Genomic DNA, 72,089 nt, shown 5'->3' on the forward strand with positions numbered 1-72,089 from the left:
AGCGACACCCACAGTCCCCGTCTTCACGTAGCACCTCCAACCCGCTCAACGATTTAAAAGGAAACGCTTCGAGTAAGGTGGTCCTATTGTCCTCACAGTTTTGGTGCTTTACAGTGTATATATAATTAATTTAATGGCATTTAATGTATCACCCGTTTAACACCAAGTTGCCTCTCTTGCTTCATACTCTCATAGTTCTTTCTTTTTCCCTCTGACCCATCCACTTGTGGTCACAATAGATGGTCTTTCTCTCATTCATACAGTGTGGTGTATAGTAATACTGTGGTGGTTGCTATAGCAACCCGCAAGTCAGACGATCTCATTACTGGCCCTTAGACATTTCTTTCTCACTCCCTCTCTAAGGAATTACCACTTTTCATTATGATTTCCCTCCCTTCTCTCCCAACTACCCCTCCTTCTTTATCTCTGCCTCCCCCATTCTCCCTTATTCTCCCCCCTCAAAGGTCAGATGTCCTCCATGGTGGGGAGAAGAAATCTGTAAAAGCGTTGAGGTCTATTCAGTCACACCCCCCCACACACCACCCCACCCCCCCACACCCCTACCCTCGATCGCACCCCACAATCATTCTGTTCCTTTCTATAGCTGCAAAGAAAGGAGCCAGAAAAGAAGGGAGGGAAGAGAGGAGCCTCGAGTCTGCTGTTCTTTAGAGCACATTTTTAAAATCTGTTTCTTTTTTCTGCCCTTCTCTTTTCTCTCCTCAAAGCTTTCTTTTGTGTGGAAAATAGCTCCTTGAACTGATGGTAGAGTGATGTGTGTGTGTGTGTGTGTGTGTGTGCATGTGCGTGCCTTGACTTTTTTTTTTTTTAAATGTTCCTGTCTACAATCAATAGCTCCTCCTGAATTCACACATACATACTGTTTACACACCTATACTTATGCATGCAGGCTTAAACTAGGTCATTCACTCAACATGTATGCATCCCTGCAACTGCACATAAAAATACTGCGCCTTCTTACTTTCTTGCTGAAGCCTAAACTTTATAATTAAATGTGTTTCAAAATCGGTGAGGCTGTCAGTAAGTGAAGTGATTTGAATGTCTACAATGTGCATCCAGTCGTAAGACCCAGAGAAATGCCAGCTTCCTGTGAATTGACTGATTTTTGACATTGCCATTGCTGCTAAAATTTTATTTATTTTTTTTTTGACTTCTTCAGCAAAAATGGGAGAATTTGGCTGTATCTGAGGTTTTCACTCTTTTATTCTTTATCTGCTACAAAAGGATAGTGGACAGTGGGCAGATCCATATGCCCTATTGCTCCCATCACACATTGATTCATATGGGGCTCTATTCAACTGCACTGGCCGCAAGATTGATCCCGGCCTCTCTGCTGCGGTAAACATTTTACTCAGCTTGGCTCCATCCTGATCAATAGCCTTCTTTTAATAATGTATCTCATTGATCAGTTTGGTCCCAGAGTAAATTGATCAATTATTTTAATCTTTTTTTTTCGCATTGTGGTGTCAAATGAGGGGCAAACTGCTCTCGGTTAAATGTTTGCTTGTCCTGATCTTGACCGGTGTTGCTGTAAAGACTGATATTATTCCAAATGCATTTGTCCATTGGATGGTGCCAGTTACTGCAGTGCAGATCAGGTAGAGGTAATCAGTATTCAAAAACAAGCACAATTTATTTTATGATCATTCTTATCATATAATAGTTTCCTTCGTATGGATGCCCTTTGTAAGACAGTGGTGTTGCCGTGTTGGATGCCTCCACTTTCCCTCCTCTGATGGACTTCAAGGGCATTGGTCATCAGCAGCGGTAGCTACACACACTCCACCCACCACATCTCATTACTAGTCCTAATTATCCTGACAAGTCACCACTGGCTTGTGTGTATGTGTGTACTTCCCTTGATTTTACAGGCACAAACAAAGCTGCAAATACACACGCACGCACACACACACACACACACACACACACTCGCAGACACGCACACACAAACATACATTGAATGCACAGACATTAAACGGTGAAGCGGTGGATCAATAGCCGGCTTGTGTCCCTGACTTCACGGAAGACAGCAGAAAAGGTTTTTGAAATCCAAAGAGTTATCAGAGGCAAGAGAAAATGGGGAGGAGGTGAAGTCTTTGTTAGCTTGACCTTGCTGAAATTTATCTTCTGCTGAGATATTTTCGCAGATTGGTCACGATAAAGGAGGCAAGGAACAAAGGGAAAGGAGCCACTCCAATGCTGGAGTGAATTCCTTAATGCTCTCTTATGCTAATTCGTACGGGCATAAACATATCCGTTAGTGACGGATTCTGTTTGATCTGCCCGTGTCTCCGTCAGGACTGGATGTTCCTGCTTTGCCTTTCGGCATTTTGCAGGATGAACGATTCCCGTTGTGATCAGGAGCCGAGCAGGTGTGCTAAGTGTCGCCATTTTGACTGCGAGCTCATTAAAGAGTCTCGTCTTAGGATCTTTCCAACCCCCTTCGAAGAAGCCATGACAGTCCGCCGCTCTCTCGTTAGCCAGTAGCCACCCCTCCCTACGCCATGCTAGCCACACCGAAAGCCTGGCTCTCATTACTGTCGGCTGCTGGCGTACGATGTTCCGTACCGCTTGTTCGCTCTTCCAGAACACAGGTGTGAAGTATACGCAGAGCGTAGCTGAAGCTTTCTGATGATACCACACGTGCCTTTTCACGCTATTGTCATGCATCGTCCCGGCGGATGCACTTCGCTTCCCGGACCACGCTAAATGTTTGATAGCTGCTACAGCCTTAAGCAAAAACAGAACTCCTAAGAAAGGACGTGAGAGGTTTCATGATTTAAAATAAGACATTAAATAGACTAGTTTTATTGCTATTTTCGTTGCATTCATGCCACCAGTTTGAGATTTGTGTGTGTGTGTGTGTGTGTGTGTGCGCAAACACGAGAGCATGTGTCTGTGTGCGTGCCTTGTGTGTGTGTCTATAGAGAGAGCGCTAATTGTAAAGGATGTGGCAGGTTAAGATAAGGTTATCTTGACGCAGTGAAACGTTCAAGAGAGAAGGCCAGAGCTTGCAGACGGAATTAGATTGATTAGACGAGCCATATTTCGCTTTTTTTCCCCAGATAGTCCACGGTGAGGCTCATCCCTTCTGCCTGGCACGGCTCTGCTTCGGTCCTGGGCCTCGCCCCCTGCTCTCTCTCCCCGTGACACTCCTGCTGTGCAGCAGGACAGTTGATAGTGCCACAGGCTGTCAATCAGACGCTAACCGACTGGCCACTGCGGGGCCGAGATAGTCCCCGAGAGTCTCCACTCTGACATCCACAATGGAAGAGGAGAAAAAAAATAAATGTATGTAGCCATCGCAACACAGAGAGAGTTGCTTTCTGGATGCAAAATTTTTTTGTCTCCAAATCAGAATTTAGGAGTTGTCAGGTCTCTATTTATTTTAGCGGAGAATAACTTTGCACACATTTTTCACTGTCATACTTACTCCTAACTGACTCGCTGTGCTTTAAAGGAGAGAGAGAGAGGAAAAAAAATCATCTTATAGACTTCATTTCAGACGTGTGAGGAAGTCAACCCCCCCTCTCCCCAAAAAAAAAAAAAAAAAAAAATCCAGCACTCAATTCCTGCCATCAGAATCCTCCATTAGCCAAGCATTAGAAACAAATTAACTCTTCTCAGTTGAATGGCTTGTCAGAGGAAGTGTGGGAAAATCCTCTATTAGGCAGGAGTTAAGTGCCTATTGGAAAGCTGGAGATGGAATCCTGCCTAATAAAGGAATAGTCAACCATTGGAACACCGGCTGAATGGAGGAGAAGAAGTGCTAATTAAGAGAACAAAGTGTTGTCTTACTGGCTCCTCCATTAATGTGAGTTTTAGGGCTCATCTCGCTGGCATCCCCAGATTTCCACAATACAGCCGCTTGTGTGTGTTATATGTACTCTTACTATTTAAAAAAAAAAGAAAAAAAAAAGGTTTATTTCGGGTTGCGGTGACAGTGTGTAAACAGATAATAATAATAATTCTGCACTGCTCCCAGAGGTGACACTTTTGAAGACGGGCCTCATCTCCGAATTGACATGTCGTAAGCCATGCAACGAACACGCCGCTCTGAAACTATTTGGGGCGTTAATGTCTCAGATGAGCCGAGCCAACTCCAACCACAGCTCCAGTCTCCTCTGCCTCACATAACGCTGAGCATTTTCCAATTTTCAAGCTGTGAAAAGTGAGAGGGATGGCGAAACAGCGTCATGGACTGAACCGGGCGGAGACTCAAAATAAACTCAAGCAGGCTTGGCTGAGTGCGGGCTCCATCTCTGTTTATCTTAGTGAGAGTGAGCATGGGAGCCCAGTGATGAAATCAAAAAAGGGAGGAAAAAATTAAACAGAATAGAGCAGGCCAGTGTATTTGGTTGGGGTTGCCATGGTGACAGAGTGCATGGATGCAGATAAACAGCACGTTGAGTACTCGGGGAGGAATGCAGCCCTTCTGCCTGCGGTTTGGAGAGGAGGTTAACACTTCTCTTTCTCAACAGCTTCACCACTCGGCAACATATGGGATTGAGGGGGAGGGGCTGCGTGTGTGTGTGTGTGTGTGTGTGTATGGGGGGGTGGGGGTGATTGCGCTCTAATTGCACACATACATGGATAAAAGGGAATGTTTCGGAATATTGAAAAAAAAAAATCAAAAGAGAGAAAGAAAGACGGCAGTGCGAGATGCTCCACTGCATTATGCGCCCAAGCTGATTTAGTGTTTTCACTTAAAAATTGGAGCTCGCGCTGGAGGAACGTTTAAAAATGAAAAACACAGAAAAGAACTGGAAAATTACACAAAATACATTTCTTTCCTGTTTTCTACAGTTGTCAGAATGAAGCTTTTCTTCTTGTCATTGACCTTCTCCAGCACAGTAGATTGTACTGCGAGCCGCCTGCGAAGGAACCTGTCATCATTCCTCATACAGAGCAGCGATCTGAGCGAAAGCCTTTGAGTTGTGCCGTTATATTAAAAGTTACAAGGGTGGGAAGGAGCTACATGCAGGTGGGAATGATTGCAAGCAGAAAAGGAGACTGGGAGAAGGGGGAGGGTGTTAAAGAGAAGCCAATTTGGTGAAAAATTGGTGGCTGTGGCTTGCTGATAAAACGAGCTTCTCAGCTCCCCCTCTGACAAAATGGGGAAGCCTTGTCTGTCGCCCTATTAGCAGCCATCCCTACAAGGCCTTGCCTTTTCTACATGGCCAGCCTTCAATGGGGGGGGGGCAGAAATGGAAAATGGCTACTTAACCAATGATTACCCGATTGAAAGGTACCTGTCATGGGAGAGAAGGGGCCAGAAGAATAGAAGGGACGTGTGGGAGGAGAGGAGTGAGTGGTTTTGGTCTCGTCTCTGCAGTGAGATGAACGTGTTGCTGTGAGATTAAACCAGAGGTGCATGTTTAGCAAAGCCGTGTGTGTGTGTCTGTGGGGGGGGGGGGGGGGGGGGGGGGGGGGGGGGGGGGGGGGGGGACGAGTGGAATATGAGGGAGGAGAGCTGCAGAAATCTGTGTGTACGTTGGCAATGGAAGAGCATAAAGCTCTGAATATACTACAGAACAAGAAAAAAAAAATAAAACATCCTCCACGTGCATCTTTATGAATATTTTCCTGCTGTTTGCTGGCTGTCAGGCTCATATCGGGTACTTTGTGTTTCATGCACAGCTTGTTGAATACTCCATGAATTATTGCAGTGAATAGAAATATCATGCTTTCCTGCTCTCCGTCCTAATCAGAAAACTATTCCCCTGATATTCGTGTTAATCAGCGCCCGGCTCCGTCACCTGTAGTTTCATTTCCAGCACGGCCACTTTTATTGTCCCCTCTAATTGCTCGTCCCACTGGCTTTTTCTTTTTTTTTCCCCAACAGTCGCTCTTATCACTTCACTGAGCTGTCACCCCGCAGTGTCACACAACCGTTTCACACGAGCCATGAGACTTCTGCCCGGATCTTGCCGCAGATTCCTTGAGTCATGGCTTTTTTTTTTTTAATGGTCCCTGTTGGCCTGGCCCGCAACGCCGTATGAGTGGCTTTATGGAAGCTATTATTAGTGTTTACTCACTGGCACTTAAAGGGTCGACAAGCGTCCTGTGTCTGTTCGTGTGCAGCGAGGCAGCCCCGACTTCTGATTTTAATGTTATGGGTAATGTTATGGCTCTGTCTCTTTGCTCAATCGTTAACTCTATGACCATTTTATGAGGTATTAATTGAGTTGTAATTTTGACTCAATGAAATCATGTAAGAGTTTAATGCTGCTTCAACTTTGGATCTAATTGAAAACAGGCACTTAGCTCATACTCCGAGCCCATATGATGAAGATTAGCTGCTTTTCTGAGCGGTGTGTATTATTTATCACTACCCACAATTTACATGTGAAATAAATAGAAACATTTCAGTGAGCGCATTACACAACGCTGCAAAACTATCGCGGCATGACGGCGCACTTATTCCAGCTCACCTTTAACTTAAATCATCAAGGTGAACGGTGAAGACGTGCACGTTCACCCGTGCATGGACATGCACAAAAGGAGAAAGAGGCTTGGACGGTGCTCTGGAGTGATCACATTACCTCATCTCACATGTATTTCAGAGGCCTGAAATCTGATACGCATGCAATTGTTATTTTAAATCACCGTCTGGGAAAGCTGGACTCAAGGTCTACAGAGTCACTAACCCAGGGGGAGTTTAGAGAGGGGGGGAGGTACGGAGACAAAATGGGCCACAGGGTCAGGAGATGCATTATAATCTGACAAGTTTAGAAGTGCAGTTTCGTTGCGGCGAATACAGCAAATATGGTATTTATGAGAGCCTTGATTGCACCGTTGACAGCATGTTGTGAAGTGTTTAGGGAAATCGCCTCTCTTTTGCGTTCTTCATCTGCCAGCCAGTTGCTTGCCCACCTTCTTCCTCCCTGTCGTCTGTCCCAATTTTTGTCCGCGTTCACACTTGCAAGGTTAATGTGTGTGTGAAGGGGGAGAGAATATTTCATGGTGCTGACTTCAGATCCATAAGAATATATTTCACCTCGTGGTGCTGGACAGGCGCCATGCCAGAGGCCACCGGATAACTGCTCGCTCCCTCCTATTCGCAGCCCAGGTTAATTAAAGTTCCTCATCTCCTCTCAAAGTATGCTTTTAAACAGAGTGCTATGTGTCATTGGATTGTATTTTAGTCCTTTTAATGATGGACTCATCTTGTGTGTGCATTGTGGGTGTGTTTTAACAGGCATGCTTGCACTTTTTAATTTCATCAACCGGTTGCACATGCAAGGCATGTGCACCTATGTTGACGCTTTAAATTTCAGCCATCTTTCACAAACCCGACGTGCAAATCACAGCAACAGCTAACCTTGGTGTGCTTGATGAATGAAGTTTGTGTTAGCCTTATAGCATCTGTGTTTGTAGCAGTAATATTCCCCCGTCCCCATAAGGGACTGATTGCTATCGGTTCTTCCTCCCACGCAGAGACGAGGATGTTGCACACCTTGCAGAATGAACTCGCCACACATTTACCACCGAATAACCCAACACCTTGAGCCGAATGGGGAATACTATAAAAGAAGGGACTGGGGGTAAATACGGGAGCTCGGCTTGTGGATCTGTCTCTTAAACAAGCCACCAAGCCACAGGCCCTCACATTCCTCTGTAATGATGTGTAATACTTTGAATCCACGAGGTTAAGTATGAGTGAAGTGGGCTGCCTGCTGGCTGACTTAGATATGGGAGCCTGACTCACACCAAGGCAGCCTCAGTTCACAACGAGTACTGTAATGAGTGGGGATGGACGATTACCTGGGGGAGAGTCGTGGTGACACACACACACGCACACACACTGTTAAATCATGCAAAAGTTTCAGAATCCAGCATCACTCGGGTAGAAACACAGGTGGGAGTTGTTTTCATACTTCAGAAACACTCATGAAGTCGCTCATCATGTCGAGTCAGATATTTGCACAAGTTTATATACAGAGCGTTATAATCTCTCCTCTCACGTCAAAGAGCACAATGGTTTCACATGTAATGGTGAGAAATGATGCTGTAATGTCAACACCGACAAACATCTGTTCTGCTTTGAATGATCCGACTTTGATTTGTCTTCCCTTTTTATTCTATTGAATTTCCTCGGATCGCTGAGTTGCGCAGGACTGTATGTACTGTGAAATACATGCACCGGATCCATAAGCATTAAACTGTATTTCATTATTTTCTGTATTGGGATCATTGAGATGAGAATGATCATCGAGCTTTGTGTAAACTGCTGTAGGGCGAAAAGCATCTGTTAGGAGAGGAAAGTCCTCTCGGCATTGCCTCTTCTGGATTCTCTCACTTTTCTCCTCCATTTTCTCCCTTTTCTCTCCTTCCCTCGCTGATTTATTGGACGATGATCCCTTCTTTTGCTCTAAGGGTGAGCCTGTGCTTTGGGCATCCAGCCAGCTAGACCTGCTTTAATTGATGTCAGTAATCTGGTCACCTTGAGAGATAGTTAAAAGGGCAAATCTCTATTAGCTTTAGTTTATGGGGGGCAAATTAATACATACACACACTCACACAGACATGCACGTTCCCTCTTTCCAAAGGCAGTGTGTGGAAAGCTGCTGCACAGGACCCCGGATGGATGTGAACGTAATATGTTCTGCAGATATTAGCGTCAGTTCTCCGAGTGCTAATCTTGTCCACAGCTGTTTGCTGTGAGTAAACATGAAGGTGTAGTCTCTCTGCTGAAACCCCTGTTTCCTTAAACGCCGTAAGAAATACATTACAAGTAGTGCAGAGCCAAGATAAGTTATTTCTGGTTGGATAAGCACAAGGGGGTGTATCTGAGGGAGCCAAAGGAATCTACATTAAGGAGAGATATCTGTTAATTAAATCTGTCCCGGCCTGATCTCTATCTGCAACACGTAACTTACACTGCCTCCACTGCTGCCGGATGAGCGCTCGCAAAACACACACCCTCATCCGCACACAAACACACATAGAAAAGTTAAAATGAGGCTCTTTTGCTATCATCCCGTCACCCATAGCTGCGGTGTCTGCATGTTCTTTCCATCCGAAGCTTTGTGTGGCTTCAGTTTTACGGCTTTCTTTCTGGCTGCGTGCTCCGACAGTTCTCCATATTTTTCTTTTGTCCCTTTTGTCTGCAGCCGTCTATCTTGTTGTTCTTCAAGCCGTCAAATGTCTCGGGACTCCGGCTGGTCGTTCCTCAGAAGGACAGAGGCTCAGGGGTGACTGGGGGATGAGGACTCGGGGTGTATGTGGACCAGATGTCTGGGCTTTCATGAAGCTGGGGAGGGGCGATGGGAGAGGACAGCAGAGGAGTGGGGGCGGGGGGGGGGGGGGGCATGGCTGTTCTCAATTACCTTGATCAATGGAAAGGGTGTGTGTGTGTGTGTGTGTGTGTGTGTGTGTGTGTGTATGTTGGGGCACTGCACTGTACAGAAAAAAAAAAAAAAACACAAAATGTTAAGAATGAGCCAAAAAAAGACTTACATGAACTAATGATTATGCGAGGATGGTTTTAGTTATGTCACCATTGTTGGAGTGACTTTTTTTTTTTTTTTTTTTTTGCTTCACTCCACTCCAAAGACTGTTTTTTTCTTTGTGGTTCACTGTTATCATATTTGATATGTGTGCTATAATATGCATCATACAGAGGTTTCTGAAAAGATACAGCAAGGATTTTCAACGCAACTGTAATTTCTCGGTTTGATTCCGGGGTTCTCTCGTGCACCGAGCGGTGGTCTGCATGATGTGAACGTATTCATTAACGCGGTGCAGAATAACGATCGCCTGATTTGCTTCTTTAGACTACAGCCATTATTTCATTAGTGTGGCTTCAGCAACAATGAGGGACTCTGAACTAGAGGACGGTTGTTCTCCAGCTGAGGCCCCTTTAGATCAAGTGGTAGCTCTGTTCTGTGTTTTAATTAGGATTATATGTCCTCTTTAAAGGCTCCTTCTCTGAAGCCTTTCACATTTAGAGCCCTATAGGGTTACACAAGATTAAAAGCACTTTTCCATCTTTACCCTCTGATACATCTTTGAAATTGTGCTTGGTTCCCCATCTCTGGAACACTTTATCTCCCCCTAAAAGGACCGAGGGCTAAGAGGAGGGGTGAGGCGAGGTTTTGGGAGGTATGCTGGATTTTCCTTTTTTCTTCTTCTTCGTCTTTTTTTTTTTTTTTTTTTTTTTTTCTCGTTTGCTTTGCAAACTCCATTTGGTTACTACAATGGTAATGTTTGGCTATGATATTTTCATTTATAATATCACTTTGATCAGACTCAAGGGAGTATCGCATTACTCACTACAGCTTTACTGCGTCTCCCACTTTTGATACCGCAGGCCTGTGTCCAATCACAGAGATCTTCCCCTGTGACCCCTGACCTTTACTCCTGTGAGTAGAGAAAGAGAAAGGCATTGGTTTCAGCAGGGGGGGGGGGGGGGGGGGGGGGGGGGGGGGGGGGGGGCGCTTCTGAGACCCCTACCCTGCCTGTTCGTGAAAACCACCTTCATTCTAAACACTTGAAAATCCTCAACATGTGCAAACAATTAGGTTTCACGACTCACTCTGGATGAGAGAGACCCGCAGACGTCCACCAGCGCACACAGACACAGTGATACGGACACACACTCAGCTAAACACACACAAGGAGGCCATGTATTTCCTTAGGAACATGCTAAAAATATTAAAACGTCACTTTTTTTTTTTTTTATTTGTTCTCAATTTTTTAAATAAATTTTGCCAGTAGTTTGTTCAAAATGTCTGAAACTGTAAACATTTGGTTTGATACCCTGTTCTCTGTTGTGATGTGTCAACATTAAAAAAAAACAAACAACAACATAGAAAACATCTCAATCTAATCAATAAAACCGTGCAGATGAAACAGAATAAGCATTCTGTCATTTCCAACAGAAGAACGTCCGGTGAGGTTCTCGACATTTTGCTGTCGTCGTCGACAGGGACTGCAGGGCCGCCGTTCTTTGTCTTTTGACCCTCATAACTATAAAAGCAATGAGGCCTCATTGTTACAATGATGCCAAATGATCCCTCTTATGTAAAACTTTATTAGTCCATTAGTCCTAATGTACAATTGCTAAGATTTCTTTTGGGTTTGAAGTGACACTTTACCTGAAATGGAAATATGCAGAGTTAATGCATATCAATTTTCAGGCAAATAAAATATAATTCAGTTCATACTTAGATACCAGTAAGAGTTCTGGGTTCAAGTTAGGTTTATATCAGACCTAACCACTGAAACGGTCAGTGAGCCATTGCACAAGTACAGCAATTGGACCCTGAGCCAAATTATTTTCTGCCTACCTGAGCCAAAAACTCCACTCTGCAGACACATTCATTACCAGTAGCCAGAGCATGAAGCACTTCTTATCCCAGGAACCTAATGGAAGAACAAAACACAACTCCGTGGAAACTATCCCGTTACAATAGGAAAGACTTCGGCGTGCTGATCCTTCACAGTGGCTGCGCAGCTGACCAATAGAACCGCAATTATTAGCTTTTATTTCCAAATTTATCTTGTCGTTTACAGACACTAAAGCATTTTACTATTGTTTACAAATGAACAATACCGTCACATCCGAACGTTGAAGCGCGTTCTCTGTTTGTGCCGAAGTCACAGATCTGCAACTAATGAGCAAGAGATGAGACACAACGAAAACATGCACGGGGAAATAGCTTGCCAATGAAAAGTGGTGCAATCGTGTATCTGACTCTGCAGGAGGAAAGTGTGTTAAATTTAAACATCAGCTAATGAGAGAAAAGTATAATCAGGAAAAGAAAATCATTCATTGGTCTGCTGACCACGAAAAGTATAGACTTTAAGAATATAATAGACATACAGAGAAATACTTTTCCATATATAATAGAGGCAGTTATATGGATACCAGTAGCTTCACATAATCTACATGAACAACAATTTAGTTAATTAGCCAGCAGCGATCCGTATTCTGAGGCCTAATTCCTTAAGTGCCTGTCAGCTGTACATGTGATATATCGTACGTATTTTTGGCCGTTGTTGTGCTGAATTGTCCAGCGTTTAGGAGAAGACACACTGAGCGAGACGGAAGTTTTTGCCTTTGCTTGTGGCGATACTGATTTTGATGAGTTTGCCTTCCTCTCTCTAAATGTTTCAGTCTGCGCGGATTAGGTGTGTGTTTGGTGATGAGTGTGACATGTCACCTTATCAAGACTAAACGGTTAAAGATTCACTGAGGTACGATGGGTGTGATGTGGATAATCATTACATTAATGACACACGCTCACATGGAGTGTAATTTAAAAGCAATTATGAGATCAGTAACCTTTTTAATCCAATCATCACCTCGAGTAGGCACTATGTGTCACGCTGTATCACCTGAACCTGTGGCAAAAGGAAACATTAATAAAATGTTAATCAATCACAGAGAAGGTGCCTTGCTGACAGGCTGGTCAGATAGACTTAATGCACTGATGGAGTTTTGTGGGCAAACCAGATATTTCACAACTCAACATTTGCTCAGATTTTCCTGCTGGTTAAATTCATTATACCTTACACTGTATTTTTCCAAAAAAAAGTGCCGTGCAGTTCACATAAATAGTAACACAGATGCATGCACATGCATGCACACTCAAACACAGGCCTCCGGTTTTGCCACAGGATGCTGTTTTCCAGCTGTTTAAACCACTGCTCAAATTAGCTGCTCAGCCATTGGAAGGGAAGGCAGGCAGGATACCAGTAATTACTGTCTGATTGGTAGAGTGGCTGCAATTAGCAAGTATAAGTCTTGTAGATTTGCATACATATAAAAAGCTCGGGGAAGCAAGGTGCAGCAGAAAGACTCTCCTCACACGGCGGTTCACTTCAGGAGCGACGCACGAAAACAAAAAAAAACACCATGTTGCTCAACTAACAAAGATCAGCCAAAATAAAAAACAAACAAAAAAATGTTGCTGACGGCCTCTGTGTTGCATTCTAAAATTTCAAGTTGCACTTGAACTCACATGATTGTGTCCAAACGAGCGCCAGACACGACACAGACATCCTCCACTAAAAGCAGTGTGGAGGAATCTATTTGCTCCCTGTACAGTATCTGTGTGCTTCCACCCCAGCGGCGCTGAGGAGAGTCTCAGCAGTGGTCCACCCTTATCATAGCACATTTAACAGGGGGCTAATCCAATCAGGTGGGATAACAGGGCTGCTCTCTGTGAGCGGAGCGGGATCAGGCGAGTGCTCCTCTGCTTCCCATTAGTGTGTGTCTCTCCAACCGGGCCTGTCCTAATCCCATTTCCCCATCTAAAGCCTTAACCCAAACAAGCACACAGGACAATAATCTCCGGTCACACTTCTGTCGGCCGCCTCGGGCCTTTCGGTGCAGCTAATGGAGGGCTAGCGAGCGCGATGCCAGGGGACTGCCGAGGGACTCGGGGCGGCTCGCTGTCAGCCGGAGAAAACCGACATCCTCAGCTTTTTCCCTTCCTCTATTGTTTGTCTCTTTCTGTGTTTAGTAGTTTTGTGTATCTGGTGTTGGTTTGCGTTTCCTCCGTACCACCAAACACATCTGCCCGCAAAGATCTGCTCCGCGCTCGGATCATTTTTCAGCCGAGTGTGTCAGCAGTGCCGTTTCATAAACACATTGATTGTAAGTAATCTTTTTGTCCTCGCCGCGCACGTTGCCACGAGAGCCGCTTTAGCATAACTTTTTGAAGTTAAAGTCTTGGCTAGGTGTAGATTTGATCAAGGAAGTCATCAGATCTCGTCTCAGGAATCAGACGCAGAGAAAGAAGCGCATGGAAAGAGGTTTTTGGCTGGAGATCCTGGTTCTCTCTGTCCCTGTTGAGAGCACATGTGCCCCAGATGCAGGGTCCCGATCCAAACCCAGGCTCATCCAGACGCCACCCTGAGTGTCTCAGATCGCTTACACACTCTCCAAGGACCCTGGAAAAAAGTGCCTCATCCACATTTCTCCTTTCTGCTGGTTTCCATAAGAAAAATGTAACCCCAACTTCCTAATGAATTCCAACTGAAGTATGGTTGGTGGAACAACACTTACCTCAGATGAGGCTTCTCCGCTCGGCAGTTCCATGTCCTGAATGGAGCAGACTATTGCTCTGCGCACGTTTGTTAGATGGATAAAGCTAAAACAAATAGCTTAAAGTTATAAAAGAAAGCTTTATTTTTTGGATGCTTTCCATAAAGTTCTCATTGTCCCAGCTTGTATTTATTTTTGCTTGTTTTCTTTCCCAACCTCCACTCCTGCAGCCTTCTCTCTCAAAGGATGGCAAAGGTGCTTTCTTGTATACGTCTGTGTGTGCACAGCTGGAAGCGGAGCTAAATCACAATCAATTATCAAGCTGCTCTTTCTCCTCATTGACAGAGTTCCCGCCTGAATCCGATGGCTGTTAAGAGCAGAGTTCAGAAGCTGAACTTTGTGGAGAGGCTCTTTATCACTGGTCTATTTTTTGTGGTGAAAGTGAAGATTTAAAAAAAGATAATGAATGGATAATCATTTTAAACCTAGTAACTGTAAATATGGTTTTACATGTAGGAGTTTGAGCTCATATATTCATATAAATGCTTGAAATGTAAAGAAAAAAATAATCCTATCAGCACTTAAAGGCAAATGCCGGTATGACTCCAAACCTGTTATTTAAACATGATGCTTGAATGCATTTCACTAAGTAATAATTTAATCTTAATATAAAACATCCAGAAAACACCCCACCTGCACTCACCTGCTCTCCTCTAAAATCACTAGTTTCTCAAGAGCCAGCGTTCATCCTCCCCAAGTCAAATATTCACACATTTATCTTTGTTCCACTGATTTCTGGGAAACGTGTTTATTTCTCGTGTCAGGTTTTGCATCTTTTTTTCTTGAATGCTCTGCTTTCATAGCTGTTTGTATCGTGCATGAGATCATGTTCTGAAGAGTGTTGCCACAATTTCGCTGCGAAGCCGTTCTCACATGGTGAACCTAAATATTATTATTCTCAGGATTAGCATCTCTTATGAAAGCTAATGCATAACAGTTTGCCTGCAGGAGTCTTGATTATACTTCTGAGGCCGTCAGTGAAGTTATGGAGCTCGCACCGAACCATTCCTCAAATCTCCAGGATCATTTTATCAACCAGAAATGTCGGCTGTTGTTAATTAACTTAGCATCAACTAATCACTGCATAGTTATAAACTTTGTGTTACTGGAAAACCAGCTCGCGCAAACCTGCTCACAAGGAGAAAGTCATCGGAAAAATGCCGAATTGTTTACATCTGTGGGAAGAAGGGGGAAAAAAAGCTTCATCCAACTAAATGATCACTGTGATCAGATATTCACAAGCTCTCAGAATATGTCCTCTTTTACTTTTTCTCTTACTTGTAAACTTTAACTGAACACATTAGAACCAAGCTGTTTTATTTACCAGCAGCTGCCATAAGTATCTATCTGTTCTTGATGGCATTTGTTAGATAATAATGTTTTTTTCTCAGCAGATAGCAGTGTGCCCGCCCACCTGTAAACCAGTTTAAAAGCAGCACACAGGCCACATCAAGCTCCATCAATCAACTGGTTCAGGTTACAGATGGGTCCGGGCCTTTCAGTCTGCCAGCTGGATTTACACAAATCCGCTAAGGAGAGTCTGAACTCAGGGCACGGAAACGCCCAGGATCTCTGTCTTCAAATACCTGTCACTTATTCTCAGATGTCGTCTTTATTTTATCTTGTCTGATTAACTTCTTTGCATTATGCTAAAAGTTTGCTTTATTCCAAAAAGTTTCATTTCATAAACTGTGTTGATGATGCTGATATATCAAATAATGAAGTCATGTAGTGGATAAACTCAACATTTTCACCTGGCAGTTAATCTAAAATGATAAAAATCTAATAATCTAATCATTATTATTGGTGAGTTAGTCTTCTGGTCCACCACACTACATATTTTCCCACTCGGTCCATCCACCGCTTTCCCTTTGGCTGACACCAACACATACGTAACATGTGATAAGATGCTCTATTAGTCCTACTGAAGGGGGATTTGCACAAAAGCAGGCAGGAAGGCGTCGAAGAAAATAAAGGCAGTGTGGTGTGAGGAAACGTCTCCTGAGTTCAGGAGTCCGATGGCTGCAGGAAGGATCCACGGAATAACGTTCCCTCACACACTTCAGGTGTCGCTGTGCAGGAGCTCTCAGGGCGTCCTGCAGGCGGCGAGAGCCTCCGTCTCACACGGATGACAGCTCAGCCATCATTCTCTTCCCTCCCACGACTTCCAGCGTGTCCGGAGAGCATTCCCGGACCGATCCGGCTCTCTCTGCCTCTCAGCCAAACATTAGGACTGTTCTCAGATCAAGTTATCTGCACCGCCGCGGATCTTAAAAAGCCGTTGACATTGCAATTACATGAAATGTTGAGTAAATTATGAACAGTAATCAGACTGCGGCTGATAAAATGTAACATATTTACTGACAGTCTCGGTAAATGGCCTGCGGTAACAATCTTTATTATCCAGCCAGTTTGGCACAGCTGGAAGTTTGACTTGGCGGGTGACATCGGGGGAAAACGTCACTCATAGCTGTGGGTGAGTTATCAGTGACTTTCGCATGATGCCGATACGAATATCGTATCCAGCTATTTTGAGGTCAGCAACACTGAAACATCTGTTGTTATACTGGCAATCTGCTCTGGCTGAACATCAGACCGACATGTGATTGCCGTCTATTTTAACCGCGGCAGATATGCCCAGCAACCATAGTGACAGTCCGCATTCATCAATATGTGTTCCGAACGGTTGATGGCAAGCAGTTGAATCCACGTCATTTTCCTGCAACATCAATATCAAATCATTAACATGCAAAAATGCCTCCTCTGCCTGCATGGTGTCTCTTTATTTTTTCCATGTCTTGAAATATAGTGAGATTTATAGGTATTTTAAATAGTGTGTGTTTTAAACAAGCCCACAAGCTATTTTTTTTTTGTTTATTTTTGTTTTGTTCTCCCACGTGCTCTCTGCTGCCGCCTACAGTAAGTCAGATGTACTGATTGATTGATCTTTTGCTCTCTTTGTGTTTCCGTCCACCTTTCGGTGCCGCCTGCTCCCGACTTTCCTGTACGACGTTACGCCACATAAGCTCCAATAAAATTAGTCTCACTTGTAGTTTCTTTATTTCTCCTATTTTCAAAGAGGCTTTACTTGTTTTTTAGGTAGATGCCCGTCTCACTTTCAAGGTTTGTCCCTTTTTTTTTTTTTTTTTGGTTTGAACATTTTTGGAAACTTTTTATTGCAAATACTGTGTCCATAAAATCATCCTGACGTTTTGCGGTCGGGACGTCTCATTATCCCCGACTGTTAAGAAATTGCCTCTGCCCGCAGACCAGCGTGGGGCCTGCGGATCAATTTCCTGATGCTCCCTTTTCAAAATATACACGGCGGTCTCGGTGGAGGTGACACGGTGCACACGAGGGCAGAGGGGGGGAGCGATGGAGGGAGGGTGGGGGGAATGATGGAGGTGGAGAGTTTCATCCTGGAAGTCTCCACCTGACGGGGCGGTCGAGGGCCAGCGAGAAGCGCCCCCCCGCCCCCCCCCCCCCCCCCCCCCCCCCCCCCCCCGCCACCTCGCCACACAAAGCTGGCCTTGTGCTAGATAAGCGCCGGGCACCAGGAGGGCCTTACGGCACTATTTTCACAATCAGGCCGGGTTTGTTTTCTTTAGGCCTCCGAGCCCGAGCCTGTCAGGAGAGCAGCATGCTGGCAGCGCTGGAGGTTGTGCTTGGTAGCAGCGTTTGGGGGGGAACGGGGGTCTCCGACAGGGGAGGTCAGGGCTTTCAGGGGCTCCTCCAAAATCTGCCCGTTTTTTTTTTTTTTTTTTTTTTGTTAGCTTTATTTGTTTACTTAACTGATCTCTTTTTCAGAGGTTCCTACTTTAGTTTCGACTGATATCTGTTCGGGTCATGACTTTTTTGCAATACGACTATGATAATCAATAAATTGCTTGAGAAACAATCATGCTCCGAAAAGAATTAGGTCTTCGAGAGCATGCTCTTTATTTGCTCTCCAACCCGAATGCAGCATTACTGTGGTCATTTGTGGCGAAAGCAGAGTCTCCACACTCACATGCATATTTTCAAGCCCAACTCCACCGTTAGTGTTTCTGTGTCGTTTCGTCTTTTGGCAATAGAGTTGCGGTATGATATTATGAGTGTTTATAGTGAAAAACCACAGTGTAAAAGACTCAGAGTTATAAGAATGTTTCTTGGTAAAGACTTTTCGGAAAATGGTACTAAAATTTAATTAGAAACAGTTGTTTTACTGTTGTGAAGATGAGATGCCTAGAGCGAGTATTTAGAGCCGACAACAAAGAAAAAGCAGAGGTACGACTCAAGGAAAAGAGATTTTTCATCGGAAATGTGGCTGCAGTTAGGAAACTTCATTGTGGAGCCGTTCCTGTGATTATTTTGGGTGCTTATCTGATTTGAAGTTAATTTCTCATTAGGTATTGCCGCGTACGCGGAGAGCTCCCGGCCTTGTGTTGGGATTATTTAAAAGTGGTTTCTTCGCAGGCAGGTTTCTTGATTTTTCTCCTTATTCCACGGTATGTTTTGGCTCATCGGAGGCAGCTGGCCGCCAGGACTTCTCCCGGCTCACTCCCCCAAGACCCCTGGCTCTGCAGAAACAGGAAATGGTAATAGTATTGCACTGCTTTTCCTCCCCCTATCTGCATCCCCATTCCTCTCTTTCTCTCTCAATGAACAAAAAAAAGGAGAGAAAGCAGATGTGTGACAACATATATGTGGAAAAATGGAGGGAGACCAAAAGAAGAACCAAAATTACACCCTGTGTGTTTTGTTTTACTGGATTTTATATGATATTTTTTTGGAAATGCGTGCTCCATAATCAAATTTGAGAATTTACTCATTCCACAGCGGCTGTTTTCTAAATGACGGAACGCGATTGTTTCGTCAAAGTCACAGCGGCGTCAGCGCCGCAGCCGCCTCGTCTCTCCACAGGTGGATGAACACCGACACCTCCATCACCTCCCTCCACCCTCCGGCCTCCCCTTTTCAAGTGTCCAAGTGTTTATGAGTCACTTCACCCCCCGGCCAAGCGTGCGGCGAAGCCACCCAGCTCTCGTCACATCAGTGGGATCTGCTAACTGGCCCCCGCGGACTCTGCCAGGTTTTTATAGTAAATCGTCGAGCAAAACCACAACCGACTTAAAAAGAGATAGGCTTGCTCTGACTTCATAGCATTTTGTGGTCGACATTTCCCTATGAGTTCTTTTCTTTTTTCTTCAAAGCTTCTCCTCGTCTCCGTTTTTCTTTTCATGCTAATTCAAAATGCAGCTGGATCCACCATTTCCCCCCTCGTACGTTCCTTTGTTTCACAAACTTTAAAAGAGCATTTTACAGTCACAGATTTCCACTGGAAGATTTATTTTCATAAAAGCCTTTATATGTTCAAGAAGCACCAAAGTTAGCTTCAAAAAAATAGTCCAGCCACAAGATTTTTTTTTTTTTCTTCTTCAAGCACAATAGCTTCTACAAAGACATTTTGTCCTGCATAGTTCTTCAGGTTGTTGTCCGCACCTCATAGAATTCAGAAAAAATATGATCGCCATACTTCTTTTTTTTTTTTTTTTATGGAGAGGTTTCAGTGAAGGCACAGGATAACCCCCGTGGAGCACAGATGTGGACGGCTCAAGCCAAAAGTACCAGTTCGCGTTGCCAAAATACAACCGTAAAAAAAAAATCTGCCTGCAATAAGTAACCATGAAACCAAAATGTCTCCGTTTCTGCAGCAGGACTGTGGGATCTGCCCCGTCGACTGTGAACCTGAGTTACACGGGGGAGCTGGAGGGGGGAGCGCTGAGGCCTGATTGGGTGGAAAAACCATCTGGGAGCCAAAGTTTATGCTGGACAAAGAAATCCGCGCACAGAAGTCATAAAACATAGCGTGCACTTAAATACAGATTCTTCTCTGCTTTTTTTTGCGAGGCATACATCCCGTGCAGGCCCCATCTGAAGATACGCTACATCGCATTCTTCCGACCTCTCCCCGGGCCACACCTCACACTGATATCCATTTTTGGCATTCTTGAGCACATACACGAAGCTGCCAACGGTTTCTGAGTCCAGTGCCCAACTGCACGGCTCTGAGCCTGGGCAGAGGAGGGCAGAGTACAGGGCGTCTGTTCTCGTTCCCAGGTTTGGATTCACTCCACTGCACTGTTTCCCTGCGGTTTCTCTTAATATGCCAGTTCGAAGCTCTTTAGAACGACGGGATTTCAGTTTTCCATGATGTTTCTTGTTAGCGTAGGGGTGGATTAGGGAAGAATCCTGCGTGTAATTGCACGCACGTGTCTGAACCAGTGGGTCTTCTTCACAGTTTTCCATTAGGTTGTTAATATCGGGGTTATTTTTCTGATCCTCGGGATGATAGGGTTGATTGTTTTTCACCACGAAACAGTAGCAAGAAGGAAAATTACACAACAGGTTATTAGTTAGTACAAATGTTTGAGTTCCTTTTTCTTACTTGAAGAGCTTTCAGAGAAAACTGTGGTATATCTATATCTCTTAAAGGTATTGATTAAATCAAATACACAGAAAAATGACACTATGCACTTATTGGATACAGTTTTATTTCAGATTTCATCGGTGAAGGATAAGCTATTTTTCCTTGTTATAGCTGAAAGACTTGAACGTCTATATTATATGACTTATTCATTTTCTAAATAATGATCTTTCAGTTCAGTTCTGCAACCACAAACACATGGAGGTCTTTATACATTTTAATATCCCATATTAATTAATTTTGACCCAAACCAACACCCAAAGCAGGCGTGTTGCAGATTTCATTAGCTGTCATGACTTTTATAAGTTCTTTGTGGTCGATGTGTTTGTTTAAAATTTGGTCTTTAGGTAGTCGGGATGAAATTCCCAAACTAATTTAGTGTAAAACCACAGTGAAAGTTGATCTTTCAACATATTTTCCTGCCAAAAACCTGATAACAAAGCGAAGTTTTTGCAGACTGTAAATCCTCTCTTGTGTTGTCCTGATAGTGAAATAACAGCAATAGGTCGATTGTGTAAATACCTGCAGATGAAAAACAAAAAAACAAGGCACCGTTTGTGTTTAAAGGAACAGGAATGACTGAAGATTTTTTTTTTTCCCCCCATAGATCAACATCTCTGCGAGCAAAGTGTGAATGGAACATTTTGTCTTTATGTAATAATATGCTAATTCTCTCAGTGTGTGAAGGTTGGCATAGTGAGGCCTTCATTGAATCTGCTGCTAAGCAACACACACTCCACCTTTTTGACGTCCACACGCACACACTGTTTTTTTTGTGTGGCGGTTCACTCCTGTAATGTGACCTGGAGGGGCGCCAGCGAGCCCCCGGACGGTCGGTGGCCTGAGGCCCGCCGACACCTCTCCCCAGCCCTGTTGAAATGTTTATTTATAACTCTCCTCCAGCTCCACCTCCCTCTGTCGTCTGCCAGCCGCCATGCCAATCCAAACACACTGGGCCTCTCCAGACTGATCCAGAGCATGATTTCAGAAAGAGGAGAAGCCTCCCTCCCCCCCTCCCCACTGCCCAGACTCTCCCACCCTTTCTTCTCTCCCTCTCCCCTCCATGCGTCTTCCAAAGAGTAACGCTTTGGGAGAGGACTGAGTAGACACAGAAGGGAGAGGAAAGAGAAGGGAGGGAGGGATGGATAGAAGAAAAGGAGGAGGGGGGGGGTAGAGGTTTACTCCATCCAGCATGGGCTGCTAAATTGGTTTCAGAGCAGCAGTTGGACTCCAGGGATACACGGCACACACTGCCGACTAGCTGTGTTTGCTTTTGTGGGGTGAAGGAAATCTGATCTCCGTCCGTGTAGCCAACCCACATCCCACATCCCACATCCCACCCATCACTACGGCCGAGGACGGGGGGAGCCGCGAGGACAGTCCCCCCCAACTCCCCCCCCGAAACAGGTATCACTGATACTTTAGTAATAAGAATAACAAACATTAGGTCTGACTCTGGAGAAGTGCATATTTCTCCAAAATGTTGAACGGTTACATCATACCACATGAGGCATCTTTTTTTTTTTTTTTTTTTCTACAAGCAGGAAGTAGTCACATGTCTGTGGAAGGTAGGATGACATGTTGAGTCCCTGGTGAGCCCTGGGCTGAAGGCTCTCTAAATAGGTTTAATTGGGCCCGGCCTAACAGCGCCATGCAGACGACGGCAGACAGAAACAGGGCCACGGGGAGAAGCCGAGCACCCAGGAGACCTCAGGCGCTGTCCCTGCATCTGACTAGCAGCCGCTGTGTGGCTCATTTGGTACACTCACAGTTTAAGGACACACTGCTTACATATCGCCGTGTCCAAGGGAGCTGTGCCAAATTACCAATACCAGTTGTTTATCTAAAAAACATGCTCATACAGCAGAGCTATGATTGGTTTGTTGCCCAAGGCAGAACTCCAGCTCTCAAAAGTGGGAATTGTTTACCTCTTTTCTGCCCGTGCATGTTTGTGTGCTTGTTTATGCGAAAGTGCATTTGTCTGCACGCTTTAGTATCGGCATCTCTGTAAAAGCTTTCTCCGGCTCAGCCACCAAGGTCTGTGACATCCCTTAGCAACAAACAGCGGAATGTAGATCAGCCGTAACAAAAAAGGAAATTTATACCATATTATTTCCACTCAATCAATGAAGCTACTGTCCAATAAATAATATATTATGCATGAAATATTTATCCAAACAGCAAAAGTGGAAAAAAGAGCAGAGATACAGACAGGCACATATAGTAGGTGTAAAGTAGCCTGCTCATATAGTGGACCGCCAACAGCAGTCAAATTAAAGGCGATTTTGCTTTTTTTTCAACCATTTGATTCGAGGAGCATTTATGTTCAGGGAAAGTATGTAAAGATGGACGTGGCCCAGCAGTGTCTTTGCGTTATGATCATTTGAAAACTGTTGTTTCCAGATTGTTGCATCATTTCTACTGCCAGCTGTAATTCATGCTGGAAGTTGCACTAATCACGAAATGTCGTTACTCCGTTAAAAGAATTATCTCGGATTGTCTGCGGTCAAACAGCCGTAACAAAAAAAAACAGCCATCTGCAAACCCCTCTCACTACATGACATAAGACCACAGATTCTCAGCCACAATTTAGGATATAATCAGTGTCTCTTGTCAGGGACAGAAAAGTCACACAGTGAAGAGCAGTGGCTGTAGTAATGTTAAGAAGAAGCATTAAAACTGTCTCTGCTCGGCAAAAACAGGGAGAAACTCCAGGAACTAATTGTAAGTCAGTGCATGAAGGCATGAAACCGCAGTGAGAACTGTGTGTGTGTGTGTGTGTGTGTTTTAGTTTTTCTTTCATACATAGGCACACATAATCAAACATGCAAAAAAAAAAAAAAAAAAAAAAAAACCCATCCGGGGCAGATCCTCATTTCTCTCTCAGACAGTTTGCTTGCCTTGCATCTAAACGCACTTGTCTTCCACTGCTTTTGTATATGATGACAAATTCCACATTTAACGTCCTCTGCCTTTTTCGCAGCTCTCACCAACTTCTGTTGTTTCATGAATGATCACGCTTCAAGAGCCACCCAGCGCGCAGTGTGTGTTGTGTTAACCACAACACACACGGCAACACCTTGAGTGGGGTTTGTGTATCAACAAGTTTCCTCATCTGCAGGGAGTGTGTGTGTGTGTGTGTGTGTGTGTGTGTGTGCACATGTTGAGACTGTAGGGAGTTCATTGTATTTGTTGTTGTGGCTTCCTCAGAGTGCATTTCATGTGTTTATGTTCTTGTTTGGGTGTTTGCTGCGAACACGTCCTGCTGGAATGCGGGCTTCACAGTAACCGTCTCTCCTGGTGGTCCGTCATTAATAGTCTGAATGGTGTTGATGATTTAGATTCAGAGGGAGGTGGGGGGAGACAGTGTGTGTGTGTGTGGAGTGGGGGGGAGGGGGGCGGGGGGGTTGAAGATTGCAGTCAGATATATCAAGTGAAATCCCATAAAAACATTTAACAACCTGCAATAATAAACAGCTCAACAAGTAAATAAATAATCACTAAATCAGGAGGTCAGCTACAGCAACCTTTTTTTTTAAGTGTGTGTGTGTGCGCGCGTGTGTGTGTGTGTTGTTGTGCAGGCCCGTGTTCAAGCATTTGGTGTTTGTTTTTCCTCTTTGTCTCATTTCTCCCCCCACCTCTCCTGAGTGAAGAGAAATTGAGAAACCAATCTAAAATCCATCAGGACTTCCCTGCCCACAAGCTCCTCTCCCTCCACCCCCCCCCCCCCCCCCCCCCCCCTCGCCTCCACCCCACACCTCCCCAGCACCCAACAAACCCCCCAACCCCCCCCCCCCCCCCCCCTCCTGTTTTTTGTGTTGCCGGCGTCTGAAAATTGGATGAGATGTTCGTTTAGCGGGCAGCTGGTCTGGGGCCGATATGAATTGCGTTTCCCCACGCCAGGAAAGGTCAAGCCCCCTCGCCTTGACGGAGTGCATCAGCCTATTGAGTGGCGCTTTAGTCCATTTACCGTCAGCCAATGGCGAGGCAGCAAGGCAGGAGAGAGGGAAGCGCAGAAATCTGTGCAGAAGAGAGAAAAGAATGACAGCACGTCGGATATAAATTCATTGTTTCTCATCACCCAGCTGGGGCAGGAGAGGCTGGGAGTGATTGCTGGGATGGGGGGAGTGAGGTAAGAATATTACCATCTGAGGAGGCTCAGCCCGGGTGAGAGAGAGGAGACCATCGGTTCCACATTTAGCTTTGGTGCCCAGATTTTGAAAGACATTGTGTAGAACTTAGACTCCCTTTGAAACGCCCAAATGAAAATCAGATGATGTGGCCTCCCTGAGATTTTTTCTTTGCTTAAAAGCGTCAGCGTTCAAAAGAAAAAGAAAATAGCTCGGGTCCTCTTATGTCGCACCCCAACTAGTATAGCTTTAAATTTAACAAAGAGTGTTGACGCCTTTGTGTGAAAAAGAGAATAAATTCCAAAAAAGCTAAAAATAGCAGCGTTTAATAGGTTGGTTACATGCAGAAAGCACACAGAGCTACATCCCCGGGCTCCCATCTCTCCCCATCACTCGCTCTCGCTCGCTCTCTCTCTCTCGCTCTCTGATTCTCTTATGCATACAGAAAAAGGGCTGCTGTCCCTTTAATTTTCATCCCTGCGTATCTGGAGGAGTTAAGGCAAAGCAATTAAAACAAAGGCATATTTAACATGGGGTTAATGATTGGCTGACCCTGCAGTCAGCACAGTGACAATATCTTAATTATTGAGAAACCTAAAGTCATTACGCCTACGAATGGCCTGAGGAGCATCTCTATTGATTGGGATCCAGTCCCATTACAGGCCCAGCCTGGACCAATGAAGCCCCTATTATAGACACCCCCCCACCCCCACCCAGCTCAGCCTCTCCCCCCCCCTCCCCGCTCACTCTCTCACACTTCTTGTCCACGTCTTCCCTCCCTTCCCTCTCACTCCCTCCTTCCTCCTCTGTGTCACACTGCGAGCTATTGGATGTGGTGAATGGCGAGAGAAGAGCCAGACGAGGCTCGTGGGGCTTTATTGCTTTCTAAAAAATTCATAACCAGGCCTGACATTTTTGCTGAGGAATGATTATTTTCGTCCTTCCCTCAATCTACTTTCCCTCATGGTCCTCTCTCACTTTTTCCTCAGGTTTAAGTGGCAGAAGTGTTCAAACAGAATTGATCAGTCCGCTTATCCTGTACAAGGTTAGACGCCGCCGCTGTGATCCTAAGGCTTGCGTATTTTAATACGTGTGCAAGGGGCTGGTTTATTGTCATTTCTGAAGTTTAAAACAAGCACTTGAAGCTTTATTGCAGCAATATACTTCTGCACATTTATCCTTTAAAGCGTTGAGATTTGTTGGTTTTTTTTTTTTCCTACTTCTGCACAGATGCCTGATTTTAAAAATTTTATTTTTGTTGCTGGTGATTTGAATGCAAATGATGTTTTGGCTGCAGATTATTACATTGTTCGAAAAAAAAATATGATTACGCATATTTGTCAGTGTAAATGCTTAAACCTAAATGCAGTCAGACAACATATAAAACATTACAATCCACTTCACACTCGTGATATTTGGAGGTCGTCAGTATTAAACTCGGCTGGATGCCTCACATGTAACCCACAGAATTAATCTGAATTAATTAAGAAGCAATCATTCCCTCAGTGTTAATAACAATGGGTATAGCCAATATGTCACAATGTCAAGATATTAATCTGCATATTTATTATTCAGCATTACATTAAAGGAATTTAGTTAAGCATAAAATTGGTATGTAATTCTTAGCTCACGAAATTACTATAAGCTATTTTGTTACTTATTTTATTTTTTACAGAAAGAAAGCTGCTTTTCAGACTTTATTTTTTTACCATTTCATGTCTGCTGCAGTAAATTACAATGCTATTAGATCACACTATTAAATGAAATGTTTAACCGTGCATTACTATTCCAGTCGTAATAAAGAACAAAAACCAAAGTATTTCATGTCACGGGTGTTTTGTGGTTTATTGCTGCAGTTATAATGCCTCAATAAGTATTATGAGGGCTTACAAGCAAGGCCAGAGCAGAGAACGTGTTCCTCTCCAGCCCAGCCACACAGATATCAAGTCATGTTTTCACACATTGGCAGATTTTACCGTCCCTGATCGCAGTGGATCATCCACAATCCGTTTTGGTGATTGATGAATTTAGATGACTTGACACTGTTGTAGAGAGAGGAGCAGACAAAACAGAACACAGCACTGAGAGCTGAGCCGAGAGAAGTTACTTAAGTCGTTATTACCATCAACACCACTCTGTCCACGTTGGTCTGAAGAGTGACGATATGACATGAGACCAGATATTCCATCAGGTTTGATGACGGAAAGTCAGAAAGGATATTTGATCATACTTAGACATTTTCACAATTTACTCCCTTTTACACGAAAACAGAAGAAACATTTGGAGTTGTTTGTAGGTTATTATGCATAATTATTTATTTATTATAGGTTACTATATGATTTTAAGTTTGACACACATGGCACAAACTGAACCTGGAACTTGCAGGAGACCTGCAACAGCCGATAATTGAAGCATTTATCTTACAATAGAAAAATCTGGGTTTTGCAGGGGTTTATTGAAATTTTATTCAAATATTTATCTCAACTTTGTGATCATTAGCAAAATGAAGTAACACTTTCCAGCATTTACCCAATTCCCCTTATAAAAATCAACAAGATAAAGGTAGTTGCGTGTACAGTGTGCACATGCATGCAGGTTGTTGATTGATTGTGCACTGCACTCCCATTTATCCAATAACCAATAACTGCTGCGAGGCACAACCCGATTCAATCTCTAATGGGAGGCCGGCGAGCAGGACTCCGAGCCATCATACGTGTTTTATGATAAATATAGAAAGCAGACAACTTCTCCACTGTCGCACTGCCTCCCGCTCTTGTGGGAGTGAAGCAGCATGGGGAGAGCCGAGATGTAATTACCCAATCAGTGTGTGCCATCCTTATTAAAACACTACTAACAGTGCTCCATTATTGAAATACCCCCCACTGGACTCTTCTTAATTCATTAAATAAATTAGCACCAGCGCCTTTAATAATTCATAGAATGATGTCTACTTTTTTTTTTCCTCTCCCCCACAGAGGGTAACTATGACAAAAAACCATGGAAATGAAGGCGAGCAGTGTAAGATAATACTGAGCAGAGCGGATAGTCCTGATGAGAGCCGGCGATCAATGTGAATGACTCCCATGAATTATCGAGAAAAAATAGATGTGATGGCTGGAAACCACATTTTCTCTGCAGATTATGATCCTGATCACTACATTTTTAACTTTGAGTATTGTTCTGTATAAGCTTGCAGTTGGTGCCTTTATGGACGTGGATTCCGAAACACTTTTAAAACGGCCACATAAAGTTAGCGTTGGGCTGCTACGCTAGCTCGTATGAAGTGACGCGTATCCTCCAGCAGCACATCTTCATTTTTCCCCAATTGGCTTCCTTGTTGTCTCCTGTGTCCCTCTCATTTGTGTTGCATTAATGTGCTAATGAGAATATCCTTGAGCTAGGCAGAGATGCTAAAAGACAAATAAAGCGGGGAGTCAGACGAAGGATCTCGCTGTGTCTCTACATATCTTTAATTGACACATCTGCATCCCTGATGAAATATTTACTGCCTCTGACGATGGTGCGGCGGCGCGTGGCGATCAGCGCTGTGTGGCTGATGGGGATGTCGACATGCTATTGTGTTATTGATATTATTAGCGTAGATTCGCTCCTGGTGAAGCCCGAGCTCGTGACTTTGGACATCATTTGTTGTGTGTGTTTCTATTTCTGCCTTTCTGTTTTAGTGATTCCAGAATAGATCCATCGCACTGATACATCCCAGACTGTTGTTTCCTCTTTTCAAGAACTAATTTAAATCTGTACCGACTGAATTTTCTACATGAACAATTCAGATTTTCAGTCATTCCTTCCTGTTTAAACTCATCAACAAGTATGGAAGGATGAAAGTGGTCGTGTAAAGTACTCAAGGCCATCCATGCCCTGTGTGCAGCTCTACCCTCGAATCCTGTACATCAGTGCGAGTGTATAGATCAGGAGTCATAAGTGAGTGCACACTGAGTCCTGTCTCTTCCTGATGGAGTGTGTGTATGTTTCTGTGCATGCATGAGCCTTCTCCATTCAGCATGTATATGTACGAGTGTGCTCCATATTTGTCTGCTCCTCGTGTGTGTGTGTGTGTGTGTGCGTGTGTGTGTGTGTGCGCTCCATGCCTGTCGGGATGTGGCGGCCCTCTCAGCCATGTCAGGGACAGCTTCGTCGAGGGTGGCAGCCGGGGAAAATGATGATGATGAAATTAAAATTCTGCGCCTGGCAGAAGGGGCTGCCGCGATTTCACTGGCGGCTGTGCGCATCGATCTGTTCCAGCATTTGACTTTCAACCATGACAAAACTGTGGGCAAATTAATTGTTCTCCAGGATATTAGGCATCAGAGTCCATTAATCCTCTCTGGAGCGCCACGCCGCATGAATACTAATCGTCTTTCCAGGCAGCCGCCTCATCCCTTGCTCCCTTCTCTCTTTCTCCTTTCTCTTTTACTTCCTTATCCTGCTTCATTTCTGAATCTTCTTTTTCTCCTTGCAAATACTCCCTGCTCTGTTGTTTCTTCACACCCCCCTCCCCTATTTCTGTCTTGAATTTTTTTTCTTTTTTTTTTAACCAGTCTGTGTAAGTTTTATCTTCCAGTTGTTGCCCTGTATAAGAAAAAAAAAAGAGGAAAAACTGACAAAAAGCTGGTGTTGTTTTATGTTGGAGCTTTTTTTCTCAGATAAGTGAAGAAAGAAAAAACGGATAAAAATGTATTTCTTAAAAAATGTTTGAAGTGATCCGCAGCAGGAACATTGTGTTCATATTATTGATTAAATTTTTGGCTTGACAATAGGAAAGAAAGAGGGACCTAAAAAAGGGTGATGATTGGGAAACATGCAGAAAATAGTCTGTCAAGGCACTGAAATGGGTTTTTGAATTATACAGTATCTTTCTATATATTTCATCTATATTACTTTTCCCAGATAAGACTCTGCTAATGGTGTAATATTAGTCTCTATAAGGATCAGCTTGGCATTTGAGAGAGGGAGGAAAAAATAGCCCCCAACACCAATCATGTAAGATATTAACACATTAGTCGGAGCAAGATCTAATTGGATGGCAGCCCTGTGCACCATGACAACAATCACCTAGACCCTGTTTATCTCGTAATTGATAGTCTGGAGCTTAAACAGGAGAGGCATCAAAAATTCATAGAGCACAGTGAGGACTGGCCCTTCCCTTCAGACCACACATTGATTAGTTTTTATTTTCCTCCCTCTAACCAGGGCAATTTTTAGAGTTTTGGGACGAGCGCGTGATATTGATGTTTCGCTGTGTTTTGATAGATGGTCGGCGGGGCTGTGGCAGTAATACTGTAAGTTATCTGACATTCAAGCAGGCGGGGTCACGGATCCAGACAATATATATTCACAGGTTTTTGCTTATTGACAAGCCATCGCAGGTATCGGCGCCGTCCCATAATAAATATGTATGTTGCAGATTGGTATTTTTTTTTAGGCTCAAATAATTGGTTTCCTGTGTATTGTTGTGCTACCCAGCCCGAGGGGAAGGCCTGGCATCATCATAAACTAATCTAAAAAGCATTGTAATAACAAATCAATTGCCTGGTCTGATGAAAGCTGCATTAATTCTGACAACATAAATGACTATCGGGGAACTTTAATTGTGTTTCACTGGCACGCTGTAAGACAAACTGAGGCAGCTTTCATTGGCGGGAACTGAGGAATAATATATGCAAAATTTAAAGATTAAGAATAATTTCCATTGATCTCCGTGCCATCAGCTATGCAACGGCTGTTTAATCCAAATAAAAACAATGTCAGTGCTGCAGCTTTACAGTAATCAGTGCTTTTATACAATAGACGTAATGCTTTATGTAAAGGCGGCTGCGTACTGTGAGATTTTAGTTCTCTCTGAAAAAAACTGCTAAGTCTGTGATTGTGGCTTAAAATCTGTGGTCTTACAGTGACAGAGGTTCGCAGACGGCTGCTATCATGTCCTTGCTAACACAGACCGTCTGAGATTATCTGCTGAAAATACAATAAACTTCACAAATATGTCTCCCTGCACTGCACAGTGTAAACGGCCACAAAGCAACGAGGAGCTGAAGACTTGGACAAATGCACGTCGTCTTATGTGATCCTGTCGTAACGCTGCCGTCATGACATCCTGCTCAGCGGAGAGCAACGTTATGCAGTGAAATACATTGTTATGATCAAGTTTGTGTAATCCGCATAGCGCGGGTAGTAAAGGTGGGTTGTGCTCGGGAGATATTCTGCTTTTCTGAGCTGCTGGATTTTCTCAGGTGTTCCTTGCTAGAGGGGATTTGTTGCTCTACCTCCCACTTCAATACACTCCAAAGAGGCTCTGTTGGATTCCAGTCAGGGGCAAACTTGACCAGGTCACAGGTTTTATTTTTTTGTTTTCCACCCGTTCCTTTTTCAAAGTATCAAAAGTGTTGTGCGGTTTGTGTGTTGTTTTTCTGAAGTGTGTCTGGCATCGCTGTCATGTTGAAAAGGTTTTCTATTGTAAAGCACTGTGAGACGTTGACTCATCCTTTCATCCTGTATTTGGGATTTCGCCGTTGATTCACAGAGTACCTCGTGGTCCGTGGTCGTCCTGCTGCTCACGCTGGACTCAGCTTTATCAAAGAGGTGCATTCTGGTCGTGCCTGGCCAAAGATTCTGCTCACCTGGCTCTGTATCTGTTTTCAGACAGTTTTGCCTTCCTATGTGAGCAACGGTTTTTCACCTGTGCTGTGTCTTTAACACCGGTTACTGATAAACCGATATCTGCTAATAATAGATGTTTCAAACATTTCCATGTTTCCAGATACTGCGTTGCACGATCACGAAACTCTGAGGACTTCCTCAAACATTTCTGACCCGATTTACCAAGATCCAGCACAATGGCACATTCATGTGGATATATTTCTGTTCAAGCAGACGCTGACGTCGTAGCAAACTACTCCCTGCGATTTCTGGGAGGCGCGTTCCACTATTTCATGAACGTGAAGACAAACATGCTAAATTGATTGTGTGTGTAATTTTATGCATCAAACCTCAGAGCGTTAGATCAGCATCTTTTTTTCCTCCCTTTTTTTTTCTTTTTTTCTTATTTCTCCCATGTCAGTTCACCGTTCGAATGTGTGCACACAATATCCTGTTTTTAAACACCAAACGTTTGATAGAAACGCCCATGGTGTTCACTTCTTGGGGAACATCTGAGCTCATCTCAGTCGTTTATTAAAGCTCATCCAGTCATTCAGTCCATAAACCTCATGCAGAACTGAAAAGACACTTTCATGACCTTGTTTTTCACGTGTTTAGTTTAGTTTTGCCTGTTTTTTTTTTAATTGTTATTATGAGTTTTTTCTTCTTATTGACATCTTTGCATTTAATCTTCATATTTTGTGCACTTTGAAATGTGTTTTCTCAGATTTTGCATTTCAACATGTTATCTCATCCACTTTTTGTTTTTCTCTGTTGTAATAGTCACTCCTCCTTATCCGTTTTTAAATGCATTTCCCCCATATGTCCTTGATTTTTGCTTTATTTTCATTTTCTCATTCGTTCTGTGAATCACTTTGACTTCTCCCATCACACAACAAAACTTCTCCATAAATAAAGTTGATTGTTTCTTTTGTAGTTCGCTTTAATAATCATTTCAAACCAGAGTTGTTTCAGATGAAAATCTACCAAATGTGTTTGACACAACTCAATATGCCTTTGGTGTTTGTGGGAATGTGGCAAACAGTCACAAAAAAAAAAAAAAATCCTCTGCTGAAGTAGATTAATTCAAACCATTTCTGCTTAAAATCAACCTTGTTTTTCTTATTTTATCTAATGAGAACATTTCACAATGAACCTGCCGTGCCATAAATTGGACAAGGCGCGCTGGTTCTGTTCTGAAAAGGAGACTATTATCCCGGCGTCTTTGACCTCTGCAGGACCGCTAACGGCAGAAGGAGAGCATAAGGTGAACCCGGAGTTAAAGGAGCAGAGCGCAAGAATAAAGGAAGGAGCGGGAGAAGGAGGGAAATAGAGCATGGAATGGAGTAAAGGGTGAGAAGGTAAGAGCAGGAGAGCGAGTCCCTGATGGGCACTTCCTGGCTAAATCTCCTCTCTGCTCTCTGGCTGCCGCTCCGCTCTTCTCCTGCTAATTAATTGGGCCGGGGAATCAACGCTCTCATCTTAAATCTGCTCCTTAATTGAGCAGTCCTTTCTGCCATCATCAGACAGCTCAGCGTGCATCTTCCGCATGATTTGGAGCTAAACGCACTGTCACTGCATTACCGTGCACATAACTCGCAAAGCGCCATTAAGCCAATCAGACGGCGGCTACAATAATCACGTTGCGGTCTTAAAGGCCCGTGGTTACCGGCCTCGCACAAGGTGTGAATGGAGCTGTGTGTGAAGCATCCGGTTCTGTTCTGTCGGGCCTGAGTTGAATTTTATGAGGAATTCATCCCTGCCTAATAATATATCTTAGCGGAGCGAAACGGTTTCAGCGTATTTTCTTTCTTGCTACGAGTTAAAGGAGACGATTGATACCATTTAAAGTACAGTTAAATTATAGCCAGCAGCCAGTTAGCTTATCTTAGCGTAAAGGCTGGAAACAAAGGAAAACAGCTCCGTCTGAAAGTAATAAAGTCAGCCAGCCAGCACCTCTGAAGCTCACTAATTAATGTGTTATCTTTCATTTGTTTAATGCATACAGAAACCAAATGTGGGAATGACAGGCTGTGGTTTTATGGGGGCTTTTTGCGTGTATCTTTTGGACAGATGAAGTGACTTCCTGTAGTCTCATCATGAGGCGGCCACCGCTCCAAGCCAAACAAAAGTCTGGCACATAACCCCCATGTACAATCCCGTTTTTTTTTTGTTTTTTTTTTATACACAGATCAGTCAAATAAGATACAGTATAACAGCGAGCTTGAGCGGCTGAAAAGCAAATTTTACTTATGAAGTAAAGTAGACTGTTTGCACCTGTTTTCAGCTCTCGTGGTGAAAAAAAGGTTTGAATTTAAATTCACAGTAAATCAAAGTGGAGAAACATTACAACCTGAATAAAGTAGCAAAACATTTGAAAAGAAAATCTGTATTAAGTTCAGTTCATATAGTATCCCATTCAAAGGAATCAAACATAAACAGACGACAGCATTTAATATGAATCATGATAAATTGGGCATTGTTCTTCCCTTATTCCCGTTTGCGTGTGTGTTTTAGTACTTTATAATTCCATGCAAGCACTGAACTGTTCACTTGATGGTACAGTGGAAAACGAATCGCATGGCAGATAGGACTCATCCGTAAAATATCATTAGTTCTATACTCACTTCACCGACCAGGGATGAATTACTTCTCTGGTGTCTGGTGGTCTGTGGTGTTGAGATGTTAAAGTCTTCTCACTTCTTGCCATCGTAAATCTCGACGTACAGTACGGCTGCTTTTATAGGATTAGCTGTGGAAACAAGAGGTAAGGGGGGAAAAAGTTATAAGGTGTTTGAAGCGATAGGTCGTGGTCGCGTCACTTCATATGTCTACCTTTCACTGAGAAATGCTTTTCACTCCAGTAGCTTTCAGAAGGAGATCAAGCATAAAAGAAATGGCGGAGCATATACGCCTGAAAATCAAAAATCTGGTTCTACTTACGAGAAGTTCCCGCCCACTTCTTCTCTTGTTTCCATGGCGGTGAACGCTCGCATGCACATGCACACATAAGAAAGGGGGTCTGATCGTTTGGGGTGCGTGCGCCCGGAGTGCCGGTCCTCCTCGCTGTCTTGGAATGAGGGTCAATGTCGTCAGTGTTCCTCGGGGGGCTCCGGAGCTGCTCGGATGGGGTCAGCGGGGGTCAACGCGACCCGGCTCCGTTGCTCCACCCAGCCTCTCCCTTCCATCACCGTGTCTTAAACACCACCTTTCTTCTACATACGTTTTTCATCCAGAAGTCCACCCTCGCTCATCTCCCGCTCACCTGGATTCCATTGAAAGCTTGTAGCATTAAAAGACCAGGCTTCACCCTGATCCACACTCACTGCCCAAATCTGTTTCTGTTGACAATCATGTTCTACATTAAGCAGTCAGATCCTAGAGGTTGAAATTGTGCTTTTGCTTGCACTTTTATCGCCTTGTTTTCATTGCTGATCATAACAGGTGTGTGTCAGTCTACCTCCTGTGTTGAACTGTTGACCAGGGAGGAAAGCTGGAGTCGAAGAATATTACATTTCATCCTGATGGTTTCCCAATATGCAGAAACACATTGAGCAACGGAGCTGAAATTCACCATAAATGACATTAATGCAAACATCTGGAATATTTATGAATGTATGCATAAAAAGTGTGGCTGGTCTGGTTTCTCCATCGAGTGTGTGAAGTGAACGGGGCGAGCACAGTGCAGACTTCATCTGCAGCCTCGGTCCAGTGGAGGAGTTTTCTTTAATCCCATCCTTAGCACCGAAACAGGAACAACAGATCCACAAAGCATCAAGAATAAAATGTAAAAGAATCCTTCTCTCCAACAACTACACACATGTGCATGAACATGTGTGTCGGCTATCCTCATGTGTTTTGAGCGCTCAGACTCTTGTGTTTATTTTGCCCCTTCATCTAAATGGGGCCAGAGGTAAACATGACTTTTGGGACGAGGGGACCAGCAGGTTTGTAACAGTGAGCTCATATTGGTCATTATCCTTTGCTCCATCCTTGAAACTCCGGCATTCCCCAGAAGCACCTGGTTCCCCCTCCTCCACCCTCTCCATCTCCCCCTTTGCCCCAGAGCAGGTCCTTTGCAGTAAGGCACGGCGGCCTCAGGGTTCGAGGGTCCCAGCTGTGTAAATGTTTTCAGTTGCTGTGCGACTGGAGCTGGGTCCTTCTTTTTGATCCGGCGCCAAGACAAGCCCGGCCTCGGTTGTTCTTGGCAGCTGCTGGGGACGAAAGAATGTCAGCATGACTTTAAAAATATGACGGTTTGTAATTTGGACCACAGAGTGAAAACTGAGCCGCTGGTACAGTTTGTGATCATCTAATTATGCCACCCCCTCCCTCCCTCCCCGCAAAATCCTCACCCCCTCTTTTTACTCTTATCCAGGAATGAAGCCGTAAAGCTGCTTTGTCCCCTGTGAATTATTTTCAGGGTAGGCGTAATGGCTTTGTGCCCTGCTGCATTACTTCTCCCATGTTTCCTCTCATCCCTCCTTCATGGTTGTGTAGTTCTGTGTCTCGTTCACATGCTAACCTGAGGTGCAGGCGACGGATGTCTTTTAAATATTCAAGGGGGCTTGAGTCGAGGTGTAGCATTTAGCACTGTTGTTCCCCTGATGTCGTTTCAGCTTCTTCCTTTGGAGCAGATAGCGCAGCGCGGCCAGAGTGGCCTGCAAGTTCAGCATCTAGACAGCGATAAAGACACTGGCTTTGTTAGAATAATGAGATTAAAATCTTGTTTGAGCCTACATTTTTGTAGTAAGCCAATAAGCCCGTAAAGAAAAAAGCCTCTGTAAACAAAGCATTGTCTGCACAGAATCAGCTCAGAGCACATTACAGAGGAATCTGTGTTCATATGCACATAGATGCATTTGTCTGTCCCTCTGTAAACGTGCCAGGTTTGTCTGTGCCAGTATCAGAGGGGGGCATTTCTCCCACACAAGTTGATATGAAGTACTCCGCAAATCCCTAAGCTCAAAGCTCAAGCATAGATGTGTCAAATATTTAACAAATGAATGAGTTTTTAATCTGGGGCTCGGGGGAATGGAGCGTCATGATAAGGTTCTTTTTTTGTTTTTCCCTCATTAGCATAATTTCTCTGGAGTACATGTGCAGATTTCGTCGGCTTTGTTTGGGATCCCTGCTGAGATCTGAAATGGAGGCACAGAATCATAAGAAACCTCCGAGATGTTACAGACGCCTAAGTGTGCCCGTAAAGGCGTGCACTGCCAGCAACACGGCTCCTATTGTGTCTCTAACTGTTCATCCATTTGCCCTTAATTGGGTTAATTGAAAACTTAAATGCAAGATTTGTTTTTTTTTCCCTCCGCCATTCCCTAATTAAACTGTTGTTTTGCCCCTTATCCAATAACACTGTGCACGGACACGGTGCCAATCAGCTAAGAACTGCAACTTAAGCCATTAAGGGCTGGATGGAGGATTACAAATGTTGGACCACCTCTAATCAGAGAGCCATTGAAAATCCACCTAAGCAGGGAAGAAGTGATTCATTAGGCTTACACACACTCGGAGATTCACCGCAGACGTTTATAATTATTTGCCTCTTATTAAAAAAAAAAAAAAAGAAGTTATCTTAATCACTGATGACCTTGAAGATTAAACCCGGATCTCACTGTTTACTGGAATAATGCACTGGCTGCTTGCGTGTTAATGTGAGAATGAACGATCGCCTGTCAGAGTTCTAAAAAGCCAAAAGCAAAACTCTTTCTGACAGAGGATAAAGCGAAGGAGCCAGATCTGGATGAAGCGCTCTTCTGGACCTGCAGGGCCAAGATGACTTATAGCGCACGCCATGTCTTTGGATCATCGTCCTCTCTTCCCCCCTCCTCTTTATTCTGTCCAAAGCTCCAGCAGCTACCATTACAACCTCCGTGCGTGATATAGAGTTTGTGCTCACAACAGTTCTATTTAAAACCCTCATGTCAAATGCTTCTAATGGTTCTGAGGTTAAAAGGAGGGAGACGGCGGGGAGAGTGGATGGGAGAGCGAGCGAGAAGAGCTAAGAGGGTGGCGGAGTGAGTGCCCACAGATACAGTAAACAAATTAAGTCAGACTTTATTTTGAGGGGCTGGGTAACGCCGAGCATGAGCTGGCGTCTGGTCTCAGTGTCAGCTAGAGGACCTTTATACAAGTACGCAGTCCATCTCACGCCTTAATGAGGCAATGGAAAAGCATTCAGGCCAGCACATCAACAGAAACGCTGCAGCCAGAAAATACCAACTTAATAAGGCAATACAAGCAAATGAATGATTGTTAGAATCATGTTTTAAACAAGTAGTCCTCCCCGAGCATGCAGAGATGGAAGGGGTGAGAGAAAATCTGCATGTGTAAGTGTGTAAAGCGTGGGTGTGTGTGCGTGCGTGTGTGTGTGTGTGTGTGTGTGTAAACGAATTCTTCTATAAACCTGGCAGAGCGCAGGCTGCCACAGACATCAGCTCTGCATTTGCATATTCATGGCTCAATTTGCACTTGGCTATGCAAATGTATGCAAACATCGTTTCAGAACATTTCAAAAATAGAAACCAGCATTCCAAACGACGTTGTGCCTCTTAATATGCAGCCACACAAGAAAAAAAAAAAAAAATTAGTTGGGAATATCGAACAGGCCAAGTAACGGCTGAATATCCGATTTAGAACCGAGAGCCGTTCTGCAGTCTTCTTCAAACAGGTTAAACTGGGATAAGCACGGCGCTGCTGCTGATGTGGCGAGATACAAATACGTAATGATGTCAGGTTTTTTTTTACGCCGTTTCTTTGCCATTTTACCGCGTATTGTCTTTTAAAGACCCATGATATGTAAATATGCTAATATATAATTTCTCGTACAATCCTCGTCCCCCTCAGGCTCATTCAGCGCGGTAATTAGGCTCTGATGGGTTTTTAAAAATGGTGGTAAAATAATTGTTTCGAGACTCCATCACTAAGACTACATTAAGCACTTAGAGATGAAAAAGAATGATTTGATTCAGATTGTGCTTTTTATAAAAAGAAAGGAGAGTGAATGTTTCATTATGAATCAGTTCCCTCTCCTGTCTGTTCTAATCTTGGCGGCCATGCCAGCTGAACTCGTCCAGCACCAAGGCGACTGGCCCGGCCGTCTCCTCTGCAGCGCGGCATTGTCTCCATCGGAATGAGGAAAGTTTTTCTACGGAGAGGATGAATGGAAGGGGAAGAGTTCAGCAAAATCTACTTTTGCTTAAATCCTATTCATCTGCCGGGCACTAGGCAGGGTAAGCTGTTCCCCTGGCACCGGGTCTGTCTGAGGGGCCGTGCGGGGCCCTGCAGAGCTTTATCTCTCTTCCCTGTACTCCTCAGGATAAACGGCTCCACATGGAGTCCTAATCCCTGCTCCTTTCCGTTCCTTTCCTTACCGTTCCTTTCCTTTCCTTCTCCCCTCGCTTTACTCTTTCCCCCCTTTCCTCCTCGCCCGGGCCAAGTCCGGGGCCTGTAGGGACTTTACTTCTGCCTCTGTGTGAGACAAACAGTTCACCCGAGAGAGGCTTGTTAAACCCTCGCCACAGTGTGAGCCTGTTTCTGCTGTTTTGCAAAATGTGTTAATTTTATGACGCCGGAGCTGGCAGTAAAAGCAAAGCCCCGGCTAATTAGCCAGTGGTGTGAGGTGAGTGGCAAAGAGTGGGCACGCCACCGCTCGAGGTGCCTTAATCATTGTTTACGAGTGAGCTCAGCAGGGTTTTTGGCTTTTGCTTTCTTATTTCCACCTTCCACTGCATTCCGTGTTTTGTGCTTTTTACCTGCAATTCTGTTGTTAATTGCATAGCCGTACACTTTTTTTTCCTTTCACAGAATAACATGGTAACATGACTTACAAACAGTCCGGCAAAAAGTGATACATTTTTCTGGTAAGATTTGGACATTTGTACAAAAAAAAAGAAAGAAAGTAATCCCGCTTGCAGCTGCGATTGTTCCTTTTTGTTTGTATTTGACTACAAGGGCAGCAAATGCAGCAGAAAATGGCATTTAACTAACCAATGCATAATCACAAAGCATTGTATTTTTTTCTTCATGAGGTTTATTTAAAGAGTGCCCCTTAATGGCGCTGCTTCTCATAAGTGGCTACAAGCCTCATTTGGCTTTGTTGGGCTGGCACAATGAGGGAGTGGGGGTTACTATTGAGAGGTAAGTGCATTACCATTCATGGAGAGAGAGAAAAAGAGGTTGCAGTATAGAAAGTGCCTGCTGCCTCTTTAAGATGGGTTTAAGTGATCAAAATTTCATGCAAGGCTGCAATTGGTGGTATAATGTTGCTCTTTAAGAGAGTTGCCTAATGATTGCCATGTGTGGACAGTGGGTTTTGGAAGGGAATTTTGTGGAGGCTGGGGCTGGGGGGCCCGGGACGAGGCCAGACTGTGTGTAGACTGGTGAGGTCTGGGGGCCGGGGGAGCCTGGAAAGCCGAGCGGAGAGGAGAGAGAAGTCTCACGGAGGGGCTCCGAAAAGGCCAGCCATATGAGATTACAGCATACCTAAGAAATGCGGCTCGTCGGGAAAGTTTGTGTATTTTGGGAAGTTCTCCAAATTTTCCACAGACAGCTTTTTATTTTTTGGGTTATCTCACTCTCCCCCTCCGCTCCCTCCCGTCGTAGTTTGGACTAATTGCGCGGCGTAGTGCCCGCTGAGTCAATATGAGAAAGTCTGCTCCCTTTCCTCTTTTTTTTTTTCTTCCCTTCCTTCACCTCTCTCTCCAAACATTCACTGATAGTATGTGTATTTTTTGAATGCAAAGGATAACATGTCTGTATATTTTTTCATACGTATGGGTTTAGGGTTCTTTTGTAGGCTTAATTTAAAAAGGATGATATTTTTCACCCGATGTTTCCAGCTTGCGGCTGAAGGAAAAGCAGAGCGCCAGTAAGATAAGCCACTCACTCCACTGGTGTCGGGCGCACATAAACATAAGACATTAAAGATGGTTGATTAAAGTTGAAGAAAGGCTCATCTGATCGGATAAAGAAATTAAAGATATGTGTTTGCAGAGCTCATAATCGCTGCACCTATTCTTTCCCGTTATTGCGCACATGAGCCAGTGAAGATAGAACAGCTGTGAAATTCAGTTTTTCTTTATGCAGTCGTTGTGCAAACTGAAGTCCACCTAACCTGACACATATTTGGCTTTGGAGGTTTTGTGCAGCAGCTCAGCGAGCGCCGAATACAGGCCATGCCTCCACCTGCTGTTCAGCTGTTGCTCTATGCAGTCGCAGATCAGCAGCCGCTGCGGTTGTTGTGTTGAACTCTGAAGGCCCGACAACTCTGACCCACTTCCGCAGAGGTGGTCGGAGGCCTCGCTTGCACTGCGCTGACTCCCGCTCCGACGGCGCGGCCCGACTGAGCCCTCGCACCCACCTTGCCAGCGGATTGAGTTACCTTCGTGTCATCGGAGTAGAGATATTAGGATTTTTACTGAGTGGGAGAGCTGCTGCACGAGGAGCAGTCAAACGTGCACGTTTTCAACTGGAAGATTGTGATTAAAAATAAAACGAAAACATAATTTCAGTCAAGAGTGAATAAGGTCAGTTAGGCTAACTCCATGTCCATCCAAGATTTGGCTACAAAGTCATCCGGTTCTGATAATCAGTCTCCTTTTCTGTCATTACAAAATCTCTACAGGCCTTCTCTCTGTATTATACAAATTTAAGGTTCCATGTTGGTGAATGCAAGAACGGAAATCTGTCATTGACTGAAGGCAGAAGGCACTGTGGGCGCTGCTGCTCTACTGAGACATGTTGCAGCTGTCAGAAGTGAAAAATGGAAGAATTTTCTATCTTGTAATGGCAAGATATAATGTCATCAAAACATGGAAAAAAAGCCTTAAAAAGGATAAGTTTTTCTTATTCAAACCTGAATCTCTGTGCATGTTTTAATGGAAATAATGTATCTGCACCATTCTTAAATGTTAATGAAATCTGAACTTTACCATTAACTGTAATAAAATAAACATATTTGAAGCTTTGTAAGGTGAGATGCAGATTGTAGATGGAAATCTCACATAAATAAGAATTTAATGTTATGTAATGTGTTTATTGTTCACCAGATTTCTATGGATATATGACAGGTGATGCAGACATACCACGCTCGGAGGAAAAGGTATTTATCTGGCTCTGTTGCTGGCTGCCCTGCTCTCTGTCCCCTCTCTCACATAGATACTTATCAGCTTTTAGAGGCGGCGATTCACCCCTATCACCCATCAACAGCACCTTGCGACACACGCTGCCTCACCACTACAAATCCCATTACTTTTATCCTTAGCTAATACCGGGGTGCTGTTGCCTCCTGTCAGGGCCCACGGCACAAACAATTTGCTTTCTTCCTCCTTCCATTTCACAGAACTGCTCACGGTCAGAGCGGCGGGGTGAGGCTGGTTAGGGAGAGCTGTAGGCCCCGCAAGAATTGTCACACAAACTTTGAAATGGCTGCCAGAGTTTAAGTAGCTCGAGGGGCCAGAGAGTTTGATTTCAGAGGATCTGCCGGTGTTATATGACCAGGCTGGCGAGAGCCGCACTGAAACAAAGTCTCAGCTGAAAGTACGCTGATTATGTGGTGCGAAATATGTATTTTCGCTCTAAATTTAGCAACGTAATACTTATGCAGAGAGGCGATATTCACTCTGTCCCTTTATTCTACTATCCACAGCAGAAATAGACTCACACACACACACACACACACACACTCACACGAATGCAGACACAGTCTACCCCATCATCCCTGATGCGTCAGGGCTTGTTGTGTTCACTCTCGACTCGACTCCGCCTGGCTGACCCCTCTGACCCCGGTGCATTCCTTCTCGAGGTGATTGGCAGCCCATGCAAATACTACACAACCATGACTGGCAGTAAGAGCCACTCCGTGCCCTTCCCACAATGCCCCTGGCCCCTCCCCGTCAATAGACGCTGAGCTGGCGTCATTGTCCAGATACAGTGACCTTTTACCTCTCCAAAGTTGGCGCTTCCTGGGAACCACCCCAGAACTTTTCTCCGTATTGGAATGTGCGACACGTAGGCATGATCTCTCTGTTTACCTCCCTCTCTCCTCGCTATCTCTGCGTTTTTCTTCTTCACTATCTCTGTCTGTATCCCTCTCCCTCTGGCAGTCCCAGCTGCGAACACAACATAGCGGGGGGATGTTTTTTAAAGCCCACTAAACAATATTCTATTAGCATAAATTTGGTTCTATTTCTCTGCCTTTCTGCGATGTCACAGTCAGATCTCTTTGCTTTAAGGATTGAAAGGTAAACAGCTTTAGGTGTTGTTTGTGGGTTGGCTTTCCTTCTTGGCATGACAGGGCCTCGGGGCACCAAATGCATTACAGCTCTAACTGTGTCAAATCTCGGAGGGCTGGGAGGACCCCAGCCAACCTGTGTTCTCTAATGTCACACACCAGCAGTAAGCCAAGTCAATAAAATGAACACCAGTGATCAAAGAGGTGACAAGGATGCTTATGACAGAGGGGATGAAATTCCAAGTTTCTCGGCGACAACACACAACACGGTGATGCAAACCCTTTTGCATGCACATCTCCCCCTGCAGCACTCCATGTGAGTGGTAGTAAAAGGGCTTGGAGGTATTTGGATCATTAAAAGATCGCACGACTGAGCTGTTGTGAAGTACTGTACACTGCCTGGGAATATTCCCTAATGGTTTCCACGGACCTCAAGCCTGCTCTTTTCCCCCTCCCAGCCTAATCTGTTATTCCTTTTGTTCATTTGCCTTTTGTTCTTTCTCTTTATATTTTTTGCTTCTATTTCTCTTCTATTCTTTAATTACTGTTCCCACCCAGTGAGAGCCCTGTCTCCGCGGCCCCCCATGTCCCAGGAGAAGCAGGGAGACGCGACCATGTGGCTTCGCTGACAATGACATGAATGGCCACAGTGGCAGGGCCACCTCTCTGAGGACCGGGACACGGAGAGGAGGAGGAGGAAGAGGAGGAGGAGGAGGAGGAGAAAAGATGGCGAGAATGAAAAGGGGTGGGAAAGATGAGCGCAGGGAGCCCTGGTTCAACCCTTAATTCTCTGTCTCTATTCTCAGCGGCTGGGGAGGAATTCTGAGTTCCCTGGGTGGTTTTCAGGCAGAAAGGTGGAATTAGGAGGAGGAGGAGTGGCGGTTTAAATCACGGAGGACAACAGGCAAACAAGAAGCAAAACTCCAACAAAACCCGAATTTCTCTCGGCTCTTTAGCCGTGGTGATGTAAGAGCTGCGCCCAGGAGGCCAATAAAAGTTAATGACAGAGAATTATTTAACCACCAGTCAAGCTGCACACAAGACTTTGAGTCGGTGCTTAGGGTGGTCGAGAATCCACATCCACCAAGCGCTCCTAATCCAGTAAAAACAGTATGGCGTCGTCTGAACGGCGGTTCTGTGAGTTCCGAAGACGATGACAGTGAAGCTGAGGATGAGGTTAACGATGCTGATAACGCGCAGTTCAAATGCTCCAACCTGTTCTGCAAAAGTCAAGCAGAGGGGCATAACGTCGGCCTCCTGCTGTGAGCTACCTCTGACACATATCTCTGAAACACTGTAATATAGCATACACACACGTACACACACACGCACCAGCATCTATGCATAAGTCTATATTCCCTCCAAGCTGACAACTTAATGCCGCCTCAGCCGGGGCGACGAGATGAAATCAGATTGGCAGGATATCATAAAAATCCAGACTGAAAGTGAGCTCCTGAAAGTCTGTAGGATCGAATCGTTCACATCTAAGCTTCAGAGAGAAAGACACAGTTGCCTACCCAACACCACACACACACACACACACACACACACACACACACACCCCATTAACATCATCCCCCTCCACCCCACCCTCCAACCTACCAACGCTATTTACTGCCAACTAGTCCATGTTCATTCCACACACCTCCACCAGATAATTTCTGTTTTAATAAAATCGCTTAAACAATTAATTACAGTCGCCTTTTCTCCCTCTGTACACCTCTCCTCTCGCCCCCCCCCCCCCACACCTTCTCCCTCTCTCACTCATTCCCCTGTGTCGTAGGAGATACAGGCGGTAATAAAAAGACGTTTATTGGACGATTTTCTGGAGGCCCGTTGGTTATTAACATGTAAATTAAATCATCACAGCTGTTCCATTTTCAATCAGATGGAGTTTGAGGGAGGCGGGGCGCAGACGAGGACCCCAGTGCACTGATTTTATTACGCACACCTTCATTAGGAGCCCTGCAGCCGCGATCACCACCGCCACAACAATCAACCTCCTGACACACACGCACGCACGCACGCACGCAGGTACACACACACACACACACACACACACACACACACACACACAACACACTGAATGCAAAATGGTGTTATTAGCATGTAAGCTACTCCCACACAGGCAGTGGTTCATAATAACATAGCGGTCACTTGCACACTGGCGAAAATCTGTTTTTAGCAGAAAGGTAATGAAAATATGAAGTTTATCTGTGAGACATAATATTTAGATCAAGCACAAACAAAAAAGGCATTTCAAGGATGTTTTGTTTAACATTTTATCCTCACCTTGCGCTTGCTGCCAGTGGTAATAACTGATAGGCGGCAGCCAAATGCGCATCGATCAATACTTCTTCCCCCGGTTGCTCCTCTCAGTGGCCATCTTGTCCTCTGAGCTCTTGACCCAAACATGAGAAGCGACATGCTCTTAAAGACAATGATGCCTCACTGATGGCTGTGGAAAAAAAAAAAAGCCCGGAGCCTCTGAAAGCGCCCGGACCCTTCCGGGCCCCTGGAGACGAGCGGCGAGAGGCGTACGGAGAGCTGTAACTCAAAGAAATTGTCAGAAAACGCAGCGGATGATGGACTTTACCAATGATCATTTTTCTAATGCATATATATGTTTTAAAGGCCTCTGAGACGGCCAATCTCATAACGAGCAGTATTTAAAAGCGAGGGGCAGCAAGACTTGGGCTGTGATGAGATATTGGTAAGCCCGAGTAGAAAGGTTAATGTTACCCGCAGAACGTGCTAATGGTTCTGGTTTGACAATGGCCCATGGGGAGCGTGGCGGATTCCTTACAGAAGCTAACTCATTGACACATAAATTGTACATTTTCAACAATTTCATTATCACCCACACCATTTCACTGTGACATATATCAACAGAAATGAAGTGGATGGTGTTATTTTTCTTGCTTCCCCGCCTAACGCACAAGCCTGAGAGGTTATTGATCTTTCATATTTTCAGAGGAAGAATCACATTATCGCCAATGAGGAATAAAGTGCCACGGCCATATGGAAATTAAAGCATGAACAGAGGTGGCATGCAGCAATAAAGTAATACATGTCAAAACATTAATGGCATTTATCTCCCTGGAATAAGCATGAATGTATCAATGGATTCACAACACCGCGGTACACGGCTAATGGGCGTTGAAGGCGTCCTCAGAGCGGACGACAGGAAGTGATTACACATGAAGTGGCTTCCCAACCAATCACCCCGTGTAGTTAGTGCGAACATAATATATTCAAGCAGTACAAAACAGTGCTAATGAAAGGTGTTCGCGGTTAACACTTGAAATGGTCACCGGGAAAAAGGTGGAAACGCCAAATCTGTGTGAAGATGGAATGGTGGAGTGGCGGAGGTGAGGTTTGCCTCCCAGCTTTGTTGTGAGGAGTCAGGCGGCGGCGTGTACGGCTGGTGGTAAGATAATGGATTGACCTCCAGTCTGCCTGCGCAGAGTGGCTGCATTCTAGCAAAGCCGGTGTGAATAAAAAGAAAAGATGGTTATTTTTAGCGCTCGATTGAAATGCTGAGGGAATCTGCCATCGGGGCTCGGAGAGCAGAGTTGTGACGGAGATAAGATCACAGCACAAGAATGAAAAGAAAGAGGAAGGTAAAGGTACAAACATTTTTTTTTTAGAATGGCTGAGGGAGGATGTAAAACAAAACGTAATAGAACTTATGGATACAAAATTTCACCATTTCAGTGCAGTCACTGGTGCTGCTTCCTGCGTTCAGGAGAAACAATTGGAAGATGCGTAATTAACATAAATAATCTATTAATCCACATTAATTAGCATATATATTTGAGTTAGGATTTGAAGGCTTTAAGGCCTATTTTGATAATTCCACTATGATTCCTACCTCTGATCACCCTGTAAAGCGGATGCGAGTTTGTATATTCAGCATTAATACATTATGCTAATAGTGCGTAATACTGATATGCAGATTTACTTAATTACTAAATGGATTTTACCCCGCTTTGCCATGCTTTGCCACTAAGAGTCAAGTATGTTTGTTTTACTTTATGTTGAAAGAGGCTTACAGCAACTCACATCCTCCAATTAAAGCAGAAGGATAAACTTTGCTGAATTCTGGCTGGTTTCCCGTTTCTCTGAAACAATGAAAGCCCGTCCTACATTTCCCTCTCATCTTTATGATTATTGCCGTCCCGAGAATCACCTACATCATGGGCTCTAATTTCCCTCATTAGTTACAGTAGTTAGTGCAACGATGATCCTCCTGTAATATGTCACCAACCTTTATGCATAATCCAGAGAAATATACAAGTCTGTGTCAAGCCCTATTAGAAAGAAAGGAATAGTATCTTTATTGGTTGGATATATCAACTTGGTAAATAGTGCTGTTTATTGGCGCAGGCTGCTGTTTTATGACTTAATATCCTGTGGTAACGCAACTCAGCTACAGGTCATATTGGTTTATTGTAGTGGCGCGGAATAATCAATAGCACGGATGTTCGGATGCGATTGCAGGCCTGTTCTGGATTGATCTACAAAAGATAAGCAAGATTCCGCAGCCTCCGAAATGACAGGCAGAACATCACAACGAGCGATCAGGAGCTGCTGTCTTGTGATCAAGTGCTTCTCAACAAGCAGCAGTCGGCGTTGAGTGTTTGAAGGCGCCGCAGCCATTTACCGGTAGATATGAAAGAAAGCAAGAAAATGGTGTAATACATACTGTCTTCTTCACTGGCTTCTCCATTTTGGTAATCTATAGCTCATTTAAGATGATATTCTAACCGAGTTCCCTCTCCGCTGTCTCCTGTAACGCAGTGAGGGTGTTAGGCTACATTAGAAAGCTGGTTATCTGGATTACCTGTTTCTCCGCACGTCCAAACCACTACGCCTCCAACTCAACAATCAAACTGCACCCCCACCCCCTCCACCCACCCTCCACCTCGCCTCGCGAAGGCCCCCATCTCCTGTGTCACATGCAACATTGCTTGTCTGTTATATTACATTGATCAAGGGGTGATAACTTGTAATAATTGGATGTTAAATTAAAGAGCTCTCTCCTAGTTCTTGCCATCTCAATTTTAATTGTCATTGGGTGGCAGTTATGATGATGTATGAGGGATTGTGTTTTGCGCAGTGGAGCATGACCCTGATGAGTAATGCTCCTTTTGGCTGCCTGGCATCTCTCCATTTCTCGGCCTTTGCTTTCATACATGCCGATTGGAATATTAACAAGACTCACATAAGAGAGGGAGAGAGAAGGAGTTAAGGATGGTTCTAGTGGTCTTGATGAATAGGATTAAGGAAAGCAACTTGCACAAAATGTGTTTTTTCTCGGCCATTTGCCGTGCCTGCTGTTGTACTGCATGTGTTCCCTCCCTCTCGATCCTGTAGCTGTTTAGTAAATGCAGCGTTCTTGTCCCGTGCTGTGCAGGCTGTGTTATCGCCGAACCTGGGAGTGACAAAGCAGAGTCCTTACCCCTTATTATGAGAACATGGGGTCAAAGGCACAGTCGCATATGACAGACACCTCCTCACTTCCCGACCCCTGTCACTTCTCATCCATATGAGGCACTACAGGCTCCATGTTGCAGACAAGGACACTTCTACTCAAGTCTATCAACCACCGAATCGCTTCTACTCAAGGTCCTTTGTAAAGGAAAAAAAAAAAACAAAAAACCAGAACAACAACAAGGATGAACTGATATTTATTGTAGCAATTAACAAAGTTGTAGATATCTGCAATAGACTGTTAACAATTCCCGTAAAAGCCGATGCTTCATTTCAGGAGCTCGCCACTGTTTAACCTGGACTCCTTAGCTGATGAGCAAGCAAACAAAAAGTTACAGTGGCGGTGTTATAGCTGACGACCGAGAGTTACAATTCATAAACCTGTCACCTGCTCCATCTCAAGCTCAATAAAAGCTTTCACAAAAGAAACGGCCGATGCTTGAGCAGGAAAAAAAAGAAAGAAGAGGACTTGTTGGAGTACAGCCAGACACTCGCATTAAACTTCAAGCGTGCAGGCATGGCTGATACAAAAATAAACCAGTTAAAAACTACACAAACAGTCTACTAGACAAATCTAGCACACCCATAGATAAATACACTCTGCTACAGACACGTAAACACGGCAACGCAAACATCCCGGGACATCCTTGGACACACTCACAAGCGCCGCGCCTCATCCCAAATAAGCAAACACACTCAGCGGCAGATAGCAGATTGTATGCCACTACTTCCTGTACCAGAACGGCGAGGGGCGCAGCCCAAGCTCCCAGACTCAGAGAGCAACAAGGGCTCGGGTAAATAAATACCCACGTCGCTTGGGTACACAAGTGCACACATCCACATTTTCACACATGCTCACACTTTCCAAGCTATCCTCTGAAGGCTAATACAGCAGCAAATTACCATATTCAACAGGCTCATCTCCCTCTACTCATTAGCAGATAAACGATATGCCTATATTTAAAGAACTCTCACACATTAGTGTCATCGTGAAATGTGTGCATGCGTGTTGGTGTGCATGTGTACACCATGCAAGGATTGGGCGTGTGTGTGTGTGTGTGTGTGTGTGTGTGTGTGTGTGTGGATGAGCGCGCATATCTTAACTCCACAAGATCATCCTCCATCCATCCTCTTCCTCTTTGTGTGTCGCTGTGCTGTGCTTGCTGTCAGTGTGTGTGTGTGTGTGTGTGTGTGTGTGTGTGTGTGTGTGTGTGTGTGTGTGTGTGTGTGTGTGTGTGTGTGTGTGTGTGTGTGTGTGTGTGTGTTGCTCCCTGGTGATGTAGAGCCAGCTCACTGAGCTGACAGTGGGGAGGTGGGGTGTGGGGGGGTGGGGTGGGGTGGTGGGGGTGCAGCACCAGTGCTGGCGATTAGCATGAGCTTCCATGGGGTGCCGCAGTGGCTGCTGGGTGATTCCATCGTTGGCATGGGCCCGTCTCTTCATCGGAAAGTGACAACCCCCCGTGGCATGATGCAGTTAGTCGATTTTGAGAACCAGCTGCAGCTGAATTTCCAGAGTGGATATCCACTCTCCTGCCTTCATTACTATCATTGACATAATCACAGCCATCATTTCCTCCTTTATCTCTGAGATCCTGACCATGAATTGGCAAGTCTCGGATACTTTCTTCATGACTTCAGTGGCAGATATTATTCCGATATCATTTTCATTGGTGTTGATGCTGCAGCTCATTGATATCAGCTTGGTTTATCCTGATCATAGACGTTACCTGCACCCTTATATGGATCTCACCAACAGGTGGTGAATCAGCAAAGTCGCTTCTAGTGCTCATGAGCAATTTATTTGATCAGTGTCGCCACTTTCCCCTAGGATCTTGGCTGTCTGAATGCACCGAAGACTGACGGATGAAGCTTGTCCAGATCTGACTGGTCATATGTGTTCAGGCTGGACGATACGGAGACATTCACGTCTGAGTGCTCTGACCACAAACGTACATCGCATGTTGGCCCCCAAAGGTCCAGGAGCCGAGCAACACCTGTCTCCTCTTCATCTCCCGCCGCCGCCTCCTCCTCTTCCTCCTTCCACGCTGTCAGCTCAGTGAACAAGATGGGCTGACATAACCGCTCTTTGCGATGCTTTGTTAAGCGTTAAATAGCTGGTGGCTACAGAGCGAGTGTGTTACAGTGTTCAGATTTATCGAGAATTTCTCAAAGTAAATAGAGGATAAAAGAAAACCGTAATCCTTAGCTTCATAAGCAATACTTTCAAAAGTAAATTGATTGAATTAGTCTCTTCTTCGTATCTACATTTGACCTTCAAGCTCCTTTATGTTACAACTATGTTGTTGAGCCTGTGATGATCCATAGAAATAAAGTTGACTGCGTAATTTAATAATTATACCTCAGCTTTAATAAGCTGAGGTATGATAACATTTGAAACCAATGCCGACTGTAAATGTTTCATTGTTGAACATTCAGTGGCTGAAGACGAGGATGCATGCAACAGTTGCACGGATGACATAATCATGTTAATTTGTCTTTACATTATATTCTGTTTGATATCTGCAGTGTGATTTCTTCACTCGTTTTTTCAGGCTCTCCTCTGGGCCTTCTGCCCACGCGGGGTTCAGCCCTTTGATTATTTCTTTGTTTTTCTCCTCACACTCTTGCTTTCCTCCAGGTATGCCACCATGCTACAGTCGCATGTGGAGGGATCAATATGCATAAGGGGCGCAAGTGTCTGTTAGAATATGTCACTGTGTGTCTTTTGGGGGAGAAATGCACAAAAATTCAATGATCTGGATGTCTTGGCTGTGGTTGCAAAGAAAACTGCACAGTATAATGCAAAGTTACTATTATCAGGATGCAACATGTGCAGTATTTCACAACAGACTGTCTGAACTGGGGTGACTTATGTTTCCATGCAATGTGCTTTCATGCTCTGCAATTTCAAATAGAATGGAAAATTACATTTAGTCACTATTAATTTCTCTTTTTTTCAAAGCGCAGATTTTTAATGACTGACTGTCATGTGCTCTGGCATTTTGAAGAACAAATCTCGAAGCACAAAGTCGTTAACCTCATCAGCATAAGTGTTTGTATTTATCATAAATCATGTTCTGATCATGCGCAGCACCGTGAAGCAGTGGGTTGCGCTCCCGCCGCCTCACTGTGAGAGACTCAGATCCTGGCCGGGGCCTGTCTGGGTGGAGTTTGCATGTTCTCCCCATTTCCTCCAGGTGCTCCGGTTTCCTCTCACAGCCATAAAACATGCATGTGACAATAATTGGTCACACCTAAATTGTTGCTCGGTGTGAATATGAGTGTGTGGTTTTCTGTCTCACAATACATGTTACATGTTCACCTAATACCGTGCAGAATTGCTTACAATTAATTTATGCGTGCATTTAATCATCTGTGTTTCACGATTGACAGGTCAAGTTCTCTAGATATTTTGTTCCCTAGAATAAGCACAAAAGAATTTGCAGATAGAGCTTTTATAGCCTAAACATCTCCCAAAAGCAGGATTCATAATAATTTATAGTCTGCTGTTGTTGGTCTTTCTTATTAAAACATGTATATTTCATTGTTAAATGTCACTGAAGCTATTATTAAATTATTCAATTGTACATGACACATTTAAGCATACATTTTGATTAAATAATTGTGTAATTAATATTGCATTAGCGTGCTAATGGACCCGTTGCATTCAGTGACAAGAGTACTTTGCCATTAGGGACAATTGTTTTAATAAAGTGAGAGCACAAAGCGAATTGCAGCCCATTCCACTTATTTGTGAAAGAAAATCCGCCTCCCATAAACTTGTCGTGTTTGACTGAAGGGTTGCTTCGTGCCATGTTTCTGCCTCATTGATACCGATTCCCAGCGAGAGAGACGTGCGTGGATGTGTCTGCGGAGTACATTTCAAACTCTAAACCTCTCCCTCGAGCCGCCCACACGTACACGATCGTATGTGCACACACACACATATGCACATTAGGACACACACATGCACACTCACAGCATTCTGACAGGCCTTCACTTCTCTTTTTTTTTTTTTTTTCCCTCCACATCGTGAGTAAAAATTTGGGTGTTTAAAACATTTATGACTCATTAGCAGAGAACTTATCCCTTTTAAAGCCTTTCATGTATAAATCATGTGTATTTTGATTTGAAGGGGCCGCTTCTGTGTTATTGATGAGGCGCTCGACTCTAATCAATTAGTAATTGGAGCACAGCTTTTAAATAATGCATTTATTAGGCCTTGTGATGTGTTTAATGGCAGCCCCTCGCAGTGCAAATACGTCTGAAGTGCCCTAATGAGTCTTTTTATGGGCCAGCCCATGGAAAATGGCACATATCGTTCTGTGGCATTACTGTACAATAGGTCTTGTTTACACTGAACAAGTGAGTCAGAAAACCAACGCGCAGAAGTTCTTACAAATTGTTATCACGGTTATTATGCCCGTCTCACGTCCCCCTATGGAAAAGGCTTGTTTTTATTTTCATTTTTTTTCTTGTTTTTGTCTCATCAACTTGTTTTCTCTGTGCTGACAGACTCTCAAACTCATGTGGTCTCAAAAACTTGCCAATTAGTACCCTCATGTAATAATCAGCGCTACTTATCCGCGCAAAGAAAACCAGTCGAAAACCGTTCAACTGGATGTTGACAGTTTGATGGCGCTGCAACCCGTCGTGGCAGGGCTTTCCGAAGTCTCTTAAAAAGTTTCACGCGCGTGAAATAATTCCCCCTCCCCGTCTCTGCCGAACCACCTGTGTGGAATCGCACCACCTGCCTGAGGACAAACCCCCGGTGAAGGCCTGAGCTGTTTAGCCAGAGTCTCTATCACCAGCCAGGTTATGCACGCCATCCATCATCGTCAGCCCCTTTTTACCGTGTTTGCGGTCTGTCAGGGGCTTGTGTACGCGTGCACGTGTATGTGCGCCAGAGAGGAGTATTGTTGGAAAGCTGTTGCTCTCCTGGCAGGGGTGGGTTTTAATTGGAACACCCAGTGAGTGGTATGAGTGCCGGTGTCACGGTGAAAACTCCACAGACGGGCCCACACTGACTCGCTCACATCGCCAGCGACTGTCTCCTGAGGGGCTGCGGATTATAAAGGCATTCACAACTTTAAATACCCATGCATCATTTCCCAACCGAGTGTGTGCTTGTGTGTGTGTGTGCATATATGTGTGTCGCATATGTCTGTATTTATGTACCTGCCGGTGAATGCCGCTCAGCTTTCAGTGTGTGTCAGATACATTCTCATTGCATACACTGATGTGACACGTAGACGGTTTAAACATTAGCGTATTGTTGTTTTGACTTGAGATTACGATCAGTGTGCGGAGGGGTGACAGTCGGCACGCTGGCTGCTATATGTGAGTCTTGTGTCAATAATGCATGCATATGAATATGTTTCCCACAACAAATCATTTAGCTGCTGCGCCAGGTTTATCCTGACTGCGCACATGCGTGCATGTGTGTGTGTGTGCCAGTGAGTGTTATAAGAGTTCCCTGTTTCCATAAATATCATTTATCGAATGTAATTCATCTTTATCTTGCTCAGTCCTAGTCCCTGTCCAAATAGCTTGACTGATAGTTTTCTCCGCTCCCTCTCTCCTCCTCTAATACTTTGAGCTGTGTACTTCTGAGTCATATTTATCCACCATTATTACAATTCCCTTGCAGCGACTCTGTTACTTTATTCTTTTTTTTTCCTCTCTTCTGGTTTTTCTGTCTCATTTGAATTCAACTCGCTGAGCTCCCTCCCCGCTCGCTTCCACACAGTTTACATACACATGCAGCCCCGCATGCATTCACAAACATACACATGCACGCACACATTTGTACTAAGCCCTCCCCCACACGAACAACCTATCGCACACACACACGCGCGCGCGCGCGCACACACACTCGATGTTTCAGCGGGAGTGGTGCCTGACAGGAACAAGTGACAGCTCCCTAATTACCTCCTCACTGTAGACGCTGACGCTGCCTGAGACGCACTGCTCATTTTCCTCTTTCTCCTTCCTCCCTCTTTCCTTCCCTCCCTTCACTCTCTCTCTCTCTCACCCACCCTCCTATTCCCTTTCTTCCTTCCCACCTCCTCTCCTATCTCCCCTGTGGTGAATTATGCATGTCCAGGAACTCCCAATCTGCATTCACACAGCCCTGCAGAGACCAGCCACCTATACGTTCCCTTCGTCTGTCCTTCTCTTCCCTCTTCCTACACAACTCCTCTCACTTATCTCCGGCGCTGCGGAGAACGACACGCCGATCCGATAGCACGCCCGTATAAACGGAGGAATTTAAATTAAAAGAGCGATCTGTGATCGGCAACATATTTCCACAAAACTGTATGAGGAGGAGGAAAGGCTAGGGGGCATTGTGCTGGGAATTAGCCCCTCTCATCGGCGGCCGCTGGGACCGCTCGTCCCCGAGGTGTCCGGGTTTGAAGGAGGGGAGACGGCCCGCCGAGGCGGCCTGGGATCTCTGGAGAATGATAACATTCACTCTGGAGTCCCACCACACCTCTACCCCACCCAGGGTGTCAACTCAGAGGCCCAGATTGCATTTCCAGTTGACGCCTGCTGGCCCCACAGGCATGTTTTGTTCTAATAGAAAATGGAACTCTGGCAGCCCCCCCTCGTCCAGCCTCGCAGCGTGATTGTCCGGCGGGAGCCGGTCCACAAACACCAACGCTATCTAATCATAAGACGGGGAATGGGAAGGAAAAGCCGGGGTAAGGTAGGGAAAGGAGGATGCGGCGGTCGGAAGGGGAGAATTTTTTTAAGATACCCGGGAAGGGAAGGCAGCGAGTGTTGACATGGAAAGAAACAGAAACAGGGACCAAGCCGAGTCAGAGCAGAAAAGGAGGAGAAATAATCCTAAGAGGGAGAAAGGTGGAAAGATAATATATAGGAGCAGGAGCAGAGAGAAGGCACACAAAGAGAGGTGAAGCCGAGGGGGTGTCGGTGGCGTGTAGGCAGCTGATAGAGTGTCACTGACAGGCGTCACTCAGGGGAGAGAGTCGCCAGGGTGCTGCTCAGACGAGCCACCGCAAACAATGCAGCCCCGCTCCTGCACGGCGCCGTGCACGAGCTTCAGGCGGCCCTTTGTTATAAAACAATGATGGACTGAATGTGCCGTCTCTGTAATCTGGACCGGCCGTCTGGACGCTCCCACTCAGCAGACTGTAATCTGTACATCCTGTATAGTATAGCCCTTTTTTCTCTCTTTATTAAGCAATGTCACGGTTATTTAGCTCCTTTGAAAACAAAAATACACGAAACAATGCAGAATTTCCACGTTGGAGGAATTGAAGTGAGAATAAAAGAGAGCCTTTATTAGTGTTGTGTTCTGCCTTTATACTTTTTCAGTAATCACATTTGGAAGTTCAGAGTGTGATTTCGCTGTTTAAAGTAAACACACTTCCTGCCTTTTAAGAACTTTTAATAGATACACCGAATTTGAAGTTTTTCTTACAGCTTCCGACAACTCCGAGTGGAGAGTATTACAGAAACTGCAAAGATAAGAAACGCAGGATCACCTCAGACTTTTTAAGTGAGCTCCACTCACACAAGTAATACTGCACTTAAATCATCTCCTCCCTCTGCCACCTCCCTGTATACGTTTTACCTCAGACGATGAGCAGGAAAACCAGGAGATATTCTTACCGTGGAAAGCGGGCTCTTTTTAAATAAAAAAAAAACAAGTGGCAGCGATAATTTACAGTCCAAGTTAAGTTCAACAGCAATTTCAAACAACTTTTCTTGTGATCAAGAGAAATGACTGTTTTTCCTCTTTGAAGAAGTACTTATTAACTCTTCCAAGTAGCACAACAGTACACCGAGTCCAGCAGCAGTGTTTGTGCTGGCTGCAGAGAGCGGTATGACTCATAAAGGTCGCTTCATAATTCCCAGCCTGCCAACCCAGTCTCACTTTAACCTATTTTAGTCATAGTTAAACTAATTATTTAACAGCGAGGAGTCGGCTCCAAAGTGAGCCGGCCAGCAATTTTTAAAAGCAACACACTCCGTCCTCAGCACTCCAGAAGAATTACAGGGAGATTTATTTCTTTTTTCATTTAGTCTGAGCAATTATTACTTTAAAAAAAAAAAAAAAAAAAAAAAAAAAAACTAAATTGAATCTGTTTAAATGTTTTATATTGTTCATTGTGTAAATTAACCAGGGCGTGAGATGTTTAATTCCTTACTTCAGAAAAATGCAGCACGGCTGTGTGAATAACTGCTCTGAGGATAAGTGTAGAAGTGTTGCATGTTCGGTGGCTCTAAAGTTGTTCATAGGAGTGAATGAAGTGGTTATAGAGGATAGATGGAAGTATTGTAAGGGACATTTACTCCATATTGCCAAATATTAGAACTTCTAATGTGTGAAAAAGGTTATTTTGACTATAACAGTCTTTTACAGTTTGATTATTTCGTTTCTTTTCCTTCTCTTCAGGCCATTTTATTTAGAATTAATGAAGAAGCTGCAATTCAACACAGTATATCTTTGCTATATAAATAAGTATATGTTGTTGTAATGTAAAGAGTTAATATTATGTTCCTTAGGGTTGTCCTGAGAACTCTGTACCAAACACTTCTGTTAGCAGCAACTAAACAAACCACCGGTCAGAGAAACACACCCAAACACTGAAACGCTTCGGAAGATGGAATAATTGAGTTCATGTGAGCAGGGTGTTCAACAAACGGAAAACAAGGGCTTACATCTATTTTGTGCCGCACACAGCTTCATTAAGAACAGTGTAAGTACCTGAGATTTTTGTCGACATGTGATGTTGGCAGTGTTGGTAGCGCAGCATTGAGCAGTGAGTCACTGGAAAAATGCATCACGTCATCTTCTCTTGGCAGCTCAAGCCGTTCTTGAGACCAATAAAAATATTGCATGTGAATGTTATGAATTTGCCCTGAAGTACCTGAACGGCCAGCAGAGGGTCCGGCGCTCAGTGAGACAGCGGCTCCTCGGTCGGTAACAAAGCCTCTCCCAGAGAGGAGAGCTCATTTCGGAGCGTGGCGCTTAAGGGCCATCGAGGTCCTGCAGAAAGACTGTTCCTCTGCGAGGGGGAGAGATGAGGGGAGGGTCAGAAAGAAGCGAGCTGAGAGGCTGTAATGGCTTTTCAGGGTAAATTAAGACGCGGGGAGCTGTTTGGGTCTGCCTCCGAGGAGTGGTGACCCTTATTCACACAGGTCGTCAGTGCCTCCTCACCATCGCACACTCGTCACAATAGTTTCTCCTCCCAATCAGCTTCACGGCACCGTTTATCTGACTGCCACTGCCCATGATTTATTACCCCGGTCCCTGCCACTGGGGCTGAGTGTCATCAGGCCTCTGCCATTCTGCAAAGTCACTACAAGGCCCTTGTTTCTCACCCAGACCCCGTGTTGGAGCTTCATCTGTCTGCAGCAGGCTTACCTGCTCCAGCTGGGCAGACGGAAACACATATGAGGGTAATTATTTGTCAGGATCTATATTTTCTACTGTTGTCTGATTGTCACAGGCGTATACAGTAACATGCCGGCAGGTCACTCAGCCTTCAGTCTCTCCTCTGTCCCCGCAGCTTGTTACAAACAGGATAAATAAGCACCGGATCGGGGGCTCTGTTGAATCTGGATCTATTTGGAGAGTCTCACACTCTTTTCAGCCTGAGACTTTCAAGTAGAACACTGCCCTATTTTTTATTCTGTTTTGTTTGGCACTTCTTTTGTAGAATTGCCAAGTAAAAAACACACAAAACTTAGATTTTTTTTGAGGCTATATTCATTTTGGTTCATTTTAATTCTCCACATTCTTCAGCACCCGTCATGTTAATGGATACTTACTTCTATAATTACACCCTGAATACAATGATCCTTTAGACTGATTAAATATCCTTCAGTTAAATCTGTCTTAAAGAAAGTGACAGATTTCTTTTTGCATCAGACTATTACCCATTAATCCTCTGTACCACTTTTTCCAGCTCAGGGTCCCGGCTGACTGAAGCGGGGTACATGGACAGGTCACCCATCCAAAGAGACACAAACACAGAGAGACTTACAGGGAATTTAGACCCCACAACTAACATCAGGTGCATGTTTTTCACATATTTGGAGGAAACTGGAGAAATTAGAACTCCAGATGTTCTGATCGTATTGTGACAAAGTGAGAAACTTCTGCAACCAGATCAATTCTAAATGAACGGACATGTTTTTAACTATTTCATTATCGTTCTGATTAGATTTACTTTTACATAAGCGACGCTGCTGATGTGATATCTAGTCAGAACTGAACCACAGGGTGAAATATTGAAGAAATGTGTAGGAAATTACAGACCTGACAGCGTAACCTCCGCTGTATCGTCTTTAGTGCGCTCCTCTGATAGGGGATTAAATGAGGTTAGAGTCAGACCATACATTTCCATTTCTCTAAAGCTGTAATCACTTGGCCTAATGGTTTGCCCTATTCATCTTTGCAGTTCAAACTTTTATTGTGCTGGAACAAATTCTGCTGTGATGCCTGAAATTGCAGCATGAGAAAATTACAGTGCAGGGGGGGAGAAAAAAAAAAAAATGAGCGAGGACTTAAGCACGGGTGAAGAAGCGTTACGCTGTTGCTAATTACTGCCTCATTAGCAACAGTGCTTAGCCATGTGGACAATAGCAGCAGAACAGCTGATAAAAACACATGCAGAGGCTACAGTTGAAAGAACAGTGCTGTGTTTTATGTCTTTATTGGCTCACTATACGTTTTAGCGCGGGGACGTCCAAAGCACGAGGGATAAAGTTGGTAATTACAGCAGCAAGTATGGTGTGATGATGGATAGTCGTTTTTTTTTTTTCTCCTTCTTCTTCTTCTTCTTTTTTCTTGGTGCACTAGATCCTGCGGTAATTGCGGCGGTGAATCGGTGTGCAAATGCCAAAAACCGAACAGCAGCCTTTAACACTCTTTCATCCCCACACCTACACCTTCTGCCTCCACCCGTTCCTCCCTCCCAACCCCCAGGCCTCCAGATGTTACTGTCACCCCTGTTCTGCGGAGGCGCTGCAGTGTGGAACTGCCTGAAGTGATGACAATAAACACCTCCGCCATAACCTGGGCCTCTGCATTTGCATATTCGCCTGGTTTAATTTGAGGGGGAAGTATGCAAATATATGCAAAATGAAATCCATCTCCTAATGACATGAGACGATTAAACAATTTTTATGCTTAAATATTCTGTTTAATGAAATCAAACGGGCCCACGCGCCACGACAAATTTGCCGAGGCATGGGCAAAATTGGAGGATATCAGGGAAAAAAAAAAGGAGTGGAGGAGAGGGAGGAAGGGAAAGCCTGGTTGGTGTGCATGACAGCTTTTTAAAGTGTCCCTCTCAAGAAAAAAAAGGGGGAAAAAAAACAGTAAGCTCCTGAATTCAAATAAGATTTCTATAACAATTACAAAATCTGTCAGTTCCCTTTTTTTCATACACCCACTTTCTCACTTGAAAGAACAGCGGGTGATGAAGTGCAAAATGTACTTCAAAAATGGTCTAAAATAATATCTATATTCACAGAGATATATTTCCAAAAAAAAAGCTTCACTTTTTTCCCACCGATAACGTTGAAGTTGGAATTCTGGCTCAGTGTTCCACTTCCGTTTTAAGAGGTGGGAAAACTGCACCTCTGTTAACACGGCCTAACAAATAGGAAAATAAAATGAATTTCATGTCCGAGTCGGGGCCTGAAGACACGATCGCCCAGGAACAGAATGCATAACGAAGGAGACAACGCTGTGATTAAAGTTGGAAACAGAGGGCGAGGGGGAGAGTAATATGTGACTGCTTAATTGTGGCTTTGCGGGGAGCTGGTGACTAATGGCCTTTCCACGGAGCTGTTCAAGCTATGAGCTGTGCATTAATATAAAGGGGGTTATTATTATGTTTTAGCTTCAGACCTGATTAATCACAAGGATTTACTTCCAGCTCAACACTTCGTATAGGGAGCCACGCCGCTGTTAGGCAGCCATCAAGCTCATGATGTAGGGTCTTACACCTTCTTTGAAATGCAAATGCTGGACAAGATGCAGTGTATGTTGTTAAAGCAGGTGAGCCTGTCAGATGGGGAGCGATTCTCACAGGTAGAAAACTATAATCATGTCCGTCAAAAGGCAAATAGGGCTGCACAGACTGCAGCTCACCTCTTGGATGCATGGTGATCAGTATTTAGTGGTAACTTCTGGAGAAGGAGGGATGGAAATGAACGATGGCCGTGGCGGTCGTGTACGGGAGAGTCGAACTGGATGAGAGCGCGGCGTGAAGCGGCTGTCGTTTGGGTACAGGCTCCGTTAGCTTCCGCGCAGCCGAAGAGCAGCGAAGGCCTCAGTTGGACCCCAAGGCTGGGAGGGATTTCTTCAGCCTGATGCTTTGTTGCCCCCTAATCCCGTTGGCTTATATGTTATCCCTGCCTTCCCTCCGACAGCAAGCTAATAGAGGAAAGGAGCGGGCGCTCTCCTCGTGGCACGCTTCGCTCTCCAAATAGATAGAAGTGTGTGTGTGTGTGTGTGTGTGTGTGTGTGTGTGTGTGTGTGTGTGTGTGTGTGTGTGTGTGTGTAACCTCATACACGGGTACTGCGGCAGATTACGTGTCCCAGACCAGCTTGCAAGGGGTCAGTGGAAATATAACTGAATCTAATTAGGACTGCGTGCGATACAAGTCACTTGATTTCCTCAGGAAAGCTGCTGCTTTAGTTTTCATAGACTGAATTCATGCTGTGTTGTAAAAGTATAATTTCAGTGACCATCACCTGTCCGAAGATGCCAAAAATTCATGAATAATTTGACTAAAACAAAGCAAAAACAACAGCTTATCAAATCAGTGTCGCACTCTGCACTGAACTGATGGGCTGGCTTGATAAAGCGGTCCCAGGTTCTCATGTGGCGCCCTTAGCAAAATGAAATTCTGGCCCCTGATGAAGGTGTTGGGTAGGTGCGGGGATGGGGTCGTCGGAGGAGAGTCGCCGGACTTGTCGTATAACACGCAGATCGATTCCGGGGGATGAGATCCACTGCTCTGATCCCTCCGAGCTGCAGATGATGCCGTGCTGGGAGTGTGAATAGGGCGGGGTCAAGGTGGATGAGGGTGTGTGGGTGGTGGTGGTGGTGGGGGGATCGTACCGTTGTGTGACACCCTGCCAACAGTTATAACACCCCAATGATGTCAGATGCACAGAGACATGACAGACCTGCGAACACAGTCCATTTTTGTGCGGGTCTGAGGTGTGTGGTAAGCTCCTGCACGTCTGCCAGGCTTATAGCACCAGCAGAAATACCAGCATCGGCCTGTTCTTTTTCTTCTTCTTCTTCTTCTTCTTCTGTTTGCCCCTATAGATGTGTACAGTATGCATGTGTCTGGCCCTCTTTGTATTCTCTTCATCTGGAAACACATGTCAATGTTACGGATTTGAGGTTGGATGCAAAGGGAGCAAGCAGAGGTGGAGAACTGGATTATTAACCCTTAACATGGAGCTTGATGTGGTTTGCTAAAATTATGGTGTGGGGGGATTTATGTGATCCCCCATAATCCTGTGGGCCTTGATGCTCCAAATCCATTGTCATGCTTCACTTTTATAGGGGGAAATTTCCATGACTTCAGCTCCCCACTTAGATTGCACTTTGCATAACCACAATCTCTCTCACACACACACACACACACACACACACACACACACACACACACACATAGCTGCCACCCATTCAACATTCCTGTCTGAATACCCCGGCATCACATTTCACAGGACAGGTCTTTGATGTTATTACACTCCTTTATTTGCTGTTTTATGCTCATATCAGCGGGATGATTATGTGTAATTCTTAGGGTACTAAATGGAGTCCTGAGTACATGAAAAGGAAAATGAACAATCCAGGTAATGAGACTTTTGTCCCTTTTTATACGAAACTCGGTCGATGATGACGTGCCATTTATGTGGCGAGACAATCTTGACATTTATGCCGGTTTCTGATTCCTCCGATCGGGTTTATGATCATTGAGATCTCGGAGTGTGACTTTGGACTGACCTTGACAGGAAGCGGCGGCACTTTAGCTGTTTGTGTGGGAGAATAGTAACTTCCAAATAATGCCAAGTCAAAATCAGACTGCCAGAGTGGTGAGTGAGTGAGTGAGCGAGTGAGGAATATTTTCCATTTGCATCAGATATCTCAGCATTTAACGGTTTCCCATCACATTTGCATGAGCATATGCTTTTGTCTTTGAAATGAATTTCTGTGAATGTGTCAGGAAGTTAATTAGCTCAGAGTTTTTGGGTATCATTGAGTGTGTGTATGTGTGCGTGCATGAGTGTGTTTTTGCATGCCTCCCCCCCCCTCCTACCAGTGAGAGGAGACGGAGTCACAATCATATTTGTCGCAGCTGGGGGTAAATGTGACTTGCTAAGTCATTTTATAGCTTTATTTTGATGCAGACTAGCAGCGGTCCCCTCCTTTACCCTCGTTTCACGCTCTTTCTCCGCGGCACATTTCATCCACCAAAACTTTCTCCATCCCCTCACTTCTCCCTCTCTTAGGCTCCTTTTCTCCTCCTCAGCGTCTCCCTCCTCTGTGGAATGGTCATTTAATCCATCTAACCAGCTGGAAAGATAAATATTCCTTAGTGGAGTGTGAGGCCCCGGCCTCTCCGCTCACGCAGACCGGAGATGAGGAGAAAGTCTCCCTCTCTCCAGAGTTCAGACGCCTGAACGCCTTAATAAAGTCCTCCCCTCAACCAGACGTGGACATAAAGATGACTGTGCAGCGTCCAGCACCTTCTGTCGGCTTTCTCCTTTCATTCTAAAGCAGCTCAGTTTTTTTATTCTTTGTTTTTTATGCTCAGCTTCTTCAGTTCACTCACTGCTATCATGCATTTATTTTCAAATAAAAAGTTAATAATAAATAATCCAACATTTCTTAACCCGTTGCAAGAACATCATTAATATACAGTATGTGTTCAAGAGCTACATTTCTAACAGAAATGTACTTCCCTTCATTCATTTAATCATCTGTCCTGGGATTTTCATCAGCTCACTAGTGTAGAGGAAGTATAAGAAATACACAAGTTAGTCTCCTGGCTGATAAAGGGTTAAATCCTCAGCTAAACGTGTGTAAGGTTTAAAGTTGCATATGTTCTTAGATTATATGGTGTAGAACCCCCATCACTCTTATAGCATGTACATTTTCCAGGCTGTTTTTGGCCGATTGTCCCTGAAGGAGGACCGTGGATGGGTTCCTGAGGCTGACTCATGCTTTCTGTTTGGAGAGGTCCAATTCAGTCCGGGCCGGCCCGACTGGAACCTGTGTTTACACAGCCTCTCAGGCCAGACTGGGAGGCCCTATTTTCACACCCAGGTGCTTTCCAAAGAAAACCTCCCACGGAGGCCCCTTTGCCTTAGGTATAGCACACTGAAAACCATACATGCAGCCTCCAGTTCCTGCATGCTTCAGCTATACGCTTATTATAATAACACTGAATACAGTGTCGCATAAAATGAAAAAAATCCCAGCTTGATATACGCAGCTGAAAGTAATACATTTTACTGCTCACATGGACAGCGAGGGTATAAAAGCAAATATTCTCTATATCTTATCTTGGCATTACTCACTGCAGGAGAATCTGCCTGCGCTCTATGTGTGGTATTTGGTTGAGGGAGTTTGAAAAATTGGTATTCTAGAGGCTGATAACTCTTCAGACAGCTTCGCCGCTGGAATGAGTCAGCATGACCCCCTTTGCCTGTTTAGGAGTGTCAAACCTCAGCCTTCAGAAATTCAGAGAGATGTTCAGCACAGGGTCAGTCTCAAAGAGAGGTTGGCGTCGAGGCGCAGAGGCAAAAGGCTGCATCATGGGGTCACATGGACCGCGGCTCCCCGCCACCGTCCATGAAAAATACATAAACGACACGCCTGTTTCCAGCCAGTTAGTGCGCAGACGTAAACAGATAAAGACAGGAGTACATTTAGAGTTGCATATAGAGCAAAACACATAAAAATATCACACCGCAGCTTCTTTTCCGAATAAGAAAAAAGAATCTATGCATATATGTATATCATAATTACAAACCATACAGCTTCCAAAATCCCATTTCCATCAGTGGTAATTCAGCTGCACAGGAGTAATGGTTGTATTATGCAGTTATGACAGGCCCAGCTCCCCCCATATCCCTTCCCCATCATCCCCCAACCCCTTCCCCTTCAGTCAGACTGCTGAACAATCAAAGCAAAGCGTAAAAACATGCAAAATGAGGGATTTTTCACTTTGAGTCTGGAGTATGGATGAGACAGGGACGTGATGGGAGGCTGGGTAAAAGAAATGCACGCGCCTCCCTGGAAAAACAGAGTTTAATCTGATGTGAAAACTTGTTCTCAGATTGAGGAGAAAACTTAAGTTCATGAATTGTTTTCATTTTTCAGGTAAAAAGAACTTGGTGCACTTGCTGAGGTTACATGACCAGTTTAAAGACACTAATCATGCCCACCTGAACCTCGCTTAAAGGAACAATAGCCCTCGGTGAGTGAGCAGTGAGGGATGAATAAACGTGCGCATAAATGGCCGGGCCAGTGATTGAGTGAAGAAATTATTGAGCTGGTAAATGAACAAATGTTTGAGTGAGTGAGGGAGTGAGTGAACGGCCGGGACATTGAGTATGTGTCTGACTGAGTAACCGATCTGGCCCGAGAGCCGCACACACTAGAGGCAATCCAAACAAACAGCTCTAAGTGCCGCAGTGTTCGCTGAGGGACCTGGGAAAAGCCCCATCAGCCCAGTGAATGGGCGCATTCTGCCCCCTCGCAGCCTGTTATTAAAATCAATTAATGACGGGGAGGGAGGCCCCTGTAAAAGCTGACTTGTTGGGCTCCAGGGGTCTTTTGTGACACGTTGCCTTTCTGGATCACTTGTGCCATATGGAACCTCCCCTCTCGTGGCACATAACTCACTTTTATGAGCGCCTCATTGGCTAATGATGGAATAGTGCATGAGCACTGAGCATGGGAGTGTTCCTGTCCCCATAACTGTCACTCCCTCGACTGTCAGCGTCTCTGTCACTCTGATCTTTGCTGAGACATTCCCGTTGGCTTCAGACAGAGCGCCGCTGACAAGACGTGAGAAAGGAATGGGCGAAAAGGAGCTGCTTCTTCTTTTCTTGGTGCATTTTAACTGCTTGTCTAGACAAAGACTGACGGAGAACATCCATGCTAAGCACAACAACATAAACTGTGACTCAGACAGGATGGTGCCGTGTTGAACCAGAGCTGTAGCGCGCTCACCTGCCAGTATTCTTAAAGTATTGTTTTTGTATTCTACATTACAGAGCGAAACTCGTAGACGCGAGGACGTGTCAGACCCAAGAAAGTCAAATAAATACTTTCTGAATCTTGGTCCGGCTTCAGGCGAGGCAGGGCCAATTGAAGAGGAGATTGACCGTTATAGTGAGGCATGGTGGCTCTCCTGGAGGACGGAGGCGGTCCATTTACCAGCGCTGAAAGAAGCCCTCTCTCGCTTTAGCGGAGTCCCACGGGGTGGAGGGAAAGAAGACGGAGTCGGAATGATCTCTTTTCTCCTGTCTGCGGGAAACTGCTCTGTTTTGCCATCTTTTCTGAAGCGCCGGGTATATTTAGCAGATTTACTCTGCAATCAAAAGTGCCCCCCGCCACCGCCGCCACCTGGTGATACAGTGTTGACAGTCGCACCTCGGCGACACACGCGCCTCCAACATGCTCACCGGGCAATTTTGGAGGGATCACTAACAAGGGGGTGCCTTCTCCTTAGAGATGAGTTTAGCTGACCCATCAATTACTTTCTCCGTAACATGATAATAATTATGATAATGACATGACATTGTGATAATGACATGATAAGGAAGTGTAAGATGAATCTGCCCACTGTGCAGTAAGCGCTCGTCATGTCGGCAGAGCAGGAACCAGACCTGACATGTGATGCACTTAGTGCCTGCATGTAAAGAAGCGCTTTGCTACGTGTCAGGTGCCAGCGGTGCTTAATAAAGGCGCCGCGCTTAAACGCCTGACGGCGCGACTGTGACGAACACCTGGATGTAAGGGTGTTTTCACACCAGTCAAGTTTTGATGTGATTAGAATGAACTCTGGTGTGATTGCTCCAACATCACAGCTGATCTGAAGAGGCTTGAACGCTCACATTCAAGTGGACTGAGTCTGCACAAGAGTCAAGTTTCTGTCCTCTTAGAGGTGAACTACAGAGAGTCTAAAATGTTGAAGTAATTCTGAGAACAATCTCCATGTTCTCCACAACTCGTAGCAACCAATATCTTAATAAAGACCAATGATTAAGATCTACTATTGGTGTAATAATGTTGGCCAATTTAAACGGAATAAAGCCATTACTCTGATAAAATATTTATATCATGGGAAACTTTGCCGATAATTCAGTTGTCACATATTGATTGGTGATTACATTATGGAAGAGGCATTAAACCAGTTTTCAAATTGCAACAACTGAAAGCAATATTTTACTGACATAAAGTGGCCTGCATTTCTTCAAAATAAAAGATGTTTGGCTGTTTTGTGCATTTTGCATCCTGATTGTAGGCATAGTGGATGTTGTAGTCATCAAATTTATTCATTCAATATACATACGTTTTTACATTATTGATCTATTTATTGTGTAACTATCCATTATTGACAAGTCAATATGTTAATAATTTTCATTCCATTTAGAATAGCCAGATATGGCTGAAACAGTGTGAGATCTCAATAAACAGAAAATCTCACCACAATATTCCCATAAGTGCAATAAGTCCAAATCTCAGGGTTATGTTGCATAATATGAATCTTTAAAGCACCTACTTTCAACATTTTTGAAGTTTAAGAAATGCCCGTGTGGACATTAAACCGATGGAAAATGCAGCCGGCCCTCTATGTGATGAGCAATCACGCCACAGTTGTTCATAAACCCCCGAAGTCATCAGGTTCAGTATCACAACAACACGGGTCCGATGGGAGCTTTGATCGATACAGTGTGGTTTATCAATACCCAGATCAGTTAGGCGGCTAATATTTTAGAGCCAGGGTCAGAACCTCATATTCTAACTTTCACAAACAGTCAGACAAATAGTCAATACATCAGGAAACAGACATTTAAAGCATCAAAGTAACTGGATGAGCAAAATATATTGTTTAATCAAAACCTGAGCAAATAATATTATTTTAAGGCTGTGTGTCTGCAGTCTTCATGTATTCAGGAAACACTAATATCTTCATGTTATTTTCAGCGTGCACGTTTCTTTTGTGATTCCATTCATAAGAAGACACCAGTTCTCAGATCCAGTTGGTTATGAGGAGGGGGATTGAAACAGTCGATGCTTCTATCCGTCTTTCTTAAGCAGGGAAATGAAAGAACTCTAACGTCTCTAAATATTCTGAAATAATCAATATTAGCGCAACTTTCCAGATTAATCTTGGAGTATCAATCCTTGTGCAGGGACCTTTTCTCGCCCCGGCCACCTGTGTGTCTGCCTGTCCTGATTTAGTGTAGAAGATATTAAGAATTATATGAGGCGAGCAGCTGATTCTCCACACGTCAGGAGGAAAGGGACGGCTGCCTGCAGAAGCTCCTCTTCTGCTCGATATTGTCCAAGTGTAAAGAAAAGAGGGATCAAACTGCGGGGAGAGAAAACCTTTCAATGGAACAAGTAGACTTAAGAAACGCAGGATTCAGAACAGTGCTGTGGGTTTTTTACTGGACCTTTTTTGGGATGGTTTAATAAAGTGAAACGAAGACACCAAGAATTCCTGAAAGAGCTAAACATTAATTTAAAGACATGTTATGAGCTGATCAATCTACACACTACATTTTGTCACTCTCGCTATGATTTGTAGTCGATGGCACTTAGGGTGAAAATGCTGCTGAATACTTCATCACCCATATGCTAAATACACCATTTTTCATTTCGTGTTAATTCCCTTTCCAAAGCCTCTTTCTATTCCCTCCACCACTCATAATCTGGCTATAAAGGTCAGTTTAGCATAATGACATCATACAGACGAGCATGGGCATACCCAGATTACTAAATCTGACTCTAATGTGGCTTTTCAGATGAAACAGCATTAAATGACATTAACGCTCCTGTATTCACTGGCAGCTTTAATGGAGATTGCTCAGGACTGGCCCTTCTTTACCCTCTTTGTATTTTTAATGAGGTGACAGAGAGAGGCGAGATTGGAATAGGATGGTCTTACAACATGCTGAGCTGGGATCAGATACAGTCCGTCTATTTGTGTAATATTCCATCAGCTCTCTCGTAGGGCCGGGGTTAACCTCCTCAGAGTGACTGACATTTTTAGAGCACAGGCACCACCACTGGCAGACCTCAAAGGGACTTTTAGAAAAATATTACAGCCATCACTGGCAAGACGAGATGTTTCTTTGAGTTCAGGCCCAGATTAGCATTTACTGAAGGCTTCTGGAGACGAACAAACTGGTTTGTGATTATCGCTGCGGTTTTGGAAGCTCCTGAATTAGCAGACCATTTGCTCAAAATCTTTACTAATTCAACATCTGTTTGGGTATTTATGCCCTGAAGCACATGTTGCTGCGAGTACCTCGAAGACAAAGTGGAAAACAAGCAGAATTCTAAGAACATATTTATTATTTACTCGCGGCTGCAGGATTCATAAAAAAGAAGAATGAGATATGCGCGGAATAACGGAAAGATGAAGAGCCTTAAACGCAAAAAAACGTAAGCTGGTTCGGGCGGATAATCTTTAACATTCATCTGTTTCTCCACTGCTTCCAGAGAAAGATGTTTTTCTGCCTCATCTCTGTGGCAACAGCAACTTTCCCAGCACAGGAAACACGAACACTGGAGGGAATGTCGCCTGGAAAAGAAGAAGAAGAAGGAAGAAGAAGAAGAAGAATGACAACACAGGGGTCATGAATTATACAAAGAGTGTTGGAAGCTTCGCCACACTTGACATCATTAGGACCTGTATTAATTACGCTTATGAAGCATTGTAAATCATATCCACAGCGCTTTCTCCGTTATGGTTTAGCACAGCCTGTTCACAAACAACTCATAGCATGTCGGCTGGGAAACAACACATTCATCAACATAGAGCAGCGTGTGAGCGTGACACTCGTACCCACAAGACTCCATCCTCATCTCACACTGGCACACAATGCAAGAAACCCTCGCCATGTTCAAAATCACAGTTATATAATTCTACCGGCAAACATCCAAATAAGTTCCGAATTAAACTCAGAGGCACAAAATTGTGACGTAACTTCAAATAAAAGACAAACATGTTCGTGATTCTGTTCTGTAAATCTGGATTCTGTAAAAAAACATGAAATTAATTTGTCCCCTGAAAACATACAAAATCTTCATCTTATGTGGTGTTTTAGTCAGATCATGAATATATTCCTCTCACATCAGAACACATTATCTTCAGACAGGGTGCGATTTGTGTAGAAACCAGAGGGGGGGATGTTTCCTGCTACTAATGCCTTTTCCCAGCATGCCTTCTTTCCTCAAGTTTTTGAGAAGAAATCGAGGAAACAGGAAAAAGCTAAGAGTAAACATCTTAAATGAAACATTGTAGAGCTAACTAATTCTAAGTATTAAAACTGCATCGTCCTCCCCGAACTGATAACAGACATGCCCGTATTCAATATGTTGTCTGATTCAATAAAGTTTGGTTTGTAATACATATTCTTTGTTTTTTAATCAATATGTATATATAACATGCTGTTAAGGACTATCGGAATGAAGAGGCGATAATTTGATATTTTTAATTTAAAAGTGTTTATCTTAAAGTGTTTACCTCAGTTGCTCTGATTACAGTCCAGATCAGATACCAGATAATAAAGACAGAATTAAGCAGAAATTCTAACAATGACTTAATTAATACATTCAGTGGGAAAACCCTGAATGGAAGGATACTGTCAGTCAGAGCTGAGTAACTCATGCACTGTGTGTAACAACATGACCCAAACAAACATGATCTTTGTGTCTGAGGTAACTGAATTTCAGATACTGTTGTCCAGATTATTATAAGTCTCTCCGAACATCTGGCTATTATTTGCGACTAGAAATGGACAATGACATAAAATTCATACAGTCTTTGAGAAAACTGTAGTCATTTTCATGTCTGTCCTCAAGTATGAGGATATGATGTTTACTGCTGATGTTTTCCAGCTTAATTGCGGCTCTTCTGTGTCCACGCTGTCATTTCTCACGGCCACATTTATTTTTGCTCTTTTTTTTTATAGTCGTTTCAGAAATGTGCTCTTTGATTCCGACTCAGGAGGGTTTGTTCATCGAAACAACATGTTTGGTTTTGAAAAAAAAGGTTTTTGCTTGAATGAATGTTACACAGGTAACATGCCCCATAGAGGATACCTTTTTTTTTTTTTTTTTTTCTAAAAGCGAGAACTTTTTGATTAATATTCCATCCATGGATGGAGACAGAACCCCATGTTTGGTCTGGTGATAAAGCATTTCTACAGACACATGGAGGCGATCAGCGGCAGAATGAGATAATTGCAGCTTCACCTCGTGTTGACAGAAGCGACCATGTCAGCACATTGTTCCCACACTGACTCGTTCTGTGCCGGAGGATCGTCCGGATGCCCGCCGTCCAACTATGAAGTCACAGAGTTCCTGATGGTATTTTAGTAACGGTCGCCCAGTTCGCTTTTAAACAATGAGAGATGTGAAAAGGCCTGAACAAGCTCGACGTCGGCAGGGTTTCACTTTTATTCTCGTCGTCTTTCTTCTGAGAAGAGGAAAAAATTGTTTGGCTGCTTGGAAGACGACTTTCACCACCGAGAATTTTCCGTGGCCGTGGCGGTTGGGGTCCCGACCGGCGGTGGTCACGGTGGTCCTCTGCTGTGGCGGACGAAGGATGCGGTCATGAGCAGACTTCACCGAGCTCCAGAGGCGAGCGCTCTGCATGCGAGCCTCCAGTTAAAACCTTCTGCCCATATAAATGAGTCCCGCGGCACGTGTCAAATAGCCGCTTAACTGACAGCTGCAGTGTGAACCGCCGAAGCCCAGGAGGCTGACAGAGTGTGGAAAAAAAGAAAAAAACCTTCAACGGTAGACTTCAAATTTATGCTTTTCTTCTTATTTTTCTCAAATTAATTTTCCAAATGTAGCTGGATCGCCGCGGTCGTGAGGAGTCAGATTCACGTCAGGCTGTTTAGCGCTAAGCGTGCCCTGCAGATACACCACCCTGCTCAGAAACGCTGGAAATGAAACACGTTCAGAAAAAAAAACATGCCGTCACGTGGGTGGTACCCACTTGTTTAAACTGATAAATGAAGTCCATATTTTTTCAAGATTCTTTCCTTTTGTGTGTGTGTGTGTGTGTGTGTGTGTGTGTGTGTGTGTGTGTGTGTGTGTGTGTGTTTTTCTTGGCATCAGCTTCAGTGACAAATGCTCCTCGCCTTGGTGTTTGGCACCAACATTACCAGGAACCTTCTCACAACTACATTGTCAGGCTTTTGATGGTACTTTTGTGCTTCCGAGCCCCAAATTAGCTGCTTTTAGTTTTTTTCTAATGCAAAGGAACAAATTATGCAAAAATGAAATTCCGCTCAGGGCTCAGACTGTCCACAGTTAAAGAAATGTTTACGGTAAATAACACGTCTCAACAGAATAGGCCTGTCGTGATTTATAGAAACACTGTGATAATGCTCATATCAAAGAGCGTGGTCGATTTTATTCTTGTGTGTGTGCAAATATTTAAAATATGGAGTGCCTTAGCAGTGCTTTAAATTGCCTCGGCCACCTCATTTTTCTCTGTTCAGTGTTCACAAATACATCTACATACTCAACACACAATGTAATCTTAATTCGAGACAGTTCGGTTAATAAGAGTTCATCGGAAACAGAGCAAAGCTTGCGCCGTGAAAAAATTATCATAAACTCACACAAAACTTGCATTGGAAAGGAAATATTTATCTTGCGCATTTGTTTAAGTGTAATTGCTGCTTAAATTGTCTCCCTTCAAGTCTTCCCCAGTCAAGTCTTAATTTACAATTCATCAGGAATAAAAGGG

Source organism: Salarias fasciatus, chromosome 12 (assembly GCF_902148845.1).
Source record: "Salarias fasciatus chromosome 12, fSalaFa1.1, whole genome shotgun sequence".
NCBI classification, from domain to species: Eukaryota; Metazoa; Chordata; class Actinopteri; order Blenniiformes; family Blenniidae; genus Salarias; species Salarias fasciatus.